Raw genomic sequence first — 72,089 nt, forward strand, 5'->3', positions numbered from 1 at the left:
TAACATTTCCATTAAATCATTTCCATAACATTAATATGCTCCATAATCTGAAAATACATTAAGGCAGTGGTTCTTCTAGAATATTAAAAATTGTAAATCTGTCCATCACCTCAATACTCCAACTTCGTCATCTGTCTAAGGCAACCAAGGCAGTTCTTCACTCTTATTAACTGTAACATAAAAAAAAAAAAAAATTACATCCAAGAAGAATATTTTAAAAAACAACACTATCACTTTCGATGCCTAGATAATTTAAAACAGCAACCTAAACACCAACCTCATGTTTGAATTGACGGATCCAAGATTTGAGATATGTTCTTAGTTGTATTTGCAAGATCCCTACATAAAAAATAATAAACCATAAAAAATTCTTTTATTATATTAAAACAAAGAAATAAAAAACACAAATTTCCAAACTTTAAACTAACCTCACTGAATGACAGTTGTTCTTAGCACGACCCTCAATCTTGCAAATGCTACAATGCCTTATCTTCGTAACTTGAGTCTCATTTGGGTTTTTCACTCTTAACGATTTTGGTCAACCTTTCTTTGGCACTCGTGGAGGATCGTGTAAAATTTGTAAAAATTTTGATACAACTTATGATTTTAACATTTGGGAATCATTCGTTGACATGTCTCCACCTTCTATATTTTTTTTCCTTTAATACTTTCATCAGGAGCAACTCCTTATGGACCTAGTCTAAGGCAAGAGAGATGTGATTCAATTTCTATATTGATTGTGAGACAACTTCTGCAATATCATAAAATTGCATCAACTTACTTTTTCTCATCATTGGATTATCCTATATCATTATATGCCCATTAGAATTTGTTATGTCAAGAATAACCCGGCTCTTAGTATTGATTCTCCATCTCTCTAGAATATAATGTTGTGGCAACATATCTCATTTCGATTCTTCCCAAGGACACATAAGATATGCCTACAAAGAATCCCCACAAACTCAAACTTATTACATGTATACATTGGCTTCGCTTCTCCACTCTCCAAGGTCACATAATAAATGAGTTTTTCTTTGCCATTCGGTGCGACTCCGAATATCTTACTTTCACCCTCTTTGTTAACTTTGGTTGATTTGTACTGTTGGCTATTGAATAACTCATCTTGGAATATCATAAAAGACTTTCTTGTATAGACTAAGGCCGCATCTTCTTCAATTTTTCATAACGTTTTCATAATCGCCTGTGTTTATTTTGTTTGCATATCCTTCTCTTTTTTTGTGAAATAACATGCATCTAAAGCTTTCTCGTATTGATACACAAAATCATTCACCATCGTGCTCGAATGAACATAATTCTTAAAAACTTTATTTATGCTTTTGCTCTTTTGAGTTGTTGATAGACACCTATATAAAAAAATGGTTCGCAAGTAAGTCATAACCTACTTATCCTGTCGGTTGTAAAAATTTTGCATCCAATCATTATATACTAGACCATACTTTGATAGTATTGAACTTCATTCTTGTTCGAACTCATCAACCGTTATTGTCTCATGGATACAATGATGAAACTCTTTTTGAAAGTCTAGAAACTTAAAATATGCCACAAGTACAACCTATGAGTTGTATTTGGGAATACCTCACCAATGATCTTTGCCATCACCTTGTCATCATCAGTAATTATGGTTGAAGAGGCACGCCCAAGCATTGCCTCTTGCCATATTCTCAATAATCACAAATAGGATTCAGTTGTTTCATTAACTAATAACGCACAACCAAACATTATGGTTTGGCGATAATAATTAACTCTTGCAAATGATACAAATGATATCTTATAAATATTTGTCAAGTACATCATATCAAAGGTGACAACATCTCCAAAATATTAATATGTAGCCTTTAATCTTGCATCTGCCTAAAAACAATTTCTCATATACCTATTCTCATCAACTTGCATGGAATACACAAACCTAGGTTTTTTACATTATCAATCAAAAAGTAGGCATACAACCTTTGTGTATTTATCTCTTCAAACAATTCATTTATTTTATTTCCCAAATAATTCTCGACGTCCTTATCAATACATCCAATGTTAAAATCACTACTTGAGTTTTTGCTCAACACCAACATTATCTTCCTTGTCGGTACACCAGACTCGTTCAAAGTGAGAATGAGTTTTTTTTTACACATGTCACTCCTCTATGTCCATCAAGCAAACTAGTACCTCTCAGTGTAAATAGCTCATGGTTGTGTTCAAGGACGAACTTGCATACTGTTCACTTTTCACTATCTTTTTTTATTCACATTGTTGATTTACATTAAATCTTTGTCTTAGCTCAAATTCAAGAATTTTTTGTTCTTTTTGTTTCCGAGTTCCACACTGAAATCCTTCCCAAGAGCAAACATACTCTACTAGAATTAGTTTTTTGTCCTATTTTGATAATCGATTATGGTTAGTTTTCATTGCAAAACCTTTTTGTCTTGCATAAGTCTTGTAAAATGATTGGGCATCTTCTACCTCATCAAACTTCTTCCCAATGAATAGCTCAAAAAGACCACTACTCTAATCGGAAATCGAATTTACTCCATTTCCATCTTCCACATTTACTCCATCTTCCACTACTCGATCTCGATCTTCCACATTCACTCTATCTCCTACATCCATGCTATCTTCCACATATACTCCATCTTCCTCATATACTCCATCTCTCATATTCACACGATCTTCCACATTCATATCACATTGTTATACTCCAGTTTCAGCCTCAATACTATCATCTTCAACTTCTTGATAGTTTCTACTCATCATTATCTCAACTTCATCACTATCCAAACTCGACAGAAGATCCTTCATTAGAACATAAAAAAATGACAAATCAATCAAATTCAGATAACATTACCAAAACACTACCACAACACAAGAAAACAGTAACACTAACATAAATGGAAATGACAAAAGTTAAATGATATTATAACATAGAAGTCACTCCAAACATGGGATTTTTGTTGTTGTTGGGAAATAAATTCTTTTATTATTATTTATTATCTGTAGGTAAAAGCAAGATAAAAAAACATAACAATTCTTTGAAATTAAATTCTGCCTATTACTTTCTCATTTTTACAAAAGACAGATCATGAAAAAAAAGGGCTTTACCAAGACTTCATCTCACGTTGGGTTTTATTTATAATTTGGAGGTAAAAAAAAAAAAAGCATTAAAGCTAAAACAATCCCTAAATGATTAGAATTACAGTCCCAATCCTATTAATGCATTGAACATAACAATGGATGCACCAACATTAGCTTGGCAACTTCAACACAAATTTAATACAAGAACTCAAAACAAGAATTTAATAGGATCTGAAAAAGCAAACCATATGCGACAAGCTGAAGGGCTATGACTAGATGAAGGGCTGCAATTGGATGAAGGGCTACGATGGGCTAAAGGGTTGTAATGGGCTAGAGAGGTTCACCGGGCTGCGATAGGCTGGGGAGTTGTGGCAGTGTGGAGTGCAGAGGGGGTTGCGGTGGTGTGGGTAGTGCGGACTTGGGAGTGGTTTAAGCTTCGCTCTGAAAGAAAATTTTTCTGTGTATTTGAATTTGGTATCCTATAATGTAGCTCATGGGTTTTAAATGAGCATTGCTGACATGTCGACTGTTGAGGGTTTGAGAACGGCTTAACTGCTCGAAAGAGGAACTGGAAAAACATCTAACTACAATGAATCAACTCATTGCAAATACCTAATTTTACTTTGCAACCATCAAATTTTGTTGCAAATAAATTGAGATATTTGCCATGAATGTTTTCCTTCAAATAAAATTTGTAATTGCAATGACCATAGCCATCGATTATGTTCATTGCAAATATTAAACCCTTTGACCAACAAACTATACATTCTCCTTACAATGTTGGTTTTTGTAAGGAAATAATTTTCCATGTAAATATCATTACATTTTCCAACCAACCATAACAAAATCTACTTGTAAATAAGTATCTTCTATCACAAGTAGCCATTTTTTCTTTGTATTATGAATGGAAGATTTTTCAATGCAAGTTCAATTGCATTTTTCAACCTATTACACAAATGAGTCGGGGCATTAGTCCAAACTAAACATAGTACCAGACATCTGTTTGAAACATTCTGTCATCTCTAATTACGAAATTGAGATGGTACAAGGGTATCATTCAAGTGGAAATCGATCTGGCATATAGTAGTCTGGACTAGAGATGGTACAGAAATCAATATTTTGAATACCGTACCAGATGTCGTACCGGTCAAGGCACTAAAACAAAATATTTTGGTACTGATACCGTTTCATGTACCGTTTCAAGATAGTCGATATATGAATAAATTATATATATAAATATATATTAATTATATTCTAAAATAATAATCTATATATAAATAAATTATACATAAATACATATATATATAAATTATAAATGGTCTGGTTTGAATTGAGAGTCAAAAAATGAGCTTCTAGTTTGAAGAAATGAAAAAAAAAAAAAAAACTAAAGGTCAAAATATTGGCCGATATTTAGACCGATATGAAACAGGTACAATTTCTGTAACGGACTAGTGGCCGATATGGCATATAGTACAAAATTTAAAACACTGATAGAAATATTGTTTGTGGCCTTCCTACCTCTCTTAATCCACACTTGATATGGGGTGTCCGTTGATGCTCTCTGGCATTTTCTAGTTTGGACTAAATATTGTGGCAAAAATCCGTTGATGAACTCTAACATCTTTTAGTTCGAACTTTAGCCATACTGTGGTATCGTAATTTTTACTTTATACAAACTTTAATATTGTGATGCACTCATATTTCGCTTGGGATCGAACGGATATTTGAAGCGTCGAGACATGCAATACAAAGGTACTTGCCCTCGTTCATGACAATTCAAGATGCATTGCGCTTAGTATGCATATAACAGTATACAATATCTGTAGTGGATAATTTGTTTTCTTAAGCAATACTATGCACAAAACTAAAGAGATCCCAAATACATAAAACATAATCTATATATATTAAAAAGCTAAACATTCATGATTACAATATGAGTCTCAAAGGACTATAATCTCAAAGGTATGGGAAACAAAGTCGCGTCATTAGATCACCAAAACATAATCACCGGGCTAGTTTTGGTAATAAAAAATGATTTCACCAGTTGTTTCATCAGGAATAGTGAACAATTAGAATAATTCTTCCCAAAGTATTTCCTTAGAGTTACTCAGACAATCAAAATGATTTTGTCATGAATATTTTAAATAAGATACCTTAGCAATCGGAATTATTACATTAAGAGCATTTAAGTAGATGTATTCTAACTATCAAAATGATTACGCTGGAAGTGCCTCTCTTGAATTATAAATAGAGATACCCTGAAAATCATAGTGATTAAGTCACGAGTATCCCAAACATGATTGATTGAGAAAATGATGTTTATGAGACACACTTTGAACTCGAAATAAAAAGTGACATGAAATGAACGGACAAATAACTTAACGTAATATAACGTGACATGTATGTGATACGTATGACATGACATAATATGAAATAGAAAAACAGTATGTAACATGACATAACATGTAACAGTCAAATATTACATGACATGACATAACATGTAACTGACAAACCACTACGTGACATGGCATAACCTGTAACAACCAAACCATTACATGACATGGAATAACATGTAACAAATTATGTGACATGGTATAACGTATAACAAATAACATTTTGTGATATGGAATAATGTGTGACAGATAATATTACGTGATAGAGTATATTGTGTGACAAATAAATATTTCGTGATAGAATATAATGTGTAACAGTCATACATGTAGTGACATGGCATAACATGGTATACAAGGTAACATAAGTACATAAACGAAAGTTCCGTTACGTATCACACAGACATAGAAATTTGACAGTAAGTTAGAAACTAACTTATAGTGATTGTTGTGTTTACAGGAAAAAGCATGAAATACGAGAAACTATAAGTAGGAATTTTAAATATTAAAAATTTATCACTAATAACTTGGTAATGTGAAAAATGCTAACTTAGAGTAAAATTATCATTTTACCCATAATTTAAGGATTTCACATCCTAATTCCAAAAATAACCAAAGTCCTAAACTTAATTATCAACTTGAAAAAATTTAAAATAATACACAACCATGACAAAAACACCATGACCGAAACACTACAAAGGCCACATCCCTCGATTTAGTTGCAATTTCATCCAGCTTCAAAACTTATGCTCAAACCGAAATATTACAACAATGATCCTCATATTCCAAGCTTAAAAACATGCTTAAAACATCTAACAAAATCTAAGTCACAAAAAAAAAAAAAAAAAAAAAAAAAAAAAAAAAAGAAGCAAAAAGAATTAAGCTTTTAATCAAAACACAAACCCACAAATCTCAAGGTTTTGACTCTTTTCAAAATAATCTCCAAGAATTCCAAAAGTTCAAAACCTTTCTTCTAACATGTTCATAATATACTCTTAAAAACTAACATGCTTTCAATCAATATATAAAAGTCATAAAAAATGACAAAATCTCACTTGAAATACTCGGCTTCAACACTTTGGCAACTACAGAATTTTTTCCCTACTTTGATTTACTTAAACACTTGATTTGAAACATACCTTGATAAAAGAAAAAAAAAATTCAAACCAACAAATAAACAAAAACATGGATCTTTCCCAACTTTTATTCTCTTGCATAAAAATCATATCTTCACAAATCAACACCTAAAATCTCAAAACAACAAATCCTTAACAAACATTCATATAAACATATTAACTAAATTCATGAAAATTTCAGGCCGAGATCTGTCCATTTGCTTGATCAAAATCTCTAAAATATAATATATTATCTAATTTATCACCCAGAATGACCATTCCATAGTTAAAACAACTTTTGATTGATCTAAAGACCATGAAATCAAACATAAAAGGTACCACAAAAACTAAACTCAAAGGGAAGTTTTGTGAGATAATACTTATGAACACTTCAAAAATTGTAAGCATGAAAGCTCAAAAAATTGGCTACGAGAAAACTCTTAAGTGTTTTCTCTAAGAATGTTGAAAGGGATGAAATCAGTGTGGAAATGGCTTGCACGCCTTTTACACATTTTGAAGAGTGAAGTGAGGCCTTGAGTGATGCTTGAGTGATGGAAGTCTTGGCCAAAACAAGGGGTAAACTGCCTATGGTATGGGTTGTCTTGAGGTGCCATGTAGGTGGTTGTGGTAAGATGGCCTTTGCTTTCCCATCAAGCACTATTTGAGGGCTAGCTAGAGCATTGGGTGGTCAACCTTGGGTGGATGGAAACTTTTTCAAGAAACTTTGTCTAGGTGTGTGATGACCCGCTTTTGCGTGTATTTTCACTGAAGGGTTGTTTTTAATTTAATTAATATATTGGTTTATTTATTTTAAATTATTGCATTTTAAAATTGGTTTTTATTTATTTATTTGATTATGTGTTTTATTTAATTAGTCGTTTTACGGTTTTTAATGTCGTTTTCGACGGATCCGTTTTGGTTTCCAGAGTGAGGATTGGACCTCATTTCTTTCATACATCTTTTCTTTTCCCTTTTTCCTTTTTTCTCTTTTTCTCTTTTCTTTCTTTTTTTCTTTTATCTTTTTTTCTTTTTCCCTTCCTTTTTCTCCTCCCCTTCCCGCGCGTAACCCCCCCCGTTCGTCTCTCTCTCTCTCTCTCCTCTCCCACGCTGAAAAAATCATCAGCCCAGACCCACCGCCGCCGGCCACCGTGTGGCACACCACACCTACCAAAATCTTCCCCTCCCTCCGGTGAACCACCCCACCAATTTTCACCGCCAACGGAGCCGCCGTTTGGCCGAAAAAAACCCAACAAGCCTCACGGATTTGGCTCCGATCCGCTGCCATCGCTCCACCTCCGGCCACCATCTCTTCACCACTTCATCACCGGCTCCTTGCCGTCCTAAACCACCCATTTCCGGCCTCTAATAGTCACCAGAAGAGCTCCCACGAGCTAGCTTTCCATTTTGGAAAATCTGGCCTTCCTCCGCCGTTTCCGCCGCCACCCACGGCCAAACTTCACTTCCATTAGCTTCATAAACATCCTTAGACCCTTCCCTATCAATCCCGAGCCTTGGTTTGTCCCCGTTCAAAAGTGGGTATTTTACAACCCACGGCCACAGTGAATTTGCACTGTTACATTGCTTTCCTTCCGCCGTTTGCAACGCCGCGTGTCTTCTAAAAATACCATATAGCACTGTAAGTATTTTCCAAACTCTACTTTTAGATTTAAATATATTTTGCTCATTCAATAAATATTTATCTGTTGGTTGGTTGATTCCGGACTGAGTCCGAGGAGTTCGGGGGTCGGATGGATGGAGGACGGAGTTGCTTGTTTTATTGATTTATGGATGGTTGATTATATTGTGCATTGATATCGCATTTACATGATGCATGCACGTGCGTTTTTATTTAATGGAGAAAAGCCTGTTTTATTAGCGCAAGTGGATTTTCGGGTGCGTGTGTATCACGACCCCAAACTGGGATGGGATATTATCTCGGTGGAGCTCCTTTGGTCACTCGGGAGTAGAATAAACTAAGTGACGTCCCCTGAGTTGTCGCTGGGCGACGACGGGAGATGGGGCTAGGGGATGCTTGGCTACGAACGCGCCAGGCGCGGAACCGAGCATCGCTCTACGCACCGACTCCATGGCCCTTCGCTGGCGAGGGCTAGAGGATGCTTGGCTACGAACGCGTGGGGCGCGGAACTGAGCATCACTCGTTAGGTGTCACATGCGTGGTCATAACCTGCGGTGTGGCACTGGAGCCAGGGTGTGCGGATGACCCCTAGGGGAGGTCATGGTGCATACGGATTAATTGGATAATGGTTTGAGATGGATATGGGCCAAATGTGACTTTTGGCATGATATTTAGAAAGGATATATTTTTGGGCCAAATGGGATTTTGGCGTGCGTGGAAAAATATGTTTTTATGGGTTTTGAGATGTGGTTTATGAGACATGTGCATTGCGCATACTTCATGCATATTGTTTGAGTTTTATATGTTTTTATCTGGCGGTGTTTGGATTTTACTTACCCGCGGCGCCATTTTTGGTTCCGTAGATTTTGGTGCAGGATTCGAGGAGGAGGAGGTGGCTGAGCCCGAGGATGCGGCTCTGCCAGAGTTTTAAGTTGAAGTTATGTTTTGTAGCTGTTTTTAAAACTATATTTGTGTTATGTAATATTTTATTTATGTATGTTTTAAACAGCTTGTATTATATTAAGAAAAATTCTGGTACTTAGTTATATGACTTTCGTTATCCGCTGCGTTTCCTTTTGCACATTTGTTGCTCTTACACACACTTGGCACTCGTCGATAGGGTGGTGACCTGGGTTGTCATCATCCGGACGTCTCGATTTTCCCGTATCCGTGCGTGGGGATTTGGGGGCATCACAAGGTGGCCAAAATTCATGGGCCAAATGGGTCTTAACCGACTGGGTTTCATTTCAGGTTTAAAAGACGGTTTTGTTAGAATTTGAGATGCTATCAAGTCCAAATCTAATTTTTTTTACCCAATAAAATTTTTAAGGTTTAAAGGGTTGAATAATTATGTCATAACATGAATTCTATTGATTAATAGCATGTGGTAGTGATTTAATTAAGTGATTAAATACAATACTAGAAATTAAATCCATTGAGGGTTTGGAAATCAAGTTTTGGTTAGGTAATTGTTTAGGATCTGGTTTCCTCTAGCCTTTTGGGGTTTCAATTGGATTTTAAGTATATAGAGGTTTACTAGGTTTGAAACTCTCTTTGGTTTGGTACAATTTGGATCATTAGGAATATAATTTTGTTAGATGGCATGATCTCACACCTTGATTTTTTTTACATTTCTATATCATGGTTTCTTACTGTGCCAAGTCTCCAATACTATTCAAAAGTGTAGCTAAGATCTTGTTAATTGTCCAAATAAAACTTCTCTAACTTAATTTGGACATTCTACATTATGATTTTAAAAACGCTTCATTTGGTGTTACTATAGAGGTTACTATTTACTCCGAGAAAAGTGAAAATAAATTTTGCATTGTAAAATCCTAAATAATCATACTAACTTAATAATGCAAATCATTTATCAAATTTTGGCTTTGGAGTGCCTCGAAATAATTAAAACTCATTTTCAAGCAAACGTTTCGTTCAAAAACTAAAAATGAGTTTATTGCACAATAAAATCTAAAATATTCCTTTGAGTCTAATAGCCTAGACCGTATCCCATTATGACTCTTCAAACTACCTCAAATAAATAAAATTATGCTTCTAACACTATAGTGAGTACTAACACTGACTATGTTAACAGACTAAAACCTACATGATTGGTTGATTCGTCATAAGTTTTCACGAGATTCCTAAAGCCTATAGAAATTTTACCATTGAATTGTGGGCTATTACAAATATTGACTATTGTACTTCCTTGCAAATGTTATGACATTACCAACAATATCATGTTTCCTTGCAACTACATTTATTAACAACATATATACTTTCCTTGTGAAGGTTATGATATTAACAATGAAAATTTTTTCCTTGCAATTGGAAGTGCCTCCTATTTATAGCTGTAAAAGGAGATATTTTCTTGGATTGACTAACACATTCTTCTTTTCTCCTTTCCCCTCTCCTGTTTCCATTTCAAACCTAGCTTTATATTACTCTCCGGCTCATGTCCTCTTTCCTCTTTCTCTCCCCTACTTTCATTTCAAACCAAGTTCATTTTTCTCTTTCCCTTTCCCTTGCTCAAACCCTACCCGAGTTGCCTCCCTCATTTTTCAATCTATTGTAGTTATACCGATCGCTAATTACATGGAACCACCCCCACTGGCACACCTACTCATTCCATTTGACAAACTCTTCCACTTCTTGCATTTTAAGTTTGTGACTCAAGCCATTAAAGAAGATAATGCTCCCATTGGCGCCACCCAAGTTTGCTTCCTCTCTCTCTACTATTATTTAGACATTTCAACTACTAAAATCCATGAATCTCCCTCCTCCATTTTAAAAACCTAATTCATTTGAAATTCTTATTTTTTAACTTTGGATTTAAAATCTATACGATTTTGTTGGGTTAGTTATGGTTATTGTTGATGGAGTGTTTCGTACACCTGAGGGCTGGGTTCTCAATGGTCCAAGTCTTTGGTTTCTTGAGCCTGCGAAGAAAAAGAAAAGGTTGGAAAGGGTGGCCCTAGGACAGCCTAGGAAACCTTTGATGCCTAAGTCATTAATGATCCTTTAGTATTTTGTGAGGCAGGAAATTTAGCAGGTAAAAAACAGTGCTTAGTTGGAAGGATTCAATCCCTTTACTTGAAGGCTGGAGGTCTTTATATACCCAATCTCAAGGGTCAGAAGGCCATACCTCAGCAATGTGGCCATCTAGGTTAAGTCATTAATGTAGCGTGATTGTCTGGTGAACTCATTTTATGCGGCGTGATCTCCTAGTGCTACTTTGGAGTCTCGTGTCTTCTCTTTGTTGTGTTTCCTTCCTTTTTCACTGGTTTCGATTTTCCCATCCCCTGTGTAACATCCCATCCTGTCTAGGACAATCATACCTGACTTACGCAGGTCACGGGTCTTTTTTGGGGCCAATGAGGGACTTAACGGGCCTAGGTCAGGCCTTTCGGGCCTTCTAGAGCACTGGAGGCCTCCTAATGCCTGGTTTGTGTTGGTCTTCATGGGCCTCAGGCCCTTGGCAAAAATCCCCCGAACAGTTACCCCATCGATTCTCATTGAACTAGCAATGGGAATTTCTTTGTTTCTGTTTAACATTGCCACTTGTCGCTCCTACCCTGTCGATTGAGTGAAGACACTAGTTGTTTGGTTTTTCCAAGTGTTCAATCTTGACCCTCCCATTGTAGTTCTCGATGTGGCTTTCCGGGGCTGAAGCCCAATGCCCGATGATGGTCGTTCCTACGGGGAGTTCGTCCTAGTCCAATCCCAGGATGTTTTGTCGACCAGACCAGACCAATTTGATCCAGGGTTTTCACACCCTAGACAGGATTGAATAGGCTAAGGATCGGGCTGGTCCGATCCCATTTGAGACGTTCTAGTCCGGTCGGTCCCTACCTTGTTCCAAATGGGCCAATGGCCTAATATTCATATCCCATATATTTTGGCACAACAGTTAAAGCCCACTAATAGTTTATTCAGTTTTAAGCCAAAAATACTAAAAAAGAACTTGAAATAAAAATAAAAATAATCATAAAAGAAAAATTATCTATATATAATAAATTTGAATAAAATATTTTACTACAAAAAAATAAAAATTTTCTACATCCATCCAAACAATTTCAACAAGATTATCAATCATAGTATTTAATATTTATCATGTAACAAACTAGCAACTTAGTTGCAACTTGCATTATCCAAAAAAAAAAAAAAACAAAACTAAAATCTGCCTTTATGTAAGTAACATACGTGATACATCAAATGATTCGAATATGCCTTCTAAAAGAAAGAAAGAAAAAAAAAAAGAAAAAAAAAAAACCCTTCCCTAGCATCGAAAATGTCAAATGAAAACTGAAAATTATACAAGTTTCAAAAACTAAAAATTAAAAGGTCGTAAAAAAACAGTATAAGACTAAAAGACTGGAAGTCATATTTAGTAATTTACATCAAAAGCACTATAACAATAGCATAAATTACTTATAAAAAAAAGAAGAAGAAGAGAAAACTATAACAGTAACAAAAAGCATTTACAAAATTACATCAATACAAATTATACAATTATCCTCGTTGGCCCCAGTAGCTCCTACATCTTTTGGCTTGGCATACTTTTCACTTTTCATAATATACTGTAAAGTGTAAACAAAAGAATTATTAGCAAAAGTTCTCATCACCAAACACATGAACATAGTTTAAACTTTAAACCATCTCATTCCAATCTTAACACAATCAAGATATTTAGATTCTAATGAAATGAATTGGACAAAATTCCTTGCAGTGAATTGTTCAAAAATGTTATCTACTACATTTTACAACCTCTAGAAACAAAAAGAAAGTGGTTTTCAGAATTGGAGTGCTTGATTGAAGATTCATTCAGTTTGATTTAAAAGCTTAAAATAGAACTAAGTGGGAGTTTCAAATGGCTTATGCTCACAATCTAGAAGCTTTTGCCCTAGACGTTGTAGCGCCCCCAAGGTTTGAAGAGTAAGCCCTTGTTGATGAGTAGTTGATTTACTATCGATGAGCTTCCCATCCTCTTCATCATTTTTTCATACTTCCCTCTAAGGTTGTGGAGCTTGTCTTGCATTTGTTTTCGTTCTTCTTCGTCGTTGTCACCTCCTTCTTCCCGCCAGGATTTCTGGTGCTTGCTGGCACTCAGATCTCAATGATGTGCCAAATCTTGATTTTCATCCTTGAGGGCTTGGTTTTCCTCACGTAGAACATTCACCTCATTAGTGAGTTTTTCAATGAGTTGTTCCATAGCCACCATCCTTGCTTCCATGTTGATTGAGGCCGCTTCTTCCTGGTCCTATGCTAATTGAGAACCAATCCTCAAAGGCATATGAAGGAAATGTTTTTTTATAGTTTTTTGAATCCCAAAGACGGGGCCACTATTGATGGCATGTTTCGCACACCTAAGGACTAGGTTCTTAGTGGTTTGGGTCTTTGGTTTCTTGGGCCTACAATGACAATCAAAAAGTTGGAAAGGGCGGCCTTGGGATAGCTTGGGAAACCTATGATGCCTAAGACAGTAATGGTCATTTAATATTTCATGAGGCAGGAAATTTAGCTAGTAAAAAATGCGTGGTTTGAAGGATTAGATCCCTTTACCTGAAGGTAGAAGGTCTTTATATACCCAACCTCAAGGGTCAGAAGGCCATACCATGCGACTTAGGGTTAAGGGATGTCCTCTCGGAGCTCCTTCCGCCATGCTATCTTTAATGCGGTGTGGACCTCTAGATTAAGTCATTAATGCGACGTGATTATCTGGTGAACTCATTTAATGCAGCTTGATCTCCTGGTACTGCTTTGAAGCTTCGTCTCTTCTCTCGATCGCGTTTCCTTCCCTTTCCATTGGTTTGGCTTTATGCATCCCCCTGTGTAATGTCCCATCCTGAGTCAGACGATCATACCTGACTTACGAGGGTCTTGGGTCTTCTTTGGGGCCAATGAGGGACTTTACGAGCCTAAGTTAGGCCTTCTGGGGCATGGGTTGCCTTCATAATGCCTGGTCTGCCCCTGACAAAAATTCTCCCAATAGTTACCCCACTAATTCTCATTGGACTAGGCTGATGAGAATTTCTTTGCTTCTATTTAACATTGCCACTTGTCGCTCCTACCTTGCTGATTGAGTGACGACACTGGAAGTTTGGTTTTTCCATGTGTTCGAGCTAGTGCTTCTATTGTAGTTCTCAATTTTTAGACCGTTTGAACTTATTCCAACTGATTCAAAACTATATTTATTTTTAAGTTGTCTAGCAACCGAGTTTTTTATTTTAATTTATTGTAAAAAATTTGATAGATCTAAACATATATTAACTTTTTTATCATTGTATTCAGTAAGAATCACAAAAAAATTAAAAAATAAAACATGCAAGAAGTGGCTTTTAGTTGAACAAAAAATTAAGGAGATGAACGAGTAGTTTTTATTAAACTTTTGGTTATGCTAAAAAACTACGTTTTCCATGTGCTTATAACTTAATGGTATTTATCTTTTTTGTATATAAGGCAAAAAAAATGCTAACAATTGGGATTAAATACATAAATTACATAGTTATTGAAAATATTTAGATTCATATCATATTTTTATCTAAACTAGTAAATGAATTTATATATTATACTTTTTGATACATGATATAAATGCTTGAATTGAATAAAATATCATTTTTAATACTTTTTGTCAATATTAAAATATCTGATTCAAAATTGTCTGCACATTCCGATTTTTCAAGCCTTGGGTACAGGGAAGCTGTGACAGGGAGAAAAACATTTGAGTTCTATTAGCAACAATTGGAAATTGTTTATCTTGTCATAATATAAGTTAAAAGCAACAATGGGGTTTTTCATTTCTTTTGAAGTGTTCATGGATTTCGTTTCAATTTTAATTTGGTGCCTTTTCTTTTATTGACGATTTGCTTTAAGTAGGTTGGTTTAGAAGTTGTTGTATTTATTATGGGTGGAGAAACAAGTGAACCTATTTGAGTTTTGAAGCATGTTAACCAGTGTTTTAAATATTGTACTGTACTGGCCACGGTAGGTATATGTTGTACCGGCCACTGGTCTGATACATGTATTTTACCTGTTTCATACTGGTCCAAATATCGACCATATTGGCTGATATTTCAGCCTGTACCGTCCGGTATTTCGTTCTTTATTTTTATTTTTTTTTTCATTTCTTCAAACTACAAGCTCATTTTTTACCCCCAATTCAGAACAGACTATTTATAATTTATATATATATATATGTATTTATGTGTAATTTATTCATATATAGACTATTATTTTGAAATATAATTTATATATATTTATATATATAATTTATTCATATATTGACTATCCCGAAACAGTATACAAAACGGTACCGATACCAAAATATTTCGTTCTAGTACCTTGACTAGTATGACATCCGGTACGGTATTCAAAACATTGATGTTAACTGGCCCCTCAAGTGCTTGTCTATATTAGCGAAAGAGTAACGTGAATTTAATTAGTGCTAAACAAACTCTAAATGTAATCGGCCAGACCATTGGTTAGTTCAATTCTAAACTCAATCTTTGAATTTTGTCTTGAACAATTGGCTAAAGCTAGTTCACTACTAATGCTCCTAGACTTCATTTTCATGCTTTTTTGGTATGTTTTTAGGCATTCGTGAGTTTTGGGTGGTGAGAATACTTCATTACTATTTATTATTTTATTATTACTTTTTACATTCTTCTAAATATTTTATAATAGTATTCATTATTATTTAATACTTTTTATTTTTTTTATTACTATTCACAGAATATCTAATAGTACCTCACTGTCCAAACATAACCTTAATGTCAATTTTGTTGAGTACAAAGACATCAATAACATAAAATATTTAAGAAGCTAATTAAAGAAGACAAAGAAAAACTAGGACATGCATTATAGGTGTTATTATTCTGTTTTGCATAAGAAAATCGTGCCAACATACACTAATCTTAAAAATAAGAAAAGTTCGCTTTGTTTTACAACTAAAAAATTCTATCAATCATTAAAATGTCAAGATAAGTTTCACTATTTACTCACTTCTTAAAAAGAAATAAAGAAATAAAAACAATATTTGTAAGGAATTGAATTGATTTTTCTCTTTTGGCAAACTATTCTATCCACCCAAAAGGGCTAAAACCGAGAGAGGAGCATAGACAAAAATAATAGAGTAATGCTTATAGAACCGATGAAGGGTTGATGGTTTTGACTTATTCTTCTTTTATTATTTTTTTAATAATTAAAAAATCAATATTATTAAATTTATGTATTTTTTTTGTAAAAAGATATTAAAAAAATATTTTAAAAGGACTAAAATCACATTTTATCGATTGGAACATCGGTTGAGACATGGGTTCAGCAACATCATCCAAAACAATATTGTAAGCAAACCAATATAATACTGTTCCCAAGTCGTATCCGTAATAGCATTTTAAAGAGACTGAAATGTCAGTCATGTCGAGAAAAGCATAGCATATCATGTTAACATTATGCATGTGATGATGCCTTGTGGAGCCCATTTGGGCCCAATAATACATGGAAGGTACCTGCACCGACCTCAATATTCATATTCAGCAAAAGAACTGAGGCCCATGCACACATGCACCCTTTGATAGTACTCGATCACCACAAGGGAATTTGAGGATTATGTTGCTTCTGCACCCACCAATGGTTAAGGACTCCTAAAGCACAGTACCAGATTTTAGAAGTCTGCTAACAATGAAGCCTAGTGTTCATAACATATATTAATGCAAATTATAAATGACTGTCATTGTATATCTGAAAGAATACCAAACCTACTTTCAAATCCTCTCTAGTTAAGTACAAAATTTTTATGAACATCTTAAAAAGTTATTCATTTTTGGGTTAAAGGAAGGTATCAAAATCACTAATACTATGTCCCATCCTCACCCCTTTAACGTTTGCTTTTGGTTCAGCAATGCCATAGGAGGAGAAAACTAAGAGTTTGTGGCTCTTATTGACAACGGCAACACACGTTCTTTTGTAAACCCAAATGTAGCAAGCAAGTGCACAATGGGAGTGCCTGGGGACAACAAATTGACAATGATAGTTAATGGGGTACAACTCTCTTGCCAATGTTATTATGAGGCTATCACATTTGTCAGTGTCACACAAGGTTGTTGTGATGTAGTTTTAGGGGTCAGCTGGCTTTAGGACTTTAGGAACCATCCCATGGGACTTCAATAACATAACACGATTTTCTTTTGTAGACCATAAGGAGACTCTGTTGCGAGGCCTTGCTAAAAAAAGTAGCTGATTATAGCCTACCACAAACATTTCTAGAACCAAGCATATACGCCTTTTTGTCCAATTAATTGACCCTAAGATCCAATCTTAGAACAACATATTGCCCAACCCTTCCAACATATTTTGGATCAACTTTAGGATTTATGCTCTAACCTAAAATGGCTTCCAACCCCTAGGCACCATGATTATATAATCCCTCCCTATCTATGCGCTTATATCCATTAAGGAATAAATAGAGAAGTTGTGCAATCTACGTGGGAATCTGAATCTGAGACTATTTGACTGAACCCGTGCTCATTTTTCTCACTAGTTTTTCTAGTGAGAAACGTTGATGGAAGTGAAAACTTTTGTGTGGGTTATAGGGCTTTTAAATAGAACACCATGATGGGCCTTTTCATGCCCTTCGGCTTAACAAAGGCACCTTCAGATTTCGAAATCTCATGAATTATATTTTTAAACCCTCTATGAGAAATTCCATTCTTTTTTTTTTTAATGATACATTTGTGTTTAGCAAGTCCTATACCAAGCACATTGAACATCTAAGGCAACCTGTGTAGCTTTTATCAGAGGCACTCATGAATTGAAACCCTCATTCATCTACATATGAGAAGTTGTACACTAGTGGTATCAACTCAAAACTGAAGGTCATATATGATTGGACAGAGGTTTTAGGTTTGTACTAACTAGAGGAGTTGAAATAGCTTCTAGAGCAAAAGGAAGGTATCCTAGAGAAACGAAATTGAGAACATGCACCTAGCCGAGTTGCTACAACCCCTTTCCGTACCTACAAAAGTTTGGACAGTGATTAGTATGGACTTTATTCGGGGTTTACCCCAAGACTCAAGAATATAATGTGGTCATTCATGATGATTAGGGTTGCTACTCATCCTATGCGGGAACCCCATCAGAGCGACGTGTGAGTAGGCAACCTCAAGGCCACACTACCCTAAATATTGGGCCATAGGTCCATATAACTATTAAAAATATCAAAATTTCCAAATGTTCAAACTAGCTATACAAATTTGTCAATAACAAGACCAACTCCCTCCCATAGCCATGAGTAATGACACCTCCAAAAGTCTATGGCATCTTGAATCTTGTGTCATCCTCAACTTCACGTTACTATGAGGGAAAACTCTTGGTATAGGCATGTTGGTGCATCGATGCCCACCAATGTCCTACGTGTACTGTTTATTTAAATGATGTGTTCGGGGTAAAAGTGGGAATGAATTTTAATTTGAGATGGGAAGATGTCATTTCACATTGTTTTGATAGGTTCTCTCTCTCTCTCTCTCTCTCTCTCTCTCTCTCTCTCTCTCTCTCTCTCCATTCTCTTCTCCTCTTTCATATCGTTCCCATTCTCTCTCCATTGTCTGCAAAACACTTCTCCTCTCCTGTCGAGTCTCGTGGTCTCCTCTCCCAGTTTTTGTCTCTCATTACCACCACAGAGGAGTTCCTCTTCTCAGGTTAAACCCCTATATTTGGGTTCTGAACCCTAACCCAAAAGAGGAGTGTTGTTGTTTCTTCTTCTCCGTAATTTATCGTACTCGCCTACTTCTTCTTCTCAAGTTCACTAAGGTATCTCTCTCTCTCTCTCTCTCTCTCTCTCTCTCTCTCTCTCTCTCTCTCTCTCTCTCTCTCTATGTGCATGCTGTACTTTCATTAAATTTAGGAGGTGGTCAATTTTGTGTTGTGGATATATGTTGATTTTGTGGTTTTCAAAAGTTAGGTTTTGAATTTGGTTCTCGAATTTAGGTTTTTTGATCTGGTATGTATTTACTTTAGGTTTTTAAAGTAGTTTGAAGTTATTAATTTGTTAGGAACTTAATTGGATTGAGTTCAAACACTTCCCCTGCATTGCTCTTATCCCATATTTGAATCCTTTCATTGCATTTAGTTGATTTCCTTATTACATCACTGCATCCATATTCCACAAAACAACAAATTCCCAACCAGGTTCATAACATAATCTTGATGAAATGGCGTATTAACAACCTTCGCAGAGTAAACATCTTTACCACATATTGATGAAGTTACAATGTCTCTGTCAATTTGTTCAATACAAAATGGCATTCCTCTATCACAATTACAAGGCTCGCATAGATGAGATAAATGCACCACCAAATCTTTTTCTTTTGTCATCCCCTTTTTCTTCACATAGTCAAATAGAGTGAAATAAAATATAAAAACTTTTAGGCATGTTGATGTGGTTCTTGATGGGAATTTTTTAGTTTGCTTCCTTTTTGTATTTTAGTCTTAGTTTGGATGTTTAGGAATTAACCAAATCGGTTTTACTTTAATGGCAGTAATTGAAAATGCCTATTAGAAATACTACAACTCTGATTGGTTATTTGATGGTGAAACTATTGGATTGGCTGTGATTTTATTGTTGGCCATAGGTGGATTGAATTGAGTGGTGTGTGGTATTTAAAATTTTTTTACTTATCTTGCTATGCTTTGAATTAGATATCTCAAGGAGATGTTGTCAAGTTTGATGAAATTTAAATCAAGTTGCAGTTGTAATGACAAAGTTGAAAGAGTTTGGAATCAAGTAAGGGTGGCCATAGGTGGTTTCAGCCCAAGATGGTGATTCTCATGATTCTAGCCTCACCAAAAGCATTACAGAGAAGATTCTCTTCTGTGAGAATGTGAGGCACAGGGTTTGAGTGATTTCAACCACCTTCTATATGACGGTGGAATAAGTGAGAGAAATTGGATAACTGAGTTAACTCTAATAAATAAGAACAAAAACATAAATATTATTAACACCATGAAAAAGCATATTAGGTTAAACATTCTCCAGAGTCTACAAAGCTTAAGGCACATTGAGAAATAGTAATAAATATCAGTATTGGACTAACAAATATCAAAATAAAAGTATGCATTCAAAACAAATGGTATATTATAAAAAGCCATACTTTTCCTTGTGATAGGATGTCATTGTCAATTTCTTCATCTTCTCTTGTTAATCATACTTCGAGGAACAAACTGATGCATACTTGTGAGAAGCCTGCTTCACTTAGAACATCGAATATGCCAAGAAATCTAGGGTGATCATTCTTTGGGTGTCCAAAGTACAATACGAAAGTACAAAAAATTTCAATCACATTTGCGTGCATCTAAATTTGCTTATTTTACTTACCTGTTGTTTGTTTGTTTATAATCACGGGTTACCTCATTGTAACTTTTTGAAATGGACAGATAGTAGTAAGGTCAATGAAAAGAACTTGTGAATAAAGAAATTGATTTGTCAAGGAATTAGGAAGAGCTTCAAAAAAGTAAGGAAAAGTTTCAAAAAATAGAGGAAGTGATTGTAAAAAGGGAGTAGGGAGTCCACAATGACCAACTCAATATTCAAAGGCAACAAGCAGACATACGGTATCAATGCAGACTTCTTCGTATCTATTGACTAATTCTTATATTAATGTCATTATACTTGATACGATCATAGTGAATGCCCACTGAATATAGTCATGTGTATTTTGATTTAATGGACGTCGTCATGTGTATTTTGATTTAATGGATGTAGTCATGTGTATTTTCTTCACTTTGATTAATGGATGAAGTCATTGGAAGACAACTTTTTCGCTAATGATCATAGATCACTCATGTGAGGAACATGTTTTAACTAGGAATTAAATAAAAAATCTGTCAAGTAGCAGAAGTAGAAAATCTATAAAAAAAAATACGTGAACCTTATTGAACTTTGTAGGTTTTTTCTTTTTTTTTCTTTTTTTCCTCTTCTTTTGTCATGTAGCAAATGTAAATTAATTCTTTGAACAGACAATCTCATGACAATTATATGCATTCATGGGATCATGGGGAATCTTTCAGATGGAAACTAATTCTGCATTACAATCTTTCATGGGGAATCTTTCAGATGCGGAATCTCATGACAATTTTTAGTGAATTTGTCAAAAGCATCATAGCATTACAGACATGAGAAGCTAATTCTTCAATAGAGATGTAGTAAAAGTGCCATGAATCTACTCATTTTCTTCCTGAAATTAGAGGCATTTTTCACTTCTTCCTATATCATAACCAAAGCACACAACAGTAGCCACGAACAAAAAAAAAACCATGCATGTACAATACATTTGTTTAAATCTGAAGCAATTTAACACCTTCTCATAAAAGTTAGATTACAACTTACCAAAAAAAAGAAAGAAGTAGAAGAAGAGTACCAATTTAATGATAGCAGCGCACAACCACCACCCTCAAAGAAAATAATTCCTAGCTACATCATCTACAACCCAAAACCAAATGCTGGGAACCCAAAATAATTGACAGCAATTTTTACATCTCTATCTTGTGAAGGTAAGGATAAGCAACCAAGCCTTTTTAACTACAACAAAGGCTCAACTTCTATTTATCAATGCCCAACCACCGCCCCCAAAAGAAAATAATTCTTAATTACATTATATACAACCCAAAACCAAATCCTAGGAACCAAAAATATTTGATAGCAATTTTTGCATCTCTATCTTGTGGCGGTAAGGATCAGCAACCAAGCCTTTTTAACTACAACCAAGGCTCAACTTCTATTCATCAATGCCCAACCACCACCCCCAAAAGAAAATAATTCTCAATTACATTATATACAACCCAAAACCAAATCCTAGGAACCAAAAGTATTTGACAGCAATTTTTACATCTCTATCTTGTGGCGGCAAGGATCAGCAACCAAGCCTTTTTAACTACAACCAAGGCTCAACTTCTATTCATCAATGCCCAACCACTGCCCTCAAAAGAAAATAATTCTTAATTACATCATATACAACCCAAAACCAAATCCTAGGAACCAAGAATATTTGACAGCAATTTTTACATCTCTATCTTGTGGCGGTAAGGATCAGCAACCAGGGCTCTACTTCTACTCATCAACTAGTTCCCCTACTACATTAACTTACAGTGACGATTGTGTCCCAAGCAAGCTATCCGGTTGGGTAGCATCCACCCCAAGTTGCATCTGTGAATATAATATAACAATTTAAAATGAACCCACATGTAAAAAAATCAATCACTTTAGAGAGTTACGAACCTAAATAAGATTAATTACACTTTCTTGAGTCTCGAGCACCGCAGAGCCAATTTGGGTTCCACTAAAGTCCAACAGTTTGGTAGTGTTTTGAGGTGGCTAACAATACATAAAAAGTATTAGATCAAAGTAACCCATAGAGTAAAAAGTGAGAATCATTTGTATTTGTCCTAGCATTAAAAACATAATATAATCAAAAGGCAGTAAGAGGGGTTGTAACCTGAACGAGAGCACTCTATTGAGTCCCAACAGCTATTTCTTCAAGTAAATTCCTACATGTGTCAACAACTTCAATCTCTCTTCCATGCAGCTACAAATAATAAAAAAAAAATATATCATTACTCTTAACAAACAATTAAACAATATGAAGCTAAAATATTTAGAATGGAGCACTGAATTTACCTGTTTACATTTTCCTTTCTGAGTAGCCTTCTTCGTCATGAGTTTGACTCTCTCAATCATTGATTTTTTTTCTAAGAGATGACAATTTTGCCTTTACCTCTCACTACAAGAGGACTCAATGCTTTCTTCGAACTCTTAGTTGTCGTTGTATCGGCAATTGTAACAGCAACGTTGGAACAAGTTTGATGGTGGCTTCTTGGTGTGCTAGACAAAGTTCATTGCATCTAACTTATTTAGCATATCCTCAGCATGCTCATCACATGAAGCTGCATTTGTGGTGACTTAGTATCATCTTTTGATTATACGTGAATATCTACTCCCTTATGGCGTCTCATCAACTTTCTCATAACTACTTCGTATAAGAGTGTATGTCCTTTTTATGTCTTTCTTCCATCGATCTAATATGTACTTTTCTGGTACCGAACGAACTTTGTTAACTCTCATAATACCTAATACATGTTTACACAATATCCCTCTCATCTCGAACATACCACATGAATACTTCACCTCGCATTTGGCCTCATTAAAGTACATCGAGTGGGTCACCTCCTTGATGAAATCATCAACATTTCATCTTCTACATGGTACGTTACAATTACATCATCCTTCTGGTATAGAGTTGGAAGACAACCAAGCATCCTCATTACTTCTTTCTAAACTTCTCTAAATTTACTGCAAGTTTATATATTTTGGAATATCTTCTCAAGTGGAGAGACAGAGACAACAGGAATTGTGACGTTGAATGAGTGAAATTCCACTGTATTTTATTCTCAATCTTCTTCCTCAACGCATTATCGAACTGATCAATAAACTCTTTTAAGTTCATCCTAGCATGAACATAACCATCAAAGAAAGCATTCATGCTCTCTCTTCATTGGGTTGTACTCATTCCAGTCCATAAAAACTTCTTTAATGAATACTGGTGCCTAATACGTATGCTCAGCGTATAAATTTTGCAATCAAGCATTATCCTACAAGTTGTATGTCGTAATTAACACTCCTCAAGATTTCTCAAACTCTTCTATTGTTTGAGAGTCATACACACAATTTAGCAACTGACTTTTCAACTTAGTTTTGTAAGCACCATGTGGACCTAGCTTTTCAGGTACTTTTTTCAATATGTTCCATAAGCAAAATCTGTGGTGGCTATTTGGAAAGACGAGCTCAATTGTATTTTTCAACGCTTTATCTTGATTAGTGATAATAGCCTTCAGAGCTTCACCATCCATACAATTTGCCCAAGTCTGAAACAATCATTTAAACATTTTTGTATCCTTATTAGAAATTAATCCTACCCCCAAAAGAATTGACTGGCCATGGTGGTTTACACCAATAGATAGAGCAAATGGCCTCCCATACTTATTTGTCAAATATGTGGGGTTGAATGTGACGACATTACCAAAATATTTTTAGGCTGCCACACTTCGTGCATTTGCCCAGAAAATATTTCTCAACCGCCCGTCATCATCCATATCCATTAGTAAAAAGAATCAATTATTCTTGTATTGCATCCTCTCAGAATACTCTATTAGGGTTCTAGCGCCGCCTTTCCCAAGTTAAAGGTAGCGTGCCTTGTTAATGTAATTATGACAATCATTTTCATTGAATGGAAAGTTCTCAAACCCACCCGCTTCTTGCATAAGAGAGGTGAAACTCTTATTAATCCTGATTACTTGTATCAATACTCTTTTAACATACTCGCTCACTTCTCTATTACAGCAAAAGAACCTCGACATTTGTGGACTTAGGCTGTGATTATGCGAATTATTAACAGTCAACACCTTCAACACCCCTTCGATGAATGATGCATTTATCCTTGCCTTACACTCTATCTTTGATATTGGACGTGGCCTCGTGAAATTTGATGTATGATTCCATGCATTCCCACCATGGCATAATCAGTGTGACATATCTAAGGCTCCCATCCTCAAACCTACAATTCATTTGTGTTGATATTCCAAAATCGCATTGTTTCCCATATCTTTTATAATAAGAAAATAATTCATCTTCATATTTAAACACCATCCCCTATTTCGGCTCCTCAATGATATCGGCCCCCTCAATATGCACGGGACTTTGTATCCCGAACTCATCATCATCGGATTCAACAGTATTATGAACATAGGACATAAACACATTTTTTCACTAGAGTCAAGTGTGGTATTTTGAAGTTCATCCACATGGCTTGAACTTTTGGAGTGTAAACCAATCGAAGGGTTAATTGATGAGTGAAATGGAGGCAACGGATTTCCCTGCAATTTTCACCCATAAAATGTTTTAAATCGATTAGAAACATGGTAAAAAATATGCACACTACTTAATAAATGAACTTATCACCTGACTAGTCCATATGGATGGACTGGCATTAGGACGAGGAGCAAATGGTAGTAACCATGCATGTGACATTGGTGGATGGCAACTATGTGTATAGTTTGAGAAATCCAGAAAATATGGTATTGGTATCACCTAACATATAAATCAATAACGATTATGAAACAAAGATGTATTAATATAGTCTCACGTCATTTGATTGAGTTATTTGCTCCTTTTGTTATATGTGAAAGGAACAAAAAAATCAATTTAGAAAACAAGCAACACAAGATGTAGACATTATTAGAACAATCAAATGAACTTGATTTAATATTCACTTCACCTGGATTGCTAGATTGGTTGATTGATTTTCAATGAGAGGTGTCAATCCAAGTGGATAGAATGGAATTGGTATAACTTACAAAATAAAACCAATCATGATAATGAACAAAAACTGAATTTTAAATTTAATTAATGAATACCTAGGTTGATGGATTTGTTGCTGAATTTGCAGTAGGAGGTGTTGAGATGCATGCTCATTCCCTTTCTCCAGCTAGAGAATATTTTAGAACGTCAAAAATCATCTTAAACCAACCAGAACAAATCAAACATATAATTCAAAACAAATCCAACTTCATTGACAACCCTAGTGTAAGGGTTGAGACAGGCTATTAAAAAAAAAAAAAAAAAAAAAAAAAAAGCAAAATGTGAAAAAAAAAAAAAAGTTGTTATGGTCTAAATTATAGTTTGAGTAGTTATTGTGATTGTGGCACAGTTGTGACATTTATGACAGTTTAGTTCGTTGGTCATTGGTTGATGGAATTTTTTTACTTAACAAAATTAGCTTTGGGAGGAGAAGCAGCCCTGAAAGCAAAATTGCCAAAAGAAGCAAAGAAGAATGCATTTATAATTCTTTATGACAAAGGTATGATAAGGACTAACTGGAGTGCAGTTTTTCATAGTAGAATGGTGGAACAGAGTCCCCCTTTTGTTGGGGAGTTATTGCAAGTAATACAAAAAGGTAATGTGAAAATTTAAAAAAAAAATACAAAAAGGTAATCTAGGATCAAAAGTTCAGGACTTCATCACTATAAAGTTATTGCATATCCCTTGCTATTGGACAATGCATAATCTCTAGAGTTTGTTCTAGTTTTTGTAATGCAATTTGTGCAGTTCATCAATTTCAAATTTCAGACTATATTTTCTTTGACCGTTTGTCAATTCCTTTATATCTCTGATTCATATAATAACCAAGAGAGCATATGAGACATTTTTACAATATCAATTTTTCTCTTTTCTTATATAAACAACATAGTCATTTGAGATTATGTCGTGTCCCCTCTCACTTCTTTCATTTCTTTTCTGTTTTCTTTTGCACCTTTAAGATTCTGAATGACTACTTAACCATATATAGAGGGAAATTTAGCTATTTTTAAATACATTCTATCAGAATTGATAGGAGTTCTACGATGAAGCATGTTTCTGTTTACATCAATAAGAAATCTCAGGCAAATAACTTAATGTAGAGCAAAATTAGGGAAGTTTGTCTGCTTGTCTTGTCTGATTGTCTCTTTATTTTCTCATACCACTTTGTTTTCAGGTCATAATTGAGCTCAAAAGCAAACATGTTGGAGGAGCATTCTCTAAGAAGAATAAATGTAAGCATTTACATTTGAAGTCTCTTATTAATTTGGATGTTGTCTACTTCTCACCAATTGCTTCACTTTCATCACAACATTAAAACTCTCTTTCAATTCTTTCCTTTAAACAAGCAGACAATACTTCTTCCCAAAGAAATTTCCCTTGGCAATAAATTTCTACCCTTTGTTTCATTTTCATCTGAATGTCTTCTATTGATACTAGGTGTTGTTTATGGAGTTTGTGATGGGAAAACTCTTCTTTCAATTTTGGTAAAGGTGTTTGTATTTTCCCTTTTGTATCAACAAAATCATCTCCAACAGCTCAAGGGTTTAATCGACGAGAGTTGAAAAGGAAACCATGCACATAATCACGCAAGTAAATGAAAGGAAACAAAACAAAATACACTTCACTTTAAATTCCCAATAGCTTGCAAGTTCACAACCAAAAATTCTCAATTTGTCATATAATTTGAGATGCAAGTTATACTTTATTTTCCAAGTTTTTATGGACGAAATATAAGTGAAAAGTCTCAATTTTTTTAAACAATTAGAAAATACTCAAAGGCGACAGTTTAAACATCATGTTACGAGAGGAGGGAGGGTAAAATTCACTTATGTTATAATAAAATCATTAAAATACGCAACACTATGCCCAGAAACTAAAAAAGTGGAAGCACATACCTTTTTGGGAAGGTGATTTTTACATATGAACGTGGTATGCTGGGTGCAAGGCCAACTATGACTCCTATGTCCTCTAATGTAAAGTTTGAAGTTGAACAAGGAGATTTGTGTAGTGCTTCAGGAAGATATCAATCTGAACAAGTAGTTGTGGATAGAGAAAGTGAGAGGGGAGTTGGTGAGCATAGATGAAAATGGCGGAGGTGGTTGTGAAGGAGATCTGCCAATCTACCTGCAGATAAAAATGACGAAAATAGAGTTACAGCTTAGCACTTAGTCAAGGAGGAGCAGGAGGGGAGAAGCCACCTTAGGTACCTATGGAGAAGGAGCAAAAGTGACGGAGGGGAGATAGAGGGGAGAGATGAAAATGGTAGAAACTCTTCTTTTTTCTTCTTCGTATATTCCTATTTCGTTTCATTTCCTAGTCTTTTCAATTTTTTTAACAGCCCTGCCAAGTCAGTATTGGTGAGCCAATGGTCCGTAAAACTGCTTGCTTATAGAAGAACCGTACGACGAGATTGGATCATCAAGATATCAAGCATATAACCCTGTAGTAGAATGCCCTCACGTACTTTTTTTCTTTTATGAATTTACATGGCATGTTTCTAAGTTACGATGTAATGGCAACTGAATGGTCAGTCATACGAGATATTGAACTCATCCACCATAAGTTAAAGTTTTAACAAACCACAAAATTGAAATAAAAGTACATGTCCATTCAACTTTTATAAAACAACTTAAACACAAAATGACATATTGTTCTCAAATTAGTTCAAACATAGTCTAAAATAGCAATATTAAACATAACTCCCCAACCTTGTGGACTGATACTACCCGTTTGAGGTAGGCGAGCTCTCCTCGTACACTCTGAGGTCTATTGTAATACTGTTTCAACAATAAAATTTGTGGTTTGGATATTCGGCACGATATATGGGGTGGAAAATATTTTAGCCACAAATGAATTACACAAAAATAAATTCACAAAATGATGTAGCTTGATGTGGTACGTTAGATTGTAAAGTTACTTTTATTGTAAGGTAGATTTAATGAATTTCATGAAATCACATCAGTTTATGGGTTTATTTTGTATAACTCTTTGTATCTATAACAGTTCTCGTGTGAGATTACTATGGTAAATATACAACTTAGAAAGTCCTACTTTGAATATTAAAAGAGTGATTTCATGCATGCATGCATGTTTCACTCTTCCCAAAATATTTTCATAAAAAGGGTGCTTTTGGTTATCCAAAACATAGTACAATATTAAAAAGTAAACAAAGCAAGTAACCATATGATCAAGGGATAACATTTATAATATGCTATTAACCCATTTCTGTTTCTAATGTTGATGATGAGCGATTGCCCCCCTATTCGCACTTTAGGGCTCCTAATGCCCTTGCTGGCCCCCGAGAACTCCCAATGGATGCTCTATAATACATTTTTCTTTAAAATATAAAGAAATTCTCTCAAAAGTGCTCTCCAATGGATCTTGTATTCCATCCTTCATTTTATATTTTGCTACAGGAACCCCGCTAGATGTGGAGGGAACTTTTCATCATTGTAAACATTTTAAATTAGTTTCTCTCTCTTGCTGTTGATTTTCTCCATTTCTTTAAAAGTCATATATTTTCATTTCAGACCCTCTCTCTCGTTCCCACACTTTCTTCTTTCCTTGGCGCCAAAGACAAAATCTGAAGCTGAATTAATCTTTTCTTTTCATTATATAATATTTTCTTTTTATTTTTTGAATTAATTTATACTTTGGTTTAGCTTATAAATTTGGATTAATTTAAAATAGAACATAATTATATGATATTGTATATGGAGAGATATTGCAAATATCAAAAGATTTGAGGATATCATTGATAGTTAAAGAAAATATTTGAAATGAATAAAAAATATTAAAAAGTATAATATTTAAATGATATGAAGAAAAAATAAATAAGCTAATATATATTATATTGTAAAAATCAGTATGTAAAATATAAAAAGTGAGTTTTGATGATGTATTTTAAAAAATAGGATGAAGAATCCATTGGGAGTGCTAGGTTTTGTTAGGAAGTTCTTTTTTTTTCCCCTCTTAACTAGCCTCATAATTGCTGGGTGCTCCAATGATCCCCACCCAATCGTAAGATTGTTACTTCCACCTATAGGCATTCTAGATGTAGTCAGATGAGTTTCAATAGAATTAATGAGCATTTTAAGTGATAAAATGCCCTAGTGGCAGTATAGGTGAAAATTTAAATATACATATTTTCTTAGCATTGGATGGTTGAAAATATATTGGTTTTTTTTTTTTCCTTTCAATATTGCTAAAAAGCCTTCTTTTGTTTCAACCCTAATTTATGTTGCAATCCACTTATTTCATTCCATCTCACACATGTCTTTAACTCTAGGAATTTGTATTGATGCCCGAATTCTCATCTCCCTTTTTCTCAAATACTTTACTTCAAATTAACATAGTGGCCAAGAACCTTGACTCATTTTAGTCTAATAAAATTCGTATTTTACCAAAATCCCTATTTTTCTTAAATTTCTTATGTTTTCCCTCTATTTTACCTTTAAGGGTAAACACATTGCTAGCGCGGGCGAACAGACCACCAATTGAGTGTGAACGAAAGGCAAAGATGAGAAAGAATCCCTTGATTTGGTGAAAAATAGCTCTGGGAGCAGCTAGTCCAATACATGCATGAGCAAACACTTTGTAGAAAGGTGAAAAATGAATTTCCACCTTATGGTAAGCAAGCTAGAAAAGTTGCCTAAAGCAAAATGGTGAGAACAAAGAGTTGAAGAGGCTAGTAGCTCAGGTGAAAAAGAGAGTTAATTGCCCAAGGCAAGTAACGGTCAAGGAAGGACTGGGAAGATATGGGAGCTTTCCAAAATGACATAGAAAAGCTTAGAAGGTGGCAGTGTAGTATGTAGAAGCATGTACTCCATCTGAAGAGTCACATCTAGAGTGGGTTTGTAGAAAGGATACAACTAGACAAATTATATATTCTAACCCCAAAGGTGTGGTCCAACGCCACGTGAGAGATCCTCACTCAAGGAGAGACTAAGGACTGGAAGTAAGGCAGGCCGTAAGGACGTGCTAACCATGTCTTGCCACTCTAATTCAATCGTCTTGCAGTATGACGACTAAGACTACAAAACTCATTTTCAAGCATGCCGAAGTCAAAAGTACATTAGAAGAATATTTGATGGTCCTACCTTATAAAAGAGATTGGATAAGGGACAAAATTTCACTTTTGAGATTGCAAACACCTAAGTGTCCTTGGAGTCAGATTCTTTGGAGAAAGGAAGTGACTTCAAACAAGACAAACACAGAAGCAACATTGAGTTTCCATGGTAATTCCAAGCAATGAGATAGGTTAGCTTCTAAGACAGAGCTGGGGAATGTAGGGGTGAATGTTGTGAGAATATAAGAAATTGGCATATGCATACTATATAATCTCCCACTTTTTTATCATGAATTAATAAATCTTTTCATTATCTTTATGAATATTTTTACTTTGTGTTTTCTGAGATCTTGAACATGACTATTTTTTAACTAATTCTATGTGATATTCGAGTGTGTATAACCTTATCGTGTGTTGATTGTCATGGACTGATAGAGAGAGTCCTCAGATCATTCATGTGGTGCATTTCCATGAGCTTCATATGGTAGAGAGAGTCCCTGTGATGATTGGGGTGGAACGGAATCATGTTGGCCTCACCTGATAGACAGGAAGGAGAATACTCCAAGCGTATCATGTGTGGTGTCTTCGAGTTGGTTGGCCGGTTAAATGTTCCCTAGTTCAACATGTATATCTTTGTGTGAGTATCGACTTGTGTGGAGCAGGTGAGTCGGCTTGCATATTGGTTGGGTGGAAGTGATTCCCCAATTTGAAATGGTGAAGTTGCTTCCCCTATTGCCATTTCAGTTGACAAATGTATGTGTGATGAACATCTATTTGTGTGATGAACATTTATGTGATGAATATCAAGAGTTTTACATACTCAAGAATATGGTGATAGCTCGTCTTGACGACATATATATATATTTAGATTATACTGAGTTTTGGTGAAAGATGGTCATTTTTTGTTATGGAATGTGTTACCTCTGTAACATATCCAGTTCTTGTTAGTGGCCAGCCTAGAAATGCTATCGAGCCATCTAGAGGAATTATGCAAGGATACTCAACCTCTCCATACCTTTTTCTTGTGTGCTGAAGGCTAAGTTCTTTGCTAGATTTCTCTAAAAGATCTGGCGCAACAAAGGGTGTGGTAGTCTCAAGGGGTGGTACAAGAACAAATCACCTTATCTTTGTTGATGACTGTGTACTTTTCTATAGAGTAAAGTTGTCTAAGTGGAAAAAAATGCAAGAGCTGCTGGACAAGTATGATAAAGTATTTGGTCAATGCTTAAACAAGCAAAAAACTTTTATTTACTTAAGTTCAAACACAAGAGCTTCTATCAGAAATCAAATCCAAAGAGTAGCTGGTGTTTCTATTAACAAATCTAAGAAAGATACTTGGATTTACCTTCTATGGTAGGTAAATCAAAGTACAATAATTTTAGAGTGTTGAAGGGGAGAGTATGGGGCAAGATAAATAGATGGAAGAATGTTTTCCTTTCTCAAGTAGGGAAAGAAGTTTTTTAAAAGGTAGTAATCCAAGCAATACCAACCTACTCCATGAGTGTGTTCATGCTCCCAAAGAAGCTTTTCAAAGAAATAACTTCGATGATGTCGAGATTTTTGGTAGAGCCATAAGCAAGATGAAAAGAAAATCCAATGGAAAAGCTAGTCAATGATGGGAGAATAAAAAATAAATAAAAAACAAAAGACGAGGATTGGGCCTCAGAGATATTGAGTATGTTAATAAGGTCATGTTAGCAAAGCATGTATAGAGGATATTGAATAATCCATGTTCTTTGGTTGTAAAAGTTATGATGGAGAAATATTATTTCAAGAATGGTAACTAGCTTGATACAAAACTTGATCTAGACCATCTTTGATTTGAAGGAGTCTATGCCTGGACTTGATTAAAGAAGGAATGTTCTTGAGGGTAGAGAGTGGCAACAAGATTTGAATTTTGAGGGACAGGTGGGTTCCTATACCTACTTCTTTTAGAGTTCAATCTCCAGCTAACTATCTAGACAAAGAAGCAAAGGTGAAAGAGATTATAGATGAAGACACAAGTACCTGGAGGAAAAGCTTTATTCATCAAATCTTCAAGCAAGAAGAAGCTGAATTTATATGCAGTGTACCTCTGAGTTTATTGGAAGCTAAGGATAAGCTGGTATGGGGGCACACAAAAGATGGTAACTTTTCTGTCAAGAGTGCCTATCATTTGAAGCACACCGAAAAGAGACTCAAGCAAGGGGAATCCACTAGCTCGTTACTAGGGGAGATAGAATGGCAACAAATTTGGGATCTCAAAGTTCCAGGGATGGTTAAACACTTTCTTTGGAAAGCAACTCATGACCTACTTCCAACTAGGCAAAACCGTGTTAAGAAATAAGTTTTTTGAAATCCGTTTGTGTCCAGTTTGTGGAAGGGAAGTGGAAACAATAACAGTTTGTGGAAGGGAAGTGGAAACAGTAATACATGTTGTTCTAAGTTTCCCTACTGCTAGTGATGTTTGGGGTGAAACTAATAGTCCTGTCAGAAAGTGCTCGACCTCAACAACTGATTTCATGGATTTGCAGAAAAAAGTTGAATTCAAAGCTGAAGCCTGAGGAGAGAGAACTAGATTGTTCATTATAAGGAGAACTCGGGTCATAAGGAATGCTGTAATATTCGATAACAAATTTGAGAATCCAAAGTTGGTGCTTCAACCAGCAATGAACATCAACAGGATGGAAGAATTGAGAAAAATATGATTAGGTGGAAAAAGCCAAATGAAAATCATGCGAAAGGCAAAATGCGATCAGCAATTGATGCAAACTCTAAGAAAACAAGCCTTGATGTTATCATCTGATATCTGGCTAGGGATGTTATGGCCTCACTATGCACAAAATAGGTTACGAAATAAAGCCTACTATAGTTGAAGCCACGGCACTGAGTAAAGCAATGGAATTGTGTTCTGATCTAAGTTTTGCAAGGGAGGAAGACTCTCAGCAGTAGTTAGAGTTACTACTAATAATCATAAAGATGTATGGGCCACTGATTCATGATGTTAGAAGAATGCTGGCTGGAAGAGTCAAGACCAGGATGGACTAATGTTGCTTTCAATTACCCTGAAACAAATATGGCAGCTCACTAACTTGCAAACTTGGCTTTCTCACATTCAGTAAGATGGAGAAGATTTGGTTGGAAGAAAGTCCAATATTGCAGGTATTGAATACTGTTTTGCTAGACAACTATATATTGTAATTAATTGAAATAAATTGGCTTATTGAAACATTGTATTAGCAAGAATATATACATGGCATTGTATCGTAGATACTGTCTTTATTATGCCATTCTGTAACATTCTACTAAAGGCTTCAAATTCTTAATGCATAGCTGTTAATGAATTAATGGTATATGACTAAACATAGTAAACTTGAAGAAATATATATATAATCCATTGAATTTCATGTGTCCTAGATAATGTACAATTACATATAGACTATTCCTTTAATTTGTGCTTAACCTACCAATTTACGGTAAGCTCAATTAATTGTCCTGAATTATACTGCATACAGTTATTTTTACATACTCTTTATACATTTCACTGATGTAATTGGTTAAAATAATTATTTTATATTAAAAAAAATATGAGACAACCAATTATATCAATAGAGTGCACAAAAAATACACAAACATAACTGTACATAAAACTTTTGTTTATGAAAACTCAATTCATATTTACTGTATATATAAGCATTAATTTTATTTAACATAACAAAATTATTTATATAAACATTAATTTTAATTGACATAAAGAAGGAAATACTACATGTTGGTATTTCAAAATTATGAAATAATATACGTACGTACATGCCTACAGATCAGCAGCACAATTTCTATGGTCTGAGCATTAAATCGACTGGATAAGTGGCCGGGTTTGTTGCTGAGCTTCGTTTGGAAATTGGAATACCCCTCTCGTACTAAGTTTAGGCTTAGTGGGTAGAGTTGGTACCATTTTGGCTTTAAAAATTGGGGAAAAAAAATAAATTCAAGTAATGTTCCTTCGTTGGGATCTACAAGCAATGCACATGTTTATGGCAAAGTGTCTTGAGCTATGGGTTACCAAGTTTATGGTCAAACTAATAATGGTTTAAAATAGCACACTGCGTGTAATTTAGGCTACTTCCATGCGTTAAAAAGTAGGAAAATATTTTGGTGATAAATAGATTATATAAAAGTAAATTTATAATTTAATGTGACTTGATATAGTAGGTCAAATTATAAAATTATTTTTCTTATAAAATAAATCTAATAAATTTTATAAAATTATATTAATTTATAAATTTATTTTTATATAAAAAATATTAGACACTTTCTTGAGTTGATTGTATATGTTGCGTGATTTTTATTTTTGGCTGTCTGGGCATATGGCAGGTGGCTTAGGCAAAGCCCTAAATAGCTTTACTGCTCAGCCGACCATGTCAACCAGAAAAGTGCTCTAGACATTAATTACATATTTTAATATTATTTAAATCTATTTAAATATTTAAAAAAATTAAAAATTTATTAAAAAATATTTCCTTTACGAGTAAATTTTTTATAAAAAGACAAATAAAATAAAATAAAACCAATAAGCTTTATCGAACCTTTCTCGCTTAAAATATCATTACCCTTTTCCTTTTACCTCTCTCCTTTTGTTTTCTCATAATTAATAAGCCTTTTCCCAATTCAAAGCTAAAAAAATCGTGGGGAGACAAACGTGCGTAGCTCTGGAAGCCTTTATCCAATCTTTAAGGTCAAGCTGCAGTACCTTTGACGTTCCAATACATTTTTCAATTCTTAATTTTAGATTATTTTTCAATTAAATAATAGAAAATTTCAATCTACCACTCTCAAAACTATCCTCCTCGTTATTCACTATTGATATTACCATCTTATAATAATAATTAATCTTTTGTTCGAAAATTAAGATACTTAATTTCAAAAACACGAAAATTTAAGTGTTAATTTTATAATTAACCCTAATCTTTTTGTAACTCTTTGTTTGTACCTTGTTTTGTTAGGTATTTATTTTTCTACCTTAATTTTAGGTTTTTTTTTTTATTACATTTTTAAGGTAAGATTTTTAATTTCAATATTCTTTCCATAACAAGCAAACTAGGGTTTGTAATAAATTTAGTACAGGCCTTTTAAGGGGGAAAAAAATGTTTTTACTCAGGAGCTATGAAATGGGTTGTACGATGCTGCAGTTGACAGTTGTCACGGAAGATGAATGTGCCAGAAACAAGGAATGGCAATACCAAAACGCTCCCATTACAAACTCTCTTCTTCTTCACGCTGTTCACCAAGCGCTTCTTTCATCAGAGGATGATCTCCTAGAAATTAAAAAAAGAAAAAAGAAAAAGAAAAACTCTTACCAAAGTCTAATGGAGAGGAATAATATTATTTTCTCAACTTTAATTTTGTATTTTTTGAAGAATGGATTATTATTTCTCATTTTTTTTAAAACTTTATTCATAGGGGCGTATACGTAATATCCTTTACTTAATGAGATTTTTTAAACCGTCTTTCAATCGTAAAAAATGATTTGTACAAATTCTAAATAGATAAACTCATACAAGTCTTTATAAAAAAGTAAACCCCACCTAAAAAAATATAAAGAAAACTATTCTTTATCAGTGAAATCTATCTTTTTTTTTTTTTTTTTACAAAAGACTTGTATAAGACTTTTACCTAATATTACTCTTCTATCATATATATATATATATATATATATCTCACCTTTTCCATCCATAAATAAGTTATGTTTACAAGAAAAAGTATTTTATAATGAAAAGTAAAACACTAGTTAATTATTACTTATTTCAATGGGTAATTGGGAATTATGATGTCATAATGATCAAATTATACAGATAGGTTTGCATTTTTATTTTTTCCTTCTATATATAAAATGTATATTATCCAAACCAACAACATAATCATTTTTTTTAAATTTTTATTGTAGTTTAATTTTAATACCAAAATATCTTACTTGTATCATTAGTTCTAAATGTCTAGGACAGCTTATCCTCTCAACTTTACAGCTGCATAAATGAATTGGATCCAATCCTCTACATGTTTAATTAAATTATATTTAAGTTTAAGGATTTTAAACCGGAAAGATATAGTCACATACAATAAATTTTATAATATTTGTATAAATATTGTAAATAATATTAAATAAATAATAAATATTGGGTAAATAAAAAATTAAGGGGATGTTTTAGCCACTTAAAGCATGTGAGTCTCCCTCAGTCATCTCCACCGTTCTTTTCTCTCCCTCACTCCTTCCACGTTTCAAACCCACGAATCCTACGCGCCCCTCACCTCTATAAGAAACCCATTGAGGCATTGATCAGACGCACATCCTCCACTCCATCCTTACCAGCGTTGTTTCTCTGTGTGTGTCTCCGTCTCTGTCTGTGTCTGTGTTAAGTCATACCATCGTTGCCATGGCGCACCCAGTGAGCCCCGTATCCCCACCGTTGAAAGATGAGCTGGACATCGTTATCCCAACCATAAGGAACCTTGATTTCCTGGAGATGTGGAGGCCATTCTTCCAGCCCTACCACCTCATTATTGTACAGGATGGTGACCCGACCAAGACCATCAGGGTCCCAGATGGCTTCGACTACGAGCTTTATAACCGCAACGATGTGAACCGGGTTCTGGGTCCCAAGGCTAGCTGCATCTCCTTCAAGGACTCCGCCTGTCGCTGCTTTGGCTTCCTAGTCTCCAAGAAGAAGTACATCTTCACCATTGACGACGATTGCTTTGTATGCTCCCTCTCTCTCTCTCTCTCTCTCTCTCTTCTTCAGGGATAGATTTGTTAAGTGGAATATTAGTCGAGACTATTCTAGAGCATATTGTTCGGAAAAATGTTCGGGAAGAATATTCTTTCATTTCTCACTGTTGAGGACAGCTTCATATTGCATGGCATGCTCTGTGCATTTTGTTCGACTTTTGTGCTGCTCTGTACTGTTCAAATTGTTCAATGACCGAGTGAATATCAATGCTTGAGTAAAACTATTGATATAATTTTATTATTTTTTGTCGATTTGTGTGATGGAAAAACGCGAATAAATGCTGGGAAAAGGTGGCAAAGGATCCGAGTGGGAAAGAGATAAATGCGTTGGCGCAGCATATACAGAACCTGCTGACACCATCGACGCCGCATTTTTTCAATACTCTCTACGATCCGTTTAGGGACGGAGCAGACTTCGTTCGGGGATACCCATTTAGCCTGAGAGAGGGAGCGCCCACAGCCATCTCTCATGGGCTGTGGCTCAACATTCCCGACTATGATGCCCCAACTCAGCTTGTCAAGCCTCTAGAGCGCAACACCAGGTTCATGTTTCTTTTCAAACTCTCCACTAGTTCTTACCACCCATTCATGGGCTTACATTCTCAACTCTGTCTGTTCTATTTTTTGCTATTAGTTATTAAATTCGCACACAGCACAAGGTACGTTACGTTTCCATGCATTTGGTACTCTGTCATGTTATTTTGCATCTGCTTAATGCTATTTTCCGAAATTTTCTTTTGTTTAACTATCTTGCTTGCCGAATCGAGGGTAAAGGTTGTTATCTGACTTTACAATATAGAATATACAATTTTTTTTATTTGTTTTAATGAATTAGAATCTTTTGATCTAAAAAAATCTTAAACTCCTTTTGTGTTTGGGACTTGTGCTGAGGTTTTAGTATCTTAACATCAGATCGACGAAGGTCAAATGAAAAGAGAATCAAAGTCGTTTCATAATCAAGCCCGAGTAATTCATCTATATAGGTTTTCAATATGATTGGTTTTTGAAGTATTGACACCAAGTGCTCTGTTCAGATTAATGTTGCCTAATTGTACATTAATATTAGTGCACACAGATATGTAGATGCTGTAATGACAATTCCAAAAGGCACCCTCTTCCCAATGTGTGGGATGAACCTTGGTTTCAACAGGGAACTGATAGGACCTGCAATGTATTTTGGGCTCATGGGTCATGGCCAACCAATTGGCAGATATGACGACATGTGGGCTGGTTGGTGTGCCAAGGTATCTTCATTCTTTCATTCAGTTTCATAGCTTGTCATCTGATAATAATGGCTGGAGTAAAATCCTAATCAACTACATCATTTCCAGATGATTAGTGTAACACCGTGTAACACCTAGCAAGTGATTAATGAGCTCGATTTACAGACAATATATCGAATGATCTTCTTTTGGCTTTCTCAGATCTTGATGCTGTCCAGAATGGTTTTAGGGATAAATACACTTTTCACTAACAAATTATCAAGGATTTTGCAATATGCATCCAAACTATCAAATTTGACCCTTTGGACCCTTAACATTTAACACTTTTTAATAGTTTGAGAGTACAATGTTTCAGTTTTGATAATTTGGGTGCAGAGTGTAAAAACCTTATTAGTAGTTTGAGGGTGCAAAGGTTTTTTTTCTGTAATTTTATTTGCTTCCTTATAATGGATTTACCCCTTGGATGATTTTAGAAGTTGACTTTCAGGTAATCTGTGACCATTTGAGTCTTGGGGTGAAGACAGGGTTGCCATACATTTGGCACAGCAAGGCAAGCAACCCATTTGTGAATTTGCAGAAGGAATACAAAGGCATATACTGGCAAGAGGAGATCGTTCCATTCTTCCAATCTGTTGTCTTTCCGGAAGAGTGCACGACTGTGCAGAACTGCTACATTGAACTCTCAAAGAAGGTCAAGGAAAAGCTTGGAGCCATTGATCCTTACTTTGAGAAGCTTGCTGATGGCATGGTTACTTGGATTGAAGCATGGGAGGAGCTCAACCCTAAGCCCAATGCTGTGAAGAAGGAAGAACCCTCTGTCAAATCAAAGTAGGCAGCAGCCCTTTTAGTCCACTTTGATTGTAATAAGTATGCTGTAATCTTCCACCATCTTTTCCTTTGGATCTTTCATTCCATCTGGTTCATGTTTTAAGTACTTGCCATATTGTTGTTTCATTCCTTTGTGACTCTATTTCACCACCTAATTGGAGTACTTCCGTGTTTGCCAAATTGATAATAAATATGTTGTGGGAGTAGACATCTTGAATTTAAACTTTACGTAGTTACTATGGAGGCCTATTTAAATCAATTCCATTTGGCTAAAACTATCTTATCAATGGGTTTATAAACTTTTTTTTTTTTTCTATTTTTTTCCAACATTTTTTAAATCCATTTAAACAATTTTTAAAAATTCACAAAATCATTAAAAAACATTTCCTTAATTATTAAGTTAAAAAAATTTTTGTTTAGTTAAAACAGACCAATTAAATCATACAATTGCTCTTCGGATAGAACAAATAGATAAATTTTCAGAAGTCTATGAACATACAAATTAACATATTTATCAAGAAAAATGATACTTAGAGTCGTGAGTGTACAAGTGCAGCTCGATTATTTTGAAAAAAGTAAATAAATATGAGACCTATATAAAAAGAAAATTAATTTTTTAATAATATATCTCACTTTTTTTTCTAAATGACTGTACGACGTTTGCACATTTCACGTCTGTATATAGTATTCCTCATTTATTAACCTCCGGGACAACATATTATCATCTTCTCCCTTCTTTTTAACTTTATGGTTCATTAGAAATTAAAGCCTCGTTAAGATGTGTATATATATACATACACATACATTAGTTGGGCCTCTATGTGCAACGCACGTATATCCCATTCAAAGTGTTGTTGCATATGAATTAGGAATTAGATTAACAGGCCATTAATATTGATAATAATTAAGGAGAATCAATAATTGAATAAAGACCTAAACAACTACCAAAATTTCTAATAATTTTGTCAATTATCTATCATAATTATTAATCTGCCACTAGCAAATATTAAATCAAAACCTAAGGCTCGATCTCCTCAATTCCAAAGTCGTAAAAGTTGTTCACAACACAAAACATAAAATTACGTATCCTATACTTTCAGGACAGTTTTCAGTTAGAGGTCTCAAAGCATTGGCATTGGTGCATAACAGAGGAATGAATTGGGAAATTGTTCTTCTATTTCATTTGCATTTCATGAGGTATTTATACAAGAGTCCAAAAAGAATAAAAAACGGTTATATAACAGTATACAAAATTTGTCTATGGTTCTTCTAGAATATTTGTATCATATATCTTAATACGCCCCTCGAGTCCAATGGGGGTATCAAACATAGTGAGACTCGTTCTAAAATGAAAAAAGTTTGTAGAAACTAAGGGTTTTGTAAAGATATCCACAATTTGATCTTTTGAGCTGATGAAGGAAAGTGCCTGGTTTGGCTACCAAATACCAAACTATCTCATCTCATCTCATTTAATCATTACAATTTTTCTAAACTTCCATACAAAATATAATAAACATTTCAACTTTTTCAAATTTCAAAACAAAATTAATATTAAAAAATTATATTATAATAATATTTTATTCAACTTTCAACAAAACATTTTATATCATCTCGTCTAAACTATGTAACCAAATGACTCTATCTTTGACAAAATGGAAATCAACATCTATGTGCTTCATTCTTGAGAGATAAACAGGATTTGCTGCCAAGTATGTGGCTCCAATATTATCACTCCATAATATTGGAGCCTTAGATAAGTGAAGACCAAGTTAAAAAATGAGAGTTTGGATCTCAATCAATTCGGCAGCAAATGAAGCAAGGGACTTATACTCCGTTACTGTGCTTGAACGTGCCACTGTACACTGCTTCTTTGAGCTCTAGCTCCATGAGATAAGTTTCTTGCCAACAAAAATGCAATAGCCACCAATGGAACGTCGATCATCTGGGCATCCTGCTCAATCAGCATCGAAGTATGCTTGCAAATTGAAAGAAGACTTGGAAGAGAAGAACAGACCAAAGTTAATGGTATTTTTGAGATACCAAAGGGTTCATTTCACTATACTCCAGTGGGATTGTTTTGGGGAGTTCATGAACTGGCACACCTTGTTCACGGTAAAGGAGATGTCAGGACGTGTTAAGGAAAGATACTGCAAGCCATAGACGATGCTACGATACTGATGAGCATCATCAAAGTTAGGGGAATCAAAGACGGACAGCTTCAGGGAAGCTGCCATTGGCGATGTCATAGGCTTAGAATGGATCATGTGGCTTCGGATTAAGAGATATTTTATATACTTTCATTGAGAAAGTAAAATACTTGTGGGCAAATAGTCAATTTCCATTCCAAGAAAAAGGGATAGTTTAGCAAGATCCTTAACAGGAAATGTAGTTCCCAAATCAAAAACCAATTGATCAATAGTAGATGAAATGGATGAAGTAATCACTATATCATCTACATAGATTAGAAGATAAATATGGATATCACCTTGATTAAGAATGAAGAGAGACGTATCTGCTTTTGATGCTTGGAAGCCATAGCCAATTAACCACGAACTCAATTGGGCAAACCACACCCTGGGCACTTGCTTGAGCCTATAAATGGCTTTGTGCAATTTACAGACATAAGTTGGATGAGCTGGGTCAATGAAGCCTTGAGGTTGCTGCATGTACACTGTATCAGTCAAGGATCCATGCAAGAATGCATTCTGGATGTCAACTTGTCGCAAAGACCACCCATGAGAAACTGCAAGAGCAAGTATCAAACGGATGGTGGACGATTTCACCACTAGACTAAACATTTCATCGTAGTCAATTCCAAGCTGTTGGTGGTAGCCTTTGGTAACCAACCGCGCCTTTCATCTTTCGATTCACCCGTTTGCTCTTAGTTTGGCTCGGTAAGCCCATCGGCATCGAAGAACATTGATAGAGGAAACATGGGGTACGAGGCTCCATGTAGAATTTTTAGTTAGAGTAGCAAACTCTAGTGACATGGTGTGATGCCATTCAGGCCATTTAGAAGCTATAACGTAGCTGGATGGGGTGTCAGGCATAGTGACAGAAGCGGTAAAGCATTTCCGAGATGGGTATGGAGCATTGCCGTCGATGAGGATGCGTGGTCGAGAAGATTGAGTTTGGGCCCATGTAATAATGAGGGATCGAGTTGGAATGACGGCAGAGGAAGTGCGGGTAGTATTGATCAGAGTGGAGTTAGGTTAAGGCAACGAATTAGGTGGATTTTGAGGAGAAGAGTTCGATTTATTAGAGGGAGATGGAGATCGAAAGGTTGAGGATGAGTTTGTGAAGGGGGGATGGGATGGGCTTGGGCCAAGAATTGAGGGAGTGAGAATTGGAAGTTGGGCTACGGAAGAAATAGAAGGCAGAGTGGATTTCGTGAGGGACCTAGGCCGAGTTTTAAGAAATGAAAAGGATTCCTCATTAAATATTATGTCCCGAGAAATGTAGAGCTTGTTGTGCTCTAGGTGATCAAGACACTTGTACCCTTTGTGGGTTGGGCTATTACCCAGAAAAAGACAAGAGATGGACCTGAAATTGATTTTATGGTTGTTGTAGGGTCTCAAGTTGGGCCAACACTTACAGTCGAAGACCTTTAAAATTTTGTAGTTAGGAAGCCGATTATGAACAAGAAAATATGGGGACTTATGGTTGAGAATTGGACTTGGCAAAAGATTTATAAGGTACATGGCAGTCTCAAAGGATTCGGCCCAAAATGTGAAGGGAAGTGAAGCATGGGCCAAGAGGGCAGGCCCTGTTTCAACAATGTGTTTATGTTTACGTTCAATGAGACCGTTTTGTTGATGCATATGTGGACAAGAAAAACGATGAGTAATTCCCAATTTTTGACACATTGGAGAGAGGGGTTTAAATTCCCCTCCTTTATCGGTTTACAATGTTATTAATTTTGAGTTGAATAGACATTCAATGTATGACAAGAAATTAGTAAAAATACTAATAACATCATATTTCAATTTAATTGGGAATATCCAAGTGAACCTTGTGAAAGCATCAACAAAAGAGAGATAATATTTAAATCCAATTCGTGAAATGTAAGGGGCTAGCCCCAAAGATTAGCAACAAGCAATTGTAAGGGCTTTGTATAATGGGCCCGACTTGGACTAAAAGTTAATTGATGACCCTTGGCAAGAGGACAATCTGGACATTTGAAGGAGTGCTCTGTGGGAAGAAACTTCAAACTGTTGTTGTGCAAAATATGAGAAACAAGTTTGAGAGATGGATGGCCTAATCTGTGATGCTAGTTAGAGACAAGAGTGCATTCACCAAGCTGGACGGAAGGAGACTCGACGGTGGGCAATGTAGAAGAGAAGAAGTAGAGACCATTACGGCTGGGTTCAGTGAGGAGGATCTTCCCAGTCATTTTGTCCTTCACACAGAAGTAAGAATCATGAAATTCAAAGAAGCATTTGTTATCAATGCAGAACTTACAAACCGAAATGAGATTTTTGGTTATGAAGGGAACATGTAATAAATTGTGTAGAAGGAAAGAAGATGAGTTAGAGAAAAAGGAAGAATCACTGAAGTGTTGTATTGGCATATTGGAGCCATCCCCAACTCGGAATCGTTCATCATCGCCGTATTGTTCTGAGGAAATATTAAGGTTGTTCAAATCATTGGTAACATGATGTGTGGCAGTAGAGTCTAGGTACCAAGAGACATCAGAGAAAGAGCTGGGAGTGGCGAAGTTTGCATAGAAGGAGTGTGGAGCCTCAAGCTGGTAGGAGTGAACAAAACGATATCGGCACTGAAGAGCAACGTGACCTTGCTTGTTGCAAACTTGGCAATTTGGGCGGGTAAAGTTATGGGACTGTTGAGGGGCTTGAGTAGGAGAAGAAAAAATGATGCCTCCTTGAGAAAATGGAACAGATCTGCCTTTGCCATTTCGACCTTGTCTCCATCCACGAGAGAAACCATGTCCTCTGTAATTGTGTCCTCCAACAGAAGAAAAATTAACTGAGGGTTCAGAGGCAGGGTTGCTGCTCCTTGTTGTTAAATGTGAGATATGTCTTTCATGCACTAGTAGCAGTTGGTATGGCTCATGAGAAGAAATTGAGTCAGTCCGAGTGGTAACAGAAGTAACAAAAGACTCATAGGCAGCACCAAGACCAGTAAGCAGGTAAGTTACAAATTCCTTATCAGGAATGGGGTTTCTCGTAGCTGCTAATGTGTCGGAGAGAGAGCGTACCTTGCCGAAATATTTAGTAATGGTTTGACAACCTTGAGAGCGATGTGAGTTGGAATCTGACTTGAAATTCCTTGGCCTGCGAATGAGAAGCAAAAATGGTAGCTAGGGAAATCCATACCTCTTGCGAGGTGCTCGGTGAAAGAACATGCCCTATAACAGAGTCTGAAAGAGAGGAAAATAAGACACTGATGACTAGTTGGTCTATTCTTTTCCAGGAGGTGAATTCATGGTTGATGGTATCTGTTTGGTTGGGTAGAAATCCAGATGGGATTGAGGCAGTTCCATCGATGAAGTGATAGAGGTCATGACCTCAAAGATAGGTGCTGATTTGCACCTTCCATAAAGGATAATTCTCAATTGTGAGTTTGGTGGTAACTATTTGAGAGAAGGAAGAAATGATGGAGGAATTTGGGTGGAGGGGCAGGGGTTTGATAGAGCCTTGGATCAGAGAGCTAGCAAGTCGTGCTTCTCTGATACCATAACAGAGGAATGAATTAGGAAAATTTTCTTCTATTTCATTTGCATTTCATGAGGTATTTATACAAGAAGAAGAAGAATAAAAAACAGTAACATTAAAGTGGAGAAAACTTGTCTACAGTTCTTCTAGAATATTTGTATCATCTATCTTAATAGTGCAGCCATTTGCAATATCAGATTTTGGCTAATTAATTCTAAAAGTGCCATGCATTGGATTATTTACCCTAAAGCCATTTAAACTTTTAACTACAATATCTCAACATATATGTTGATGAACAGTAACTTTCTTAGATTCTCTCCTCTTTTTTTTTTTTTTAAGAAAAGTCAATTCATTCATTTCTTTAACAAGGGATTACAAACATATCATTTCTTACAATTTGTTGAACACAACTTGGAGTAACTTCATGTTCTAACAAATTTTCAGAAAAAGGGTGAGGCATTCTTTACAAGTGCACGTGCTACTTTTTCTCTTTTGGTATGACCTGTAGTCCAAACAGCAAATTGATTTAGCACTCTTTTGGCATCCTCCACTAATAATCCACCATAGCTCCGATCGAGTGAGTTGCCATTTAGAAGCCTAATAACCTGTAGAGTATCTCCCTCGAGTGTAAAGTTAGAGATACCTATCTCCTTGCAGAAAACAACAATCATCATCATAGCATAAGCCTCCCCACTAAAGTCATTCAGTTGTAGGTCCTTTTGGCTTGAAAAGTATCAATGCACCTCCCTACATCATCTCTCAGAATGGCACCAATTCCCAAGAGTCCCTCAGTTGAATTTATGGCTGCATTCCAGTTCATCTTATAGGTTCCTGTAGGAGGCTTGAGCCAAGCAATTGTGGATCTATCATTTGATTTGTTTGAGCAGGATTCTTGGTAATGTTGACTAGATCTATATACCTATAATTCACTGGAAGCTTTGCTGATAATCTTGTTAGGGTGCATAAAACCCTTTCCATGGTTGAAGCCATTTCTTCTAGCCCATATGAATCGACAGATCATTGCCACTTCCATTAGCTCTTCCATTTGTAAATGCTGAAGTAGATAGCTCCAAGTTCCTATAAAGGAAGTGCAATTGAGGCTCATTTTTTGGATCTTTCTACTTCCTTGACTCCATACATCCTTTGAAGCCTCACAACTTCATAAGACATGCTTTGTTGTCTTGCTCTCGGACTTGCAAACAACTGGTAGTAACAATGTGTCTTCTCAACAGGTTTGCCATAGTACGTAAAGCCTCATTACATGCTTTCCATAAGAACATCCTCACTGCTGAGGGTACTAGCAACTTCCACAGTTCTTCTACTCATCATCCATATACCATATATAATTTTCTTTTATTTTTTTTCTCTTATGATCAAATATGTGGTATATGGATGATGAGTAGAAGAACTCAATTAGTTTAGGAAGAATAAAACAAAAAATAAAAAATAAAAATAAAAAAGTATGGTGTGTGGTGTGTGGGGATGGAGAGTAACAAAACCCAGTTAGAGTCCTCTCTCGTAATGAAATATTGGCATTTTCAATATATTTAAGAATTTTTTTCTTTTACTTTGTATTTACTTTTCATTTTTTCTTAAGAGATCAATTCCATAGTTAGATCATGAAACCATATGTTTTTAAATACCATTAGGCTACAAAGTCATGTACTTGATAAGAGTCATGATTATCTCTAGCTTAATCGAACACTACCTTGAAAGCTATTTTCAATTAAAATAGTCATTATATGTAAAAGGTTATAATGTAAATTTCTAGTCGAATAAAATATTAGAGCAACATGGCATCAGCTCTCCCAAGAACTCAGATCACATGGATGCAGCTGATCATGACAAGATCAGTGATCCTGATATGTAGTCACACCCTTCATCGAATAAACTTGTCTCTTGTAATAAGTCTGTAAATAATTTACTAAGTTGTCCTTCTTCTAGATGAGCTGTAATGTACATTTATGTAAATTTAGAATTAGTTAGTCTGCAGGTGTACAGACTGTAGCTGGTACGAATATTCTCTAGTTGGTTAGCATTCTATCTGTCCATTTTTATCTGTCCATTTTTAGTATAAAGCAGCAGCAGTACAGTGTAAAGAAAATAGAATGAATTTTATGAAATGAAGTAAGGAAGTGAGCATTTTTCCTTTGTTTTCACTCGTTCCCTTTTGTTTCCATAGTTATTCTTACATGGTATTAAGAGCCTCATAGTGAGATTTTTTTTTTTTTTTTTTTTCCAAATGACTACTGAATCAGCTCCTCCTTTTCTTGACTTCAATAACCTCACCAACCCATATAGACTTGACCATGGTGATAATCCCTTACTTCCCTTGGTCCCTGACCTTCTTGCCATTGAAAACTACACAACCTGGTCAAGAGCTATGTGTTGAGCTCTTCGTGCCAAAAATAAGCTAGGATTCATCAATGGAACCTTGACAAAACCAAAAACTATCACTGACCCTCTATATGATGCGTGGTAAAGATGCAATGATCTGGTTGTGTCTTGGCTTCACAACTCTATCCATCCATCCCTCAAATCCAGCATTGCTTTGGTGGATGATGTTGCACAAATCTGGGGTGAACTCAAAGATAGATTTACTCAACAGAATGGTCATCAAAATTTTCAGCTCAAAAAGGCATTAACAGGTTTGCAACAAGATACTGACTCAGTTAGCATGTATTTTGGCAAGTTTAAAACTCTGTGGCATGAACTTAGTATATATAACCCTATGCCTGGCTGTATTTGTGGCAAGTTGACTATCTTGCTTGATAGATACCAAAGGGATTGTGTGATACAATTTCTTATGGGGTTAAATGACTCATTCTAAGCAACTCATGACCAAATTATGCTCCTGGATCCTTTGCCTCCTTTAAACAAAATTTTTTCTATGATCCAGCAGCAAGAAATGCAACATCTCATGCTGTCTGCTGTTCCTTCAGCAAACACAATGGCCCTTGCTGTCAAACAACCATACACTTCCTCTAAATTTTTTTCTTAAACACCTCAGCAACCATGTGACAGACTTTTCTGCACTCACTGCAAAATCCAGGGCCATGTCCTTGATACTTGTTTTAAGGTAGGTAATGCCTTAGCCCCCACCTATACTCATTGCCATATGACAGATCATATAGCAGAAAAGTGCTACAAATTACATGGCTATCCACCTGGGCACAAACTTCATGGTAAGAACAAGCAACATGGCTTTCCCTCTGCCAACATGACTTCACTCGAGCTAGAAGATTCCTCAGATGACAAGTTGACCTTCACCAAAGAGCAATATCACCAACTGTTGTCTCAACTACATCCAAAGGAAGTATCTATTGCCAATCATTCAGTCAACACTGTCAAGGTAGACTGCACACACCCTTCTACCATGAATGATATTATTTCTTGCTTCACTTCTTTCACTCCCACTCATACCCCTACACACACACCTTGGATCATTGAAACTGGTGCTACAGATCACATGATCTGCAGCACCACTTCCTTCTCATCCATTACCTCTCCAGTATCTTTTATGGTTAAACTTCCGAATGGCCACCCTGCACCTATCACTCACATTGGTATTGTCCACATTCACAACACATTAACACTAAATAATGTGTTATGTGTTCCTTCATTTCATTTCAATTTGATTTCTGTAAAACAGCTAACCAACTCACTATCTTGCTGTTTTATTTTTCTTTCACCATTTTGTTTTATCTAGGACCTTTAGTCATGGACCACGATTGGTATGGGTGAGATAAAGAATGGTCTCTACCACTTGCTTGCAGAACCAGTGTCACCAACAACTCTCCTAGATCATTTTTCTACTTGTTTACATAAAAATATCTCTGTTTCAGCGACTTTCAAAAATGTTGATCTTGTTTCAGATTGGCATCGTCGATTGGGTCATACCCCTCTTTCTAGATTACATGTAATCTCATACTCTCTTATTAAAAATCATGTTTCTGACATTTCCAATACCAATCCATGTTTTGTGTGTCCACTTGCCAAGCATCATAAACTTCCATTTTCTGTTAGTCCCCATAAAAGCAAAGCCATATTTGAACTAATCCATTGTGATATATGGGGACCTAACTCAATCACAGCTTATGATGGAACAAGATACTTTTTGACCATTGTAGATGATTACTCTAGGACTCTTGGCTATATTTACTCAAGGCTAAATCAAATACCGGACCATGCATTGAAGCTTTTTGTAATCTTGTTGAAACCCAATTCCATACCAAAGTTCAAACACTTCAAAGTGACAATGGCCTTGAGCTTCACATGACAGATTTTTTCAACAAGAAAGGAATAATTCACCATAGAACATGTGTGGAAACTCCTTAACAAAATGGGATTGCAGAAAGGAAGCACCAACACCTTTTGATAGCTCGAGCCCTTAAAATTCAATCTAATCTTCCCCACTTGTACTGGAATGATTGTATTCTCACAGCAACTTACATAATTAATCGAATTCCCACTCCTTTACTCTTTAATAAAACACCATTTGAGATCCTTTTCAACAAACCTCCTACATATTCTCACATGAAAATCTTAGGCTGCCTCTGTTTTGCCTTTTCGATTTCTCAAAATAGACAAAAATTTGATCCTAGAGGTAGGGATTGTGTCTTTCTTGGTTACCCCTTTGGGGTAAAAGGGTATAAGCTACTTGATTTAAACACGAACTCAGTTTTCATCTCTCGAGATGTTACTTTTCATGAGCATGTTTTTCCCTTCCATCAGCATCATTCCACTCCATCTTCTCAAATGCCATCTTCTGCCACCCTTCCTTAAACTCCATCTTATCAATTTCCATCTTCTGCCACCCTTCTTCAAACTCATTTTCCTTCTATTTCACCTTCTCCCCCACAACACAGCACCTCTTTGCCACTGACATCAGAAACAGATTCCTCATCATCCACACCCCTAGACTTTTCCATACCACCTTCCTCCAATTCTTCCATTCCATCAACAACAGAACCTTCCTCTCCTCTTCCTCTTAGAAGATCCACTCGAACCAGAAAAGCTCCTCAATACCTGCAGGACTTCCATTGCTAGCAAGCAACTTTAATCTCATCCTCTCAATTAGTGAACATGGCATTAGCTTCAACAGGTATCTCTTTTCCTTTAGCTTATTCCATTTCTTATCATAACTTGTCTCCTAAATTCTCTTTATTTTCTGCTGCCATCTCTTCCACTAATGATCCACACACTTACACACAAGCTGCCAAAGACCCCGATTGGTGTAAGGCAATGGATACTGAAATTGAAGCTTTAGAGCTCAACAAATACATGGACCCTCATTAATTTATCCCTTGACAAAACCCCCATTGCATGCAAATTTGTCTATAAAACCAAGTACCATTCCAATGGTACTATTGAGAGGAAGAAAGCAAGACTAGTAGCTAAGGGTTTCACCCAACAAGAAGGGGTGGATTATCATGAAACATTTTCCCTAGTAGTGAAGATTGTCACTGTTAGAACCATTATTGCCTTAGCTGCAATTAAAGGATGGCATCTCCACCAATTTGATGCTAACAATGCGTTCCTCAATGGAGAGCTCAATGAAGAAATCTACATGAAGAAGCCACCTGGCTACACCAAAGGACAACCTGACCAGGTCTGCAAGCTCAACAAAAGTCTCTATGGCCTCAAACACACCTCACGCCAGTGGTATGATAATTTTTCCACTTCCTTGGTTGCCTTTGGTTTCACTCAATCCAAGGCTAATTACAGCCTATTTACTTGCATAACCCCTACTACTTTTACTGCACTACTTGTCTATGTCGATGACATTGTAGTTGCAAGCAATTCCCTTGAATCCATTTCAGTTCTCAAGACTTTTTTGAACACACATTTGAGAATAAAAGACCTTGGAACCTTGAGATACTTCCTTGGCATTGAGGTCTCTCGATCACCCAGTGGAATTCACCTCTGTCAAAGAAAATACACTCTAGATATTCTTGTTGACTCAAGCAATCTAGCTTGTAAACCTTTAAAGCTCCCAATGGAGCAAAACCACAAATTGAGCAAGTCATCAAGGACACCCCTAGCTGATCCTACCTCCTACAGACAACTCATTGGTAGATTGCTTTACCTCACATTAACCAAACCTGATATTAGTTACCCCATCCAAGTCCTAAGTCAATGTATGGATCACCCTTCCATCTCCCACCTTGCTGCAGCCCACAAGGTACTGAGATACCTCAAAAATGCACCTGGTCAAGACATCCTTCTTTCTTCAAGTTCCCCACTTCAGCTTAGAGGCTGCTGTGATTTAGATTGGGCTTCTTGCCCAGACACACGCAAATCAGTCACTGGTTTTTGTATCTTCTTGGGCCATTCTCTCATTTCATGGAGATCCAAGAAACAAACAGTTGTCTCAAGGTCTTCAGCTGAGGAAGAATATCGTGCAATGGCATCCATTTCTACTGAACTTACTTGGTTGCAGCAGCTATTCATTGATCTCTCCATTCCTCATCCACAAGCTACTGAACTTTTTTGTGACAACCAAACTGCTTTACGTATAGCAGCCAATCCAGTTTTTCATGAGAGGACAAAACACATTGAAGTTGATTGTCATCTTATCCGAGATAAAATAAAGAAGGTAGCATCAAGACTGCTCATGTTCACACCAACTCACACCTTCTAACATTTTTACTAAGTCTTTACCTTCTTGTATTCTTTTCTCACATCTCTACAAGTTTATTAGAGCAACATGGCATCAGCTCTCCCAAGAATTCAAATCACATGGATGCAACTGATCATGACAAGATCAGTGATCCTGATATGCAGTCACACCCTTCATCGAATAAACTTGTCTCTTGTAATAAGTCTGTAAATAATTTACTAAGTTGTCCTTCTAGATGAGCTGTAATGTACATTTATATAAATTTAGAATTAGTTAGTCTGCAGGTGTACAGACTGTAGCTGGTACGAATATTCTCTAGTTGGTTAGCATTATGTCTGTCCATTTTTAGTATAAAGTAGCAGCAGTATAGTGTAAAGAAAATACAATGAATTTTATGAAATGAAGTAAGGAAGTGAGCATTTTTCCTCTGTTTTCACTCGTTCCCTTTTGCTTCCATTGTTATTCTTACATAAAATCTTGTTTAAATAGATTTTTCACCTATAAAAGCCATTACATTGTTAATTTTGTGAAATCCCACTTTTAAAATTTATTTTCTTGAAATAATTATAATTTATCGAATTGTTATTTATTTTGCAATATTACTATAGATTCTCCATTTTATATCTCAAATTACTACTTATTTTAAAATTTATCGTATAATAGATTTAATTTTGAATATCGTATCACATCATTCATATCCATCAACTTTAAAGGTAAGATTTTAATACCACATAAATTATAACTCATAACTTGACTCAGGGAATACATAGGGTATGGTTAATGCTATATACATTTTTGGAGTGTACAATCTTTGTGTATTTTTTTTTTAAGAAAAAGAAAATTACTATGAATACAAATAGATCCAACAAACTACGTAGTAGGTAAGATTTTTTTTTTTTCTAATTTTAGTTCACCGCCCAGACTCCGTACCCCACTTTCATTTCAATTTTTCTTCTTTCTTTTTTATTTCCCTTCCCTACCAGTGCCCTTTCCCCACTTTCCTTTTCTTTTTTTTTTTCCCTCTCTCACTTCACGTTGTGCTCCTGCACCCCTCTCCCAGTTTTATTTTCTCTCTCTCTCTCTCTCTCTCTCTCTCTCTCTCTCTCTCTCTCTCTCTCTCTCTCTCTCTTTTTCTCACTTCCCCCTACGTCTCATGTGTTGGACCCTCGATCAATACCAGAGTAACTACTAAATTGGACTGCTTCTACGAAGCCTACCCCCAAAGAGAGAGAGAGAGAGAGAGAGAGAGAGAGAGAGAGAGAGAGAGATTGAGAGATACAAGAGAGTAAGAGAATAATGGATTCCATAGTTGGCCTCAGTTCCAACTAATGGCTTCTTTTTATATTGCAATTGTGAATGAACCTCAAAGAAGATCGAAGGACGATTAAATGACTGTGTTTAATCATCCTGCAGTTTACAACCTACAACGACCATGCCGTATTACATCTAAACACTTATCCCAAATGAATACGACTTACAGCTTAGACTCTTATTACATTTGATTTAATAAAACGACACCATACTAGAAAACCCTTTTAACTAACAAAACTGTCACCTTCCCTTTTCACATTTCCTTCGAACATAAAGTCTCTCTTTCTACATTCATATGCTACTGCACCCCTTTCCAATACTGCTACACTTCATCTACATTTCAACCCATAACATACCCTTCCCCCTTTAAAAAACCTTGCCCACAAGGTGAGGAAATTTATTTATTTTTGTTGCCAATAGGGCTCCCAAGTGGCATCATCAACTGCTGCCCCCTTCATTGAACTAAGACCTCAGTGAGTGGCCTGTTATTCAGCTTTCTGAATCTCCTCTGTAGAATACATTCAAGTTCAAGGACCAATTGACCATGAAGATCAACTGGTGGTAAAGTCGATAAGGGTGATACAAACTAGCCCAATTTCTTTTTAAGACATGAAACATGGAAAACTAGGTGTATAGCATAACTTTGAGGTAAATGCAGCTTATAAGCCACATGTCCAATCCTCTCAAGGACTTGGAATGAACCATAAAACTTAGGAGATAATTTGGAATTTCGCCTAGCTGCTAGAGATTGTTGCATGTATGGCTGTAGTCCAAAAAAGACCCAGTCCCCCACTTGGAATTCTCTCTCAGTCCTTCCTTTATCAGCTTGGTATTTCATCCTTTCTTGAGCCGCATTCACATTCACTCTCAATGTAGAGATAATTTCTTCTCTAGTTCTTAAAACTTCCTCCACTGCCTAGTTAGCAGTGAGGCCAGGAGTAAAGGACTATAGCTTGATTAGAGGCCTGCCATAAACCACCTCATAAGGAGTTAATTTTGTAGAAGTGTGAAATGTGGTGTTATACCACCACTCAGCTAAGGTTATCCACTCGGATCATAACCTTGGTTTGGAAGTTATAAAATATCTCAGAAAATGCTCCAAGCATTTATTTACTACCTCAGTTTGGCCATCACTTTGAGGGTGATAGGCAGATGAATAAGAGAGAGTTACTCCTTGCAATCTAAACAGTTCTTTCCAAAAAGAACTAGTAAAAGTGGCCCCCTATTAGACACAATATTGTAAGGCATACCATGCAATTTAAAGACATGGTCAAAGAAAATCAATGCCAACATTACTGTTGTAAAAGGATGTTTAAGACGCATAAAGTGGGAGTATTTTGAGAGTCTATCCACCACAACCATGACTACTGAATAGCCTTTAGAAAGTGGAAGACCTTCTACAAAATCCATGGAAAAATCTATCCAAATAAGTTGGGGCACAGGTAATGACTGTAACAGACTAGGTGGATGGATGTTTTCCACCTTATTTTCCTAGCACACTACACATTCTCAAATATAAGTCTTCACATCATTCTTTAAACCAAGCCAATATAAATCATGCCCAGCTCTCTACAAAGGTTTATGAAAACTTGAATGACCAGCAAAAGGACTGGCATGTATAAAATGTAGTAATTTAAGCTTCAGTTCCTGAGAATTAGGCACATAAATCTTGCCTTTCTGAAGTAGCAACCCATGTTTTAAAACAAACTTAGACTGTTTAGAAGAGCCATCCCTCAACAACAACAACTGTTCTTGAACCACTGGATCCAAAAGATAAGCCTGCTTTAATTCTTCCAACCAAACTTGAGTAGGGTATGAAACAATGTTTTGAATTCCATACTATACCGGCCAATATTTCTCGTACCAAAATAGTGACCGGTACAAAAAATGCATTTGTTTCATACTGGGTCAAATATCGGCCATACCGGTGCATTTCGGTCAATATCGGCCAGATTTTGATGTACTGGTACTGGCCGAAATTTGAGAATTTTTGTAATTAATGTAAAAATTCTGAATTTTTTTTCCTAATTTTGATTCCAATGCTCATATCTAAAGACTATTTTCTTAACTTAAAAATATTATTGAGTTTTATAAATATGTGTTTTAACTTTTTCAAACTTGCATTGATATTATGTTGAAATATAATTTATACATATATAATTAATTTATTATATATAGACTATTCTGAAATGGTACCAGTATCGAAATATTTTGTTCTAATGCCTTAATTGAAATAGTATTCAAAACATTAGTATGAAATGGCATATACTGCTGCAACTTCATCTTCTAAACCATCTCTTTGAGACAAGGCATCAGCCACCTTGTTCTCAACCCCTTTTTTATACTCAATTGAGAACTCATAGCCCAACAGTTTTGAAATCCATTTTTGTTGAGATGTTGTACCTATTTTATGCTCCAACAGGTACTTTAAGCTCAAATTATCAGTTCTTATGGTGAAAACTGACCCCAACAAATATGGCCTCAATTTTTTAATGGCTCATACCAAAGCAAACAGTTCCTTCTCACAGGTTGAGAGTGACAAACTTTTCACTTTTAAAGCCTGACTCAAAAAGGTTAAAGGCCTCTAATTTTGAATCAAAACAGCACCCACTCCAACTCCACATGCATCACATTCAATGACAAACTGTTGAGTAAAGTCTAGTGAGGCCAAGACAGGTGAACTCACAACAGCCTCCTTTAAAGCCTTAAAGGTTTTTGTAGCTGACTCATTCCATAAAAATGCATCTTTTTCAACAAAGCAGTAAGTGGGGCTGTAATCTGACCATAATCTGTGATAAATTTTCTGTAGTAGCCAGTCAATCCCAAGTAACCTCTTAAGGTTTCAAGAGTTTTTGGAACTGGCCATGAAACCATTGCCTATAATTTTTTCGGGTTAGCTCTCATACCCTTCCTGGAAATTAAATGGCCTAAGTATTCGATCTCTTGGCATGCAAAATGACTTTTAGACTTTTTAGCATATAACTGATGTTGCTACAGAATTGCCAATACATATGCTAAATGAGTCAAATGAGAATCCAAATTTTTTCTATACACAAGAATATCATCAAATAACACAATTACAAATTTTCTCAAGAATGGTTTAAAGACATCATTCATGAGAGCTTGAAAAGTTGAGGGGGCATTAGTGAGTCCAAATAGCATAACCAGGAACTCATAATGACCATCATGTATTATAAATGTAGTTTTACGGATATCTTGAGGCCTCATTCTTATTTGATGATTACCTAACCTTAAGTTAAGTTTTTAAAACACAGTGGAACCAAATTACTCATCTAACAATTCATCCACTACTAGAATGGGGTACTTATATTTAATGGTGGCCTAATTAAGCATCCGATAATCCATACACATCCTCCAAGAGCCATCTGCCTTTCTTACCAAGAGCATAGGTGAGGAGAATGGTGATTGGCTTGGTCAAATTACACCAGTTTGTAGCAACTCAGCTACAATTTTCTCAATTTTTGCCTTTTGGCAATGTGGATATTTGTATGGCCTCAAACATACAAGAACAACTTCGTTCTTTGACACAATCTGGTGGTCTTGAGATCTATGTGGAGGAAGACCCTTAGGTTCCTCAAAGATGCCCTCATATCTTTTCAACAACTCGTCAATTTGAGGACATGAAGCAGTTTGCTTCTGATATGGTCCCACAGCCATCAACTGGAGCCAAAATCCCTTAGATCCCACTTTAGAAACAGTAGTTATTTCTTTATTATCAACTAACTGAGAAGTTGATGAGGCCAATCCTTTAAGAACCACACTCTTATTGTCATAAGAAAATTCCTTTTGCAACTTAGCAAAATTCAACATTATAGGACCTAATGACAAAAGCCATTGCACACCTATAACAACATCACGAACCCCCAAAATTGAGGATAAAGAAATCTGCAAGAAAATTATTACCTTGCATCTAAACAGTTACATCATGAACTCTGCCCAAACTCTGGACAGATTGGCCACTCAAACTTGTATTGACTGATCCTTATTGACTGTCAAAGCACATTTTTTTGCAATTGTAGTATCCACAAAGTTGTGGGTACTACCAATGTCTATTAAAACCACCACTTTCCTTTTATTAATATGACCCACAATCCTTATTATCTTAAGATTAGGTGTCCCAGCAATAGCTTGCAAGGAAATCGAAGCAATATCTCCAGACTGTACAGGTTCCTCATTAGGTAGTGTCTCTTTTTTTTATTGATCTTCTACAATCTCAGCATCAAGAATATCCATACCTTCTAAAAGGTAAATTCTTTGTTTAGTACATTTGTGGTCTTGATGCCACTTATCATCACAGAAATAGCAAAGACCTTTCTTTCTCCTGTCTTGCATCAATGTGGCAAAAACCTTTTGATAAGGAAGTTTGGTAGTGGCAACCCCTTTGGTGCCCTCAAGATTGAACCTCCTTCAAATTAAGGCACAAAATCACTGGAACTAGTTCTCCACGATCTTCTAGTTAACTAAACTTACTGTTCTTTCATTTTAGACAACCTAAATGCATCATTCATATTAGTAGGTTTCAACATATGTACTGGCAGTCTCACCTGATCCTTCAACCTACTCAAAAAGTAACTGAGCTTTTTTTCTTCAGAAATACCTTTAATTCTATTTGAAAGCAACTCGAATTCTACCTTGTAAATAGTAACATAATTGGTTTTCTTAAAAAATGTCAATGCCTCCATTGGGTCATCATAAGGTGATGCACCAAATCTCACTTCTATAGCCTTTATAAAGTCATCCCAAGAATGGAAAGACCCTGCCTCGCTCACACCTTGAAACCAAACAAGAGCTTCCTCCTCCATATGAAATGAAGCAAAAAACATTCCTTGGCTAGGAGCTATCTGATGGTACAGAAATTATTGGTTGGCTCTATAGATCCAACCTGTAGGATTCTTTCCAAAGAACCTTGGAAAATCAAGTTTAATGCCTTTAGTAAAAGATCTGTCACCCATATCTCGAACATGTGCTTCACCACTACCTTCATGCACTTCACTTCTTGGCAACTGTGAACTCTCTTGATGGTTTCTTGGTTGTTGTTCATTACCCTCAAAATTGTTACACGAAATCCTAGATATTTGCTGCAAAAGATCATAAAATCTCTTTTCTTGAACTTCCCTTTCCATTCTTGCGGCTTCTCGTTGCTGAAAAAGAATAGAAATTTTATCTTCTATCTTCTTTTGTTGCCTTTCTTGCTGAAGCCAAACTTGACTGATCACATCTACAACTTGTGCATAGGACCATGTTCCTTCAGCCTTGGTGACTGACTACTGATACCAACTCTGATGGACCCTTGATTAATACCAGAGTAACTACTGAATTGGACTACTTTGAGGAAGCCCACCTCCATAGAAAGAATGAGAATTAGAGAATGAGAGAGAGAGAGAGAGATAGAGAGAGACAAGAGAGTTAGAGAATATTGGATTCCATAGTTGGCCTCAGTTCCAACTAATGGCTACCTTTCATATTGCAATTGTGAATGAACTTTGAAGTGGGATTGTTTAATCATCCTGTTGTTTACAACCTATAATGACCATGCCATATTACATCTAAACACTTATCCCAAATGAATACTTATAGCTTAGACTCTTATTACATTTCATTTAATAAAACGACGCCATACTAGAAAACCCTTTTAACTAACAAAACTTTCACCTTCCATTTTCACATCTCTTCCCACATTCATATGCTATTGCACCCCTTCCACTACTACTGCACGTCATCTACATTCTAGCCCATAACATCCCAATACCCCTTCTCCCACTTTCCTTTCCTAGAGCCCCCCAGGTAGCTAGATGACATTATCGACAACCCTATATCGCCAGGTATGTCTATTTGTTTGGTTGTTGATAGGCGTGTAACTTGTTCGATATGGTTTTGGAAAAAATTTAAGACCAACTAGTATGCCTCGGTTTTACATTTTTCAAAACTGATTATGCACCGGTTACCCTCCTAAACCGGTACTCTGGTTTTACCGATTTTTCAATCTGGTTAGGTCCAGTTTTTCGATTATAATATATTATATAATATGCACTATATAATATAGTATATTATATAATATAATATTATATAGTAGATATTATATATTATAATATATATAATATAGTATATTATAATATATAGTGATATATTATTAGTATATCTATTAATATGCATTATATAATATTAGTATAACTATTAATACAATAAACCATAGTGATATAAGATTTTAAAATTTAATATTATATTAAGTAGTAAATTATCATATAATACAAAACTATTTTATATGTAGTTATATATAAAAGTACATACAATATAACAAATTAAAATATATATATATATGAACCGGTCTGGTTCGATCCGGTCCAGTTTTAGAAAAAGAAAAATCAGAACCGGATCAATTTTGACCAGTTTTAAGAAAAATAAAACAGATTCCGGACAGAACCAAATGGTTCGGTCCGATTTACCGATTTTTTTACATCCCTAGTTGTTGAGAAAATAAAAGGAGTTGAAAGGAACTAAAAGGAAATCAACAAATTTCTCTCTTTGTTTGGTTGTTGAGAAAATAAAATAAAATGAAAGGAAAATAATGATTTTGCAACTTGTTCTTTGTTTGGTTGTTGAGAAACTGAAAGGAATTTCAAAGAAAAATCACTGAAAGGAAGGGAGAAGGGAGAAGCGGTGGGAAAAAAAATTGCGTGTACCTATCGGCGAGGAATGGGAGTGGCAAGATGACATCAGCAGTTTGCTGGGGCAGGCTTCGACGAATGACATTGGCTATTTGCTGGGGACGAGGGTGTTGGTTTGCAATAGTTGGAAGGGAGGGGGAGTGGGGCACAGGGGAGGGAGAAAAAAAAATTACGTGTGAGTGCCACATTGTTTGTGGAATTCCTTTGTCTCTAGTAGTCGTCTTTAAAAAAAATTAAAGGTTTGTCACTGTTAAAAAAATAATTTGTTATATAGGTCTCAGATTTACCCAATTTTTTTTAAAAAGAATAAATAGGAACTGCACACTCTAGAACTTCAAATATCATTTCTTGTATTTTGCTATTAGCCCAATGGGCCGCCGAACTTAACTGCAAGAGACTAACGTTAGAGCTGTTAGACAAGCTTGGCCCAAGAAGAGACCCATTGCACCTGTCTTGACAAGAGCCCGATTTTCTCGAGACTCTGAAGGCAATTAATTACGAGTCTCGAAGGCTCTCAAGACTCTTCGAAGGTGATCCTCTCTATGAAAGGCATCAACACAAACAGGTATGGCTAATTCTCATTCCATAATACATACAGTTTTTCTAACTTAGGTATAAGATAAATTCTAGCTGAACATTTGGCGTTTGGATTCCTTTAGCTTCTTTGGTTTTGCCTGTGAATGTGGAAGTGGGTTTTTGGGCTCAAAAGTTTAGGCAATAGCTATTTGCGTTTTTAAATATGCCTATTATAACTCAATCTAAGAGTAGTAACAGAGGAACACATTGGTTTAGAAGAAGAGAAGCTCACCCCCTTAGTGCGAGTGAACTGATGAGCTTAGAAAAGTAGGTTGAGGCATTCCTCTAGGGAGACTTGGACTACTTAACCCTTTTCAGCACGAAAGCTGCTAGAATCACCTGCACTAACCTTCATTTTCCTTGAAAGTTTGGAGGGTTTCTCTGGAGGATTCCACGATTCAACATCTCTAGCCTTGTGGGGGTCGTTAGCCTTCTTGGTTAGCTCAGACTAGACTAGCAAGTGCTCATCCAATTACTCACTAGAGATGAGAATCTCACAAACATGAGTTCTCATTTTTTGGCACTCACTCGGCTATCTTTCGAGTGCTTAAGCCACCTTTACTAGAAAGCTCAGGGGTGAAGTAAGGGTTAACAACCTCTGAAGACAATGAGTAAACAAGTAAAAGTTCAAAAATAAAGGGATGAAAAGCATGAAGATTCCCAAGTAGGGAGCCCCATAATCAGTTCACCCAATGAGAGGTATTGGAGTTCCTTAGTTTGAACTCCCAACCTGAGCCAGAAATGAAGAAAACCACGGAGTCCCATTTTTTGCTAGATGTGAGTATTTGGTGGGAATTATCACCAACTTCTTATTGTACCTAGATTAGAAACTCTAGAAACTATTTGTTTGGGACACTGGTTTATAAAAACAAATGAGCTCTTCAACTAGTAGGTTAGACTTTGATTGTCTAGTAAACTTCAATGCCATTGGCTATAGCACAAAGCAAGACATTAAGATCTTCCAAGCATTGGGCAAAAGCTATTCTCCATGACTTCAGAAAGGGAAGGAAAACATCACCTAAGCATGTCAATATAGAGGCAAAACTTCATCTTTGCTTGTGGCTACTATCTTGCCTTCACTGAGATGAAGTAAACATAGATGCACAGACTTTGCCATAGTGTAGTTCCTCCTTAGAACCATTAGGTTTTGTTAACATAATAGAAATGGAAATGTGAAAAACTTCTCTGAATTCATTGATTCCCTTTGGGTGATATTTATACACAAAGAATAATAAATAATATTCTCGTTTGTTACAAAATAACCTAAGAGAATACACTAATAGATTTCTCTACTGTGCTATTCTAGAAACACTTGTGAATTGTTGTAATGTGTGACTTAGCTCTGCTTCTATGTTACTGCTTTGGTACCCGTAATGGTGCATGTCTGCTGTTTGTCTAAATGCTCAATGGAGTCACTTAGCTTGATACGCCCCCTCGAGTCTAATGAGGTATTAATGTAATACTCGAGTCTTACTACGTAGGTCCTTACTTCATTTCATTTTTATTCTTTAAGTTAAATATTTTTAAGATGAAGATTTTTATTATTTTAAGATGGGTGTGCTTTATTTTTTTTTATATGGGCTATTAAAATAAATCAAGTGTATGATTTTTAGACCTCACAATATATTTTCTCTTAAGTTCTTTAACTTTAATTATTTAAGAAATAGCCCAATTGTTCTCCACCCTTGGATGAGTAGGTAAAAGAAAATATCTCCCTACATTTAATCCCCACCATTCATTTTCCATAACTTATGAGACAAGTTTTGACTAAAAGTGATTTAATCCCTTATTTCTTTGAAACCGTCAATCACTCTCCAAGCTTATGAAACAAGCTTTGACTAAAAGCAACTTTACTTTTGTTGAAACCGTCGGCCACTTTCTAGCTTATGAGATAAGTTTGACTAAAGCAACTTAAATCCTTATTTTTCCTTCTCAACTATCATTCTTCTCCAAAGCCGACACCCCCTTCATTTTTCCTTCTCAACCATCATTCTTCTCCAAAGCCGACACCCCCTTCTTCATTTCTCCATTTTTCTTCTTCTTCCTTTCATCTTCAAGCTCAAGAAACCAAGGCTTTTCCTTTCTCCTCTCCAAACCGTGCGACCCCAAGTAAAGAAAGGAAAAATCGTTCCTCCCCAAGCCATGCCATACCTCTTCTTCCATACCCATTTTCGGGTTTGCTCATAGCTTGGAATCCAAAGCTTATTTTCATCTTCTACAAGATGAAATCTTGAAGGTAAGAGGCTCTTGATTCATTCCCTAGTATGATTTACATGTGCGTTTTGAATTTCATTATTTATCTCAAATTGATGTTTCGGTTTTGGGTTTCTAGCCAAGGGTTAGTGTTCTCTCTAGTCCCTTAAGCCAAACTCACCTCTCCTCTTCATCATTTTCGTGCTTTGGGAAGGATTCACCAAAGGTAAAAACCCCAACTCGACTCATTTGGTTTTAGTTTGATTTTGGAGGCCAACTAAACTGTTTTTAGCTTGTATCTTACATGTAGATAAATCCTTATGTTGCAAATAATTATATATGCTTTGTTTTGGCCCAAACCGAAATTGTTAAAGTAGTTTTGCTATGTATTTTCCTATATTCGAAAATGCTATGTTGCGATTAAACTTAGTTTAATCATAGGTGATGATTTAAGTGAGGCTAGTTTACATATGTTGGTGCTATGTGTCTTGCAAGAGGATGATTAGTAATCTGTTTTTAGGGATGTTAGAGGTTCGGTTAGAGGCTTTGCTTGGGTTTTATAATTCTATATCTTGCTTTTAAAAGGTATTAAATGGGTAAAGCATAAGCTTGAGGGCTTAATGGTTTTAATGTTGCTTAATGGGTAATTTTGATATACTTTATGCTACTCTAAGTTTAATGGGTTATGTTATCTAAGCTATTTAAATATGGCTTGTGGGACTAAATTATAGCATGGCTGGTTTGAGTTTAGGAGGTTAATTGTGCATGATATATCATGATATACAAAGTTGTCCAAGTGCCCCTAAGCCCATGCCATGCCACGTTTTGATGTAAAAACAACCCATTTACATTGTTCCCCTTTTTGGTCAAATTCTAACTAACCCAATAGTCCAAAATATTGATAAGCTAACCTTTTTATAACAAGGGACCACGAGTTGATTTAAAAGGGGCATAATTGCTAAGTTTGTTTAGCCTACTCGAGATACCTAAATCTATTTTTAGCCCATTGTTGAGAAATTTCCAGATTTTTATCTTTTAATGTCCATAACCCAAAGTAAGCTTGAACCAAAGAGACCTTACCTGAAGCTTATGAATTCTTAACTACTCTTCATGTAAGCTTTTTCAAATAGCCTTCTATAGACAGCTAGCATGTCTTAATATTTAATTTGTTGCTTTTGAAAGTTGAAGTGAGAAGTAGTCATTGGGTTAAAGCTAAGGGTAGAAAGGGCGTTAGGTTTTAACGTCGTGGCTTTCTCTTTTAAAAGGGAGGCTAAAGGATATTGGATGAGTATTAACACAATTATTATTTATTAGAATAGGACCTATTGACATTGGAAGTAAGTACTGAGGGGTATCAATGTCAGTAACTATGACCATGCTTTTACACAGTTCTTTTATGAAAGAATGTCTCTCTCCTTTCAAATGTTCTTTTAAAGAAAGAGTAAATGAATCTATATTATGTACAAGCCTTTCTTGGTAGCCTCTATTAAGTACCCTATTGATTATAATTGTGTATGTGTATATGGTAATGCATGCACGTAGGTTTTAGGTCATGAGATTTTCATACATGCTCTCTCAAATAACTAATGCCTTACTTATACGTAGTATGACATGAACTGATCTTTTACCAAAAATAAATGCATATGCATCGGACTAAGAAAAGATAATGAAAACGTTTGACTGCAAAGAAAGGAAAGAAATGAAACAAAGTTTAATGTATGAAATACATAACAGTCATATGAATGGAAATGGTACCAAAGGACTGGGCAGATTGCAATGCCGGATAAGTAGTACTGGTAGTGCACCGAGTGCTACTGATTGAGCTGAAATATTGCATATTTTAGCTATTTAAAACCAATGTATTTTAAATTCATTATGACATTATTATTGGTTTTAAATGGAAAAATGGTTAAAATGAATAAATCAAAGTTGTGATTTTAATTGATTAAAAGCATGAATTTATGCTTGAATTCTACTAACTATTGATTACTGTGCATTCTAGTCCATAATTTTTCTTGCTTTCCATTATCATTTGTGTTTGTACCATCGTTTTTCTTGTTCTTCATATTCATAAAGTTTCTTGAGCTATCTTTCCATCTTTTGGGTTCAATCCATGAACTTCAAAAGATAGAAGCACTTCTTGCCATCCGTGAATGGAAGTTGCTCAAGCTAATTTTTCATTTGTGTTATTTTGTTGTTGAGTGTTTTTTTTTTTTTTTTTAATCTCCATCTCCATTTTTCGTGTATACCATGGTTCATTATGTTCATGCCTTGTTCATACTTTGTCTTGAGCTTTCCCACCATTCAAACACTCCCAACTCCATCTAACCTCATACACGACCACACCAATCACCCCACATCATGCTCATTTAAACCATGACCCACCATTTCTCTCAAACATAGCCACCACCTAAAAAGTGGTCAATTTGCCTTTTTCATTAGCTAATTTGCCTTTAGTCATTTCGGCTAGCTACCATCTCACCAAATGGATCCCTTCATCCATAAATCCTAACCATCCATCTCATTGCCCATCAACCTAGGACTACCCTAAACTGCCACCTCAAAAGGATGCTTAGACAATTCTTTTTCCAAAAGACCAAAAAACAAGCTTTTCCATTTCTTTATTCCCATCCACTCGACAACCTCTCACCAAGAACCAGCCCTACTTATCTTGCCTTTTTCTTTAACAATTCGGCACCTACCCATCACTCACATGGTCCTTTTTAGCTTACCTCCACTCACCTACACATCATTAAACCCAGGCCCCACTTGCCGGTCAACAAAGCTCCCTTTCCACAAAATTCTAGTCCACTTACCTAAAAGAGACCCCTAGACACCTTCCTTTAACTTTAGCAAAAGCTGCCCCTTTCAAATAAGGAAATCCTAATCACCCTACTCTCTCACACACGGATCCCTTCACCATCCAACTCTAGCCGACACCTATGAGTGGTAACCAACAATTTGCCTTTCCACTAATCAAGTCACCCCTCATCATTCGGAAAACCCTACCTTCCCACTACCCATGTGAAGCCTTAAGCTCACCCCACCGAAAACTCATGCCCCTCAACTCACGGATCCCTTTTTCACACTCAAATAAATCCACCAACTCATTTCCAACCCACCTAAATTATACATTAATTGGAAGATTGCTTGTTTGGCTTAACTTACATCAGTTGGTGTAGCTAAATTAAGGTGAGGAACATGTAATGGATTGGAAGAAGTCATCAAAGGCAACTGCTGTCCACCGAAATGAAGGAAGAGAGTCATTAAAGGCTACTGCTGTCCACTAACTGTTGTCCACCGAAATGAAGGAAGATAGAGAGACACATGCAAGCTTGGTCAATGTCTACGGCAATGAGAAGAAAATATAGAGAAACATGTGCTGAAATTAAAGTGCATGATGTGCTGGAACTGAAAAAGGAATTGTGAAAAGGAAAGAAAGCAAAGCCGGTGCATGATTGTGGGGAATTTCCAGAATTAATTGAGAGAAATCGGTGGGTGCTTGTGTTGTATCGGTGCAGATTATTTTTCTGGAAATAATAAGCAGTCGGTGCATGCTTTTTCTAAGGGTTGAAAGGAATTGGCTGGAGTCATTTAATTGGCTAGTAATTTTCTGAGTACGTGCAGTAGGTGGGTGAGTGTTGTGTGCTGAAATTTGAAAAAATAGATTGAAGAGAAGAGATAGGAGAAGTCGGCTGGTTAATTTGATTGGAGGAAGGGCAGCACCAACTTGAGGCAAAGAAGCACTAACTTGTTGAAAATTCATACACGGTTCTTCTTTGCCTCAAGTTGGTGCTGCCCTTCCTCCAATCAAATTAACCAGCCGACTTCTCCTATCTCTTCTCTTCTCTTCAATCTGTTTTTTCAAATTTCAGCACACAACACTCACCCACCTACTGCACGTACTCAGAAAATTACTAGCCAATTAAATGACTAACCCTTAGTAAAAGCATGCACCGACTGCTTATTATTTCCAGAAAAATAATCTGCACCGATACAACACAAGCACCCACCGATTTCTCTCAATTAATTCTGGAAATTCCCCACAATCATGCACCGGCTTTGCTTTCTTTCCTTTTCACAATTCCTTTTTCAGTTCCAGCACATCATGCACTTTAATTTCAGCACATGTTTCTCTATATTTTCTTCTCATTTCCGTAGACATTGACCAAGCTTGCATTGTCTCTCTATCTTCCTTCATTTCGGTGGACAGCAGTTGCCTTTGATGACTTTTTCCAATCCATCACATGTTCCTCACCTTAATTTAGCTACACCAACCGATGTAAGTTAAGCCAAACAAGCAACCTTCCAATTAATGTATAATTTAGGTGGGTTGGAAATGAGTTGGTGGATTTATTTGAGTGTGAGAAAGGGATCCGTGAGTTGAGGGGCATGAGTTTTCGGTGGGGTGAGCTTAAGGCTTCACATGGGTAGTGGGAAGGTAGGGTTTTCCGAATGATGAGGGGTGACTTGATTAGTGGAAAGCCAATTGGTTGGTTACCACTCATAGGTGTCGGCTAGAGTTTGATGGTGAAGGGATCCGTGTGTGAGAGAGTAGGGTGATTAGGATTTCCTTATTTGAAAGGGGCAGCTTTTGCTAAAGTTAAAGGAATGTGTCTAGGGGTCTCTTTTAGGTAAGTGGACTAGAATTTTGTGGAAAAGGGAGCTTTGTTGACCGGCAAGTGGGGCTTGGGTTTAATGATGTATAGGTGAGTGGAGGTAAGCTAAAAGGGACCATGTGAGTGATGGGTAGGTGCTGAATTGTTAAAGAAAAAGGCAAGATGAGTAGGGCTGGTTCTTGGTGAGAGGTTGCCGAGTGGATGAGAATAAAGAAATGGAAAAGCTTGCTTTTTGGTCTTTTGGAAAAAGAATTGTCTAAGCATCCTTTTGAGGTGGCGGTTTAGGGTAATCCTAGGTTGATGAGCAATGGGATGGATGGTTAGGATTTATGGATGAAGGGATCCATTTGGTGAGATGGTAGTTAGCCGAAATGACTAAAGGCAAATTAGCTAATGAAAAATGCAAATTGACCACTTTTGAGGTGGTGGCTATGTTTGAGGGAAATGGTGGGTCATGGTTTAAGTGAGCATGATGTGGGGTGATTGGTGTGGCCGTGTATGAGGTTAGATGGAGTTGGGAGTGTTTGAATGGTGGGAAAGCTCAAGACAAAGTATGAACAAGGCATGAACATAATGAACCATGGTATGCACGAAAAATGGAGATGGAGATTAAAAAAAAAAAAAAACACAACAACAAAATAACACAAAAGAAAAATTAGCTTGAGCAACTTCCATTCACGGATGGCAAGAAGTGCTTCTATCTTTTGAGGTTCATGGATTGAACCCAAAAGATGGAAAGATAGCTCAAGAAACTTTATGAATATGAAGAACAAGAAAAACAATGGTACAAACACAAATGATAATGGAAAGCAAGAAAAATTATGGACTAGAATGTACAGTAATCAATAGTTGGTAGAATTCAAGCATAAATTCATGCTTTTAATCAATTAAAATCACAACTTTGATTTATTCATTTTAACCATTTTTCCATTTAAAACCAATAATAATGTCATGATGAATTTAAAATACATTGGTTTTAAATAACTAAAATATGCAATATTTCAGCTCAATCACACCCCTTGACGGAAAAGGATTCCTAACCTATGACCATGGGCAGAGTCTAGGTCCAAAAGACCGCTAACCACAACACATGGGGTGTAATAGTAAATGTTATATATGAAAGTATTGCTTAAATGTTATGCATGAAAGTATTACTTAGATGTTATGCATGAAAGTATTGCTTAAATTTTTATGCATGAAAGTACGACTTAATTCTTAAACTATTTATACATGAAAGCATAGTCAAAAATAGCAAATGTTTATGTATACATGTTTTCAAAAGAAAAGATTAGATGATTAGTAAGATAACAGTATGGTATATTGCTTACTAAGTATTAGACTCACTTTGTGTTTATGTTTTAAATGTCCAGGTATTGATAGAGAGGTTGAGGAGCCAGGTACTACTGAGGAAGGAGGGGCCGATGCTTAGTAGTCCCTTTTTGGTTCGGTTGTTTTGGTGATGGTTTATGGTTTATATATTTTGAGGAAGGGTCCCATCTGGGGACATTTATTTGAATTAACTTTTAGACAATGCACCTTTGGGTATGATGTAAATTTTATGATGGGGCGATGGTAATAGTGTAACTTCTATGATGGGGTGATTGTAACCACTCATACTTTAACTTAACTCTCTTCTTGTATGAACTGTAGGGACTGAGTCCCTTGTTATTTAAAACTAGTTATGTTAGATGAATGAATGATGGACCCTTTTATGAATGAATGTTAAATCGAATGTCTATCAAGTGTTCTCCTTTTATTACCTTAGAAATTCAGAGTACATGCGTGATGCGTTTGCGCTCATCACGTATTATTTTACTTTATTATAAAAAATGCATAAAATAATATATAGATATAATAGGAAAAGAATAGGTACCGAGTCACAGCCTCACCCATGGTAGGGTAGGGTCCACATTAAGGTTGGACCTGAAGCGATGGAAACAATTAGCCACAATCGATTTGGTAAGAAGATCAGCTATCTAATCTTGTGAATTGTAGAATTTTATTTGCAGTGTATTTTCTGCAACTCTGTCCCTAACAAAATGAAAATCTATGTCCATTTGCTTTGTTTTGGAATGATAGACAGGATTCACTGAAAGATACGTGGCCCCAATGTTGTCGCACCACAAGATAGGAGCTATAGAAAGGAAGATAACCAGTTCCCAAAGGACAGTTTGTAGCCAAATGATCTTTGCTACCAATGATGCAAGGGACTTGTATTCGGCCTTTGTTGAGGAGCGGGCCACAATACTTTGTTTTCTAGAACTCCAGGAGATTAAATGATTGCCTAAATAAATACAGAACCCTCCAGTTGATTTTAGATCATTTGGCAGACTCCCCAATCAACATTAGAGTATGCTTGAAGATGAAAAACAGTCTGAGGTTTGAAAAGCAAGCCATAGTTTATGTTTGCTTTGAGGTACCATAGAATACATTTGACAGCACTCTAATGAGAATTTTTTGGTGAATGCATGAATTGACACACCTTGTTAACAACAAAAGAGAGGTCAAGTCTGGTTAGAGACAAATATTGGAGACCAGAGACAAATATTGGAGAGCCCCGACAATGCTTTGATAGAGAGTAGCATCTTCAAATTCTGGTGAATCAAATTTGGAAAGCTTGAGATTGGCTACCATAGGGGAAGATATCGGCTTGGCAAGAAGCATTTTGCTTCAGGTGAGCAGCTGTTTGATGTATTTGCTTTAAGATAGGATCAGACCAGTCTTTGTGTGATCAACCTCTATACCAAGAAAGAAGGAGAGAGTGCCAAGATCCTTCACTAGAAAGGCACGTCCCAATGCTGTAATGAGGCTATCAATAGCAGATTGATGTGAAGATGTGATGACAATGCCATCCAAATAAACTAGAAAATAGATTTGCACATCAGAGGGATTTAAGATGAATAAAGAAGGATCAGCTTTGGAAGAAGTAAAACCAAAATTAAGTAGCCATGAGCTAAGTTGAGCAACCATGCTCTTGGGGCCTGCTTGAGATCGTAGATAGCTTTGTGTAGTTTGCAGATGTAATTTGGATGAGCTGCATCAACAAAGCAGACTGCTACATATACACATCATCATTTAATGACCCATGCAAGAATGCATTTTGAATATCATGTTGCCTTAAGGGCCATGCATGGGTGACGACAATTGAGAGTATTAAAAGAATTGTGGAAGGTTTCACCACTGGACTAAACGTCTCAGTGTAGTCTAGCTCGTGTAGTTGGTGGTAGCCCTTTGCTGCTAGACGTGCTTTTCGCCTCTCAAAAGAGATATTAGCTCTGGTTTTTGGTACGAAAGACCCATCGGCAACCAAGTATATTGGCCATGGGAGGAGGGGGGGACTAAGCACCATGTATGATTCTGTTGGAGTACTACAAATTCGAGATGCATTGCATCACACTATTCTAGGAATTTCGAAGCTGCAGAAAAACTTGAAGGTTCATTAGGAACATATATAGAGGTAGTGAAACAATACTGAGAGAAATCCTTGAAGACTTGGGAACTAAAGGAATTAGTATGAGCATGTGTGATAATGGGTGAGTGGGGTGGTATAAGAGAGGAGGAAGGAAGTGATAGAGATGGTCAGATGACACAGGTGAGTTGATTGTAGAGGAAGGAGAGGAGTTATGCACAGAGGAGTTATTCATTGCGGTGGGACGTGAGCGAGAGGTTGAAGAAGACGTCTGATTTGAGGCTAGGCTAGAAGAGACCGGATTTGGGCCAGGCCAAGAATAGATTGAGAAAATAATGGTAAAGTAACAGTTTCAAAAGTGGGTGGAGTGAAAGGAAGACTAGGCCGTGGTTTGGAGAAGGGAAAAGAGGACTCGTTGAAGACCACATCCCTAAAAATGTAAAGTCTATTTTTGTGTAAGTCCAAACATCTGTGGCCTTTATGAAATTGGCTATAATGCAAAAATAAACATGAGACAGATCTAAAATTTAATTTATTTGAAGAATAGGGCCTAAGATTGGGTCAACATTCATATCCAAAAACCTTTAAGAAGGTATAATTAGGCTCACTTTGATAAAGAAGAAAATGAGGAGATTTGTTTTTAATAACGGCAGAAGGAAGATTATTAATTAAGTAAAAAGCCATTTCAATTGTATCAACCCAGTAAGAAAAAGGCAAGGAGGAATGGGCTAAAATTGCTAGCCCAGTTTTGATTATATGTCAATGTTTGCGTTCAATGAGCTTGTTTTGTTGATGTGTGTGAGGGCATGAAAAGCAATGTGTGATTCCAAACATATGACAAATTGAGGTGAGAGATTTGAACTCCCCACAACTATCGGTTTGAAGAGTTAAAAGTTTGGAATTAAATAAGTGTTCAAGATAAGGTAAGAATGTAGTAAAAATATGGGCAACATCAAACTTTAATTTGAGAGGAAAGAACCATGTATAACGAGAAAATTGATCAACAAATGAAACATATTACTTAAAACCAAGTCTAGAAATATGGGGAGCTAGGCCTCAAACATCAGCACATAACAATTGAAGAGGCTTGGTATAAGTAGTCCAATTATTACTAAAAGGTAATTGATGGATTTTGGCAACTGGACACTCTGTGCAATAAAAAGCAAAGTCACTATAGAAGGTAGGTAAACAATGTTGACGCAAAATATAGGAAACAAGGCTTAGAGAGGAGTGTCCGACCCTCCTATGCCACTGGGCCTTGTTTGTTCTTTCACCAAGATGTGTAGAAAGGCTTGAAGCTGAAGTTGAGTGAGGAAATGATGGAAAAACGTGTAGGCCATTATGCGTGGGCCCTATGAGGAGTACTTTCCCTGTCTGGTTGTCCTTCACAGAAAAGTGACATGAGTGAAATTCAAAATAGTAGGAGTTGTCTATGCAAAATTTCATAACAAAGACAAGATTTTTTGTTATGGCAGGAACATACAATA

At 36.0% G+C, this 72,089-nt stretch overlaps 2 protein-coding genes across 3 annotated transcripts; both read left to right on the top strand.

The window, feature by feature from the left end:
* The first annotated feature begins 36,932 nt into the window (after positions 1-36,932).
* LOC122288816 (UDP-arabinopyranose mutase 1-like) lies at positions 36,933-39,734 on the top strand. 2 transcript variants are annotated; one of them, XM_043095602.1, is made up of 4 exons: positions 36,933-37,431; positions 37,752-38,002; positions 38,527-38,704; positions 39,171-39,734. In XM_043095602.1, exons 1-4 carry the CDS (start codon positions 37,108-37,110, stop codon positions 39,513-39,515), a joined length of 1,098 nt encoding a protein of 365 aa, XP_042951536.1. In that variant the 5' UTR covers positions 36,933-37,107; the 3' UTR covers positions 39,516-39,734. The 2 variants fall into 2 exon arrangements, with proteins under 2 accessions (XP_042951536.1, XP_042951537.1); XM_043095603.1 differs by having other exon boundaries at positions 36,938-37,431; positions 38,536-38,704.
* A 10,537-nt stretch (positions 39,735-50,271) lies between these two features.
* Positions 50,272-51,829, top strand: LOC122290100 (uncharacterized mitochondrial protein AtMg00810-like). The gene is made up of 2 exons (XM_043097636.1): positions 50,272-50,290; positions 50,676-51,829. Exons 1-2 carry the CDS (start codon positions 50,272-50,274, stop codon positions 51,827-51,829), a joined length of 1,173 nt encoding a protein of 390 aa, XP_042953570.1.
* The last annotated feature ends 20,260 nt before the right edge of the window (positions 51,830-72,089 follow it).

The sequence above is a fragment of the Carya illinoinensis genome, chromosome 12 (assembly GCF_018687715.1).
Source record: "Carya illinoinensis cultivar Pawnee chromosome 12, C.illinoinensisPawnee_v1, whole genome shotgun sequence".
Classification (NCBI taxonomy): domain Eukaryota; kingdom Viridiplantae; phylum Streptophyta; class Magnoliopsida; order Fagales; family Juglandaceae; genus Carya; species Carya illinoinensis.

Coding starts and splice junctions, on each gene's coding strand:
- LOC122288816 (XM_043095602.1), top strand. CDS start 37,108: ATGGCGCACCCAGTGAGCCCCGTATCCCCACCGTTGAAAGATGAGCTG. Junction 37,432..37,751: donor CCATTGACGACGATTGCTTT/GTATGCTCCCTC, acceptor TGCTGGGAAAAG/GTGGCAAAGGATCCGAGTGG. Junction 38,705..39,170: donor GGGCTGGTTGGTGTGCCAAG/GTATCTTCATTC, acceptor GTTGACTTTCAG/GTAATCTGTGACCATTTGAG.